The sequence below is a fragment of the Ranitomeya imitator genome, chromosome 4, assembly GCF_032444005.1.
Source record: "Ranitomeya imitator isolate aRanImi1 chromosome 4, aRanImi1.pri, whole genome shotgun sequence".
Classification (NCBI taxonomy): Eukaryota; Metazoa; Chordata; class Amphibia; order Anura; family Dendrobatidae; genus Ranitomeya; species Ranitomeya imitator.
This window is the reverse complement of record NC_091285.1, coordinates 626,990,194-627,062,282: the sequence shown is the minus strand read 5'-3', so window position 1 is coordinate 627,062,282 and position 72,089 is coordinate 626,990,194. Positions and strand designations below refer to the sequence as shown.

At 46.3% G+C, this 72,089-nt stretch overlaps 1 protein-coding gene across 1 annotated transcript; it reads left to right on the top strand.

Annotated features, from left to right (window-relative positions):
- Window positions 1-51,086: 51,086 nt before the first annotated feature.
- GOLGA7 (golgin A7) lies at window positions 51,087-70,106 on the top strand. Its single transcript, XM_069766675.1, has 6 exons — window positions 51,087-51,161; window positions 57,827-57,952; window positions 62,818-62,970; window positions 65,841-65,942; window positions 67,909-67,958; window positions 69,098-70,106. Exons 2-5 carry the CDS (start codon window positions 57,845-57,847, stop codon window positions 67,951-67,953), a joined length of 408 nt encoding a protein of 135 aa, XP_069622776.1. The 5' UTR covers window positions 51,087-51,161; window positions 57,827-57,844; the 3' UTR covers window positions 67,954-67,958; window positions 69,098-70,106.
- Window positions 70,107-72,089: the final 1,983 nt, after the last annotated feature.

Sequence of the window (72,089 nt, the reverse complement as noted above, 5' to 3'; positions counted from 1 at the left end):
CAAGACAGCAGGCATGCTGCTTGGGAGTTATGGTTGAACCCTCCAGGGTAATTTCGATGTTGGGTAGAGTGAGGTTAGTGGAAGGGAGAAACACAAGAAGTTCCGTTTTGGAGAGATTTAGTTTCAGGTAGAGGGAGGACATGATGTTAGAGACAGCAGACAGACAATCCTTGGTATTTTGAATTAGGGTAGGGGTGATGTCGGGGGAAGAAGTGTATAATTAGGTGTCATCAGCATAGAGATGATACTGGAACCCAAATCTGCTGATTGTTTGTCCAATAGGGGCCGTGTAAAGAGAGAAGAGGAGGGGGCCTAGGACTGAGCCTTGCGAAACCCCGATAGTAAAGGTACCGTCACACTTAACGATATCGTTACCGATATCGTTGCTTTTTGTGACATAGCAACAATATCGTTAAGGAAATCGTTATGTGTGACAGCGACCAACGATCAGGCCCCTGCTGGGAGATCGTTGGTCGCTGAAGAAAGTCCAGAACTTTATTTCGTCGCTGGATCTCCCGCTGACATCGCTGGATCGGCGTGTGTGACACCGATCCAGCGATGTCTTCACTGGTAACCAGGGTAAACATCGGGTAACTAAGCGCGGGGCCGCGCTTAGTAACCCGATGTTTACCCTGGTTACCAGCGTAAAAGTAAAAAAAAAAAACACTACATACTTACCCACCGCTGTCTGTCCCCGACGCTCTGCTTCTCTGCACTCCTCCTGCACTGGCTGTGAGCACAGCGGCCGGAAAGCAGAGCGGTGACGTCACCGCTCTGCTTTCCGGCCGCTGTGCTCACAGTCAGCGCAGAGGAGTGCAGAGAAGCACAGCGCCGGAGGACAGACAGCGGTAGGTAAGTATGAAGTGTTTGGTTTTTTTTACTTTTACGCTGGTAACCAGGGTAAACATCGGGTTACTAAGCGCGGCCCGGCGCTTAGTTACCCGATGTTTACCCTGGTTACCCGGGGACTTCGGGATCGTTGGTTGCTGGAGAGCTGTCTGTGTGACAGCTCTCCAGCGACCAAACAGAGACGCTGCAGCGATCGACATCGTTGTCGGTATCGCTGCAGCGTCGCTTAGTGTGACGGTACCTTAAGGGGACGAGGAGAGGAAGAGGAGCCGGCAAAAGATACAGTGAAGGAGCGGTCAGAGAGGTAGGAGGAGAACCAAGAGAAGGCTGTGTCCTTGAGGCCTATGGAGAGGAGCATAGTGAGAAGGAGCTGGTGATCCACAGTGTCAAATGCGGCAGAGAGATCCAGGAGAATCAGCAGAGAGCAATGACCTTTGGATTTAGCTATTATTAGATCATTAGAGACTTTAGTGAGGGCAGTTTCAGTGGAGTGTAAAGAGCGGAAACCAGATTGTAAGGGGTCAAGAAGAGATTTATCCAAGAGATAGTGGATTAGATGGGAGTGGACCAAGCGTTCCAGAAGTTTAGAGATAAAGGAAAGGTTAGAGACAGGTCTGTAGTTAGCAGTGCAGTTCTGGTCCAGGGATGGCTTTTTAAGTAAAGGGGTTATGATGGCATGTTTAAATGAGGATGGAAAGATACCTGAAGAAAGTGAGAGGTTAAATATTTTAGTCAGGTGAGTGGTGACCACTGGTGAGAGAGACTGCAGGATATGTGAAGGAATGGGGTCACTGTTGCAGGTTGTAGGCCGAGCAGAAGCGAGGAGCTTGGAAACTTCTTCTTCTGAAACAGGTTCAAAGATGTCTAGTGAGCTTGAGGTGTGGCATGGAAGGGGATCCAGGCACTGAGGAGATTGCGCTGAGATATTCTGATGTATGTGGTTGATTTTTTCTACGAAATAAGTGGCCAGATCCTCACTGCTGAAGTTGGTGATGGGGGCCTGTACTTTAGGTTTCAGGAGGGAGTTTAAGGTTTCAAAAAGTCATTTTGGGTTGTTGGATAGTGAGGTGATGAGGGTGGTGAAGTAGGATTGTTTGGCCAGATAAAGGGCAGAGTTATAGGTTTTGAGCATGAACTTATAGTGGATGAAGTTTTCTGCTAAGAGAGATTTTCTCCACTGCCGCTCTGCACACCTTGAGCAACGCTGAAGAAAGCGTGTTTGCATAGTGTGCCAGGGCTGCCGTTGTCTGTGTCGGGTCTTTCTGCGTGCAGAAGATGCTGCTTCATCTAGGGCATTTGTCAGTGTATTATTGAAGTGTGACAATGCTAAGTCTGGACAGGAGAGGGAGGAGATGGGGGCTAGCGATGTGTGGAGATTGTCCATAAGCTGCTGGGTATTAAAGGTACGTGTATTCCGATAAGTGTGGTAAGTGGGGGTGTCCCGGGTGAGGAGACAATTCTTGACAGAGAAGGAAAGAAGGTTGTGGTCCCAGAGCGGGAGAGGTGAGTTAGTAAAGTTGTGCAGCGAGCCGGGACGGGAGAAAACCAGGTCCAGAGTATTCCCGTCCTCATGCGTAGAATTAGTAAACTGTGAAAGGCCAAATTAAGAAGTTAGAGAAAGAAGATGAGAGGCAGATTGGGAGAGGGGATCATTGATGGGGATGTTAAAGTCTCCAATTAGCGCTGGTGTCATTGTCCCCACCTTCTGTCAAATTGAGCATGAACAGGAAGTCAAGGATCAGCTGCTGCCTGGACTTCCTCTTCAGGTTCGATTTGTCCAAAGGCGGGGACAGTGATGTCAGCGCTAGTAGTGGACAACCCCTTTAAGGTCGTGTAAGTAGGACACAGCTAAAAAGGAACAAATATAACTAAGAATGGAGAAATGACTGGATATAGGAGACTAAGCTGTCACCACTAAGTTTATTCTGCAAATACCAGAGGGGTTAAGTGGATTCAATAACCACTAGAAATGATACATAAAAATGGAATGAGAAACATGTTTCCTACTTAGGACAGATGATGCCAAAATCTGAAATTTAATTGGCCAAGAATTTTGCAGCGCTCAGACTGTTTACTGTCCAAGTATAGGCACGAAGGAAGACCGAGACGTTGGAACACAGTCATTTCTATTCATCTGTATTCTAATTTACGGTGAATATAATTGGGAGAAATACTTTGTATTGCTTTAATTATATCATATGACACAATGGGGCTTAATGTGTGTGCACGCAAAGTAAATAAAACCCAAGTAATGTTCCTACTGCACCATCGGGATTGTGTTTTGCCCATAGACAACTGATTAGGCAGAAAGTAATAGGTACAGAAAGTTTAAGGACATTATTCTTCCAGCAGCCATTTATTAGCGGAACTAGGATCAGATAGGTTGAAATCTAACATGTGAAATCCTTCTTCCAACTCTTTCAACCTCAACAACCCTGGAATTGTTGGTGACCTAATACACAATACATAGTTGGCCAGAATGTCAAGGGCGGACATATCATTGGTGCAACCTGTGCAGTCGCACAGGGGCCCAAGAGGTGAGGGGGCCCATTTATACCTCCAAAGCAGGTGTAATTTTGCATTTTCAGGAGATCTTGGGCTGCAAAGGGCCCATGTATTGTTCTTGCACAGGGGCCCTTTTCTGTTTGTGTCCGCCAGTGCAGAATGTGACACATTCAACTGACAATCTCTTAAATATGTATAGAAAAAAAGGTCCCTTATTTGTTTGTCTGTGTTTTTTCAATTACGGATCGGTCATGGAGGAAACTCTGGGCTGCAGTGGTGCATTGGTTTGATTTTCACTTTGTTAACATAATTTTTCTGTAGGATTTCCTGGCATTATGAAAACCCAACTTTTTGTATGACAGTGAGCAGCTACAGTGGGGCAAAAAAGTATTTAGTCAGTCAGCAATAGTGCAAATTCCACCACTTAAAAAGATGAGAGGCGTCTGTAATTTACATCATAGGTAGACCTCAACTATGGGAGACAAACTGAGAAAAAAAAATCCAGAAAATCACATTGTCTGTTTTTTTATCATTTTTTTTGCATATTATGGTGGAAAATAAGTATTTGGTCAGAAACAAACAATCAAGATTTCTGGCTCTCACGGACCTGTAACTTCTTCTTTAAGAGTCTCCTCTTTCCTCCACTCATTACCTGTAGTAATGGCACCTGTTTAAACTTGTTATCAGTATAAAAAGACACCTGTGCACACCCTCAAACAGTCTGACTCCAAACTCCACTATGGTGAAGACCAAAGAGCTGTCAAAGGACACCAGAAACAAAATTGTAGCCCTGCACCAGGCTGGGAAGACTGAATCTGCAATAGCCAACCAGCTTGGAGTGAAGAAATCAACAGTGGGAGCAATAATTAGAAAATGGAAGACATACAAGACCACTGATAATCTCCCTCGATCTGGGGCTCCACGCAAAATCCCACCCTGTGGGGTCAGAATGATCACAAGAACGGTGAGCAAAAATCCCAGAACCACGCGGGGGGACCTAGTGAATGAACTGCAGAGAGCTGGGACCAATGAAACAAGGCCTACCATAAGTAACACACTACGCCACCATGGACTCAGATCCTGCAGTGCCAGACGTGTCCCACTGCTTAAGCCAGTACATGTCCGGGCCCGTCTGAAGTTTGCTAGAGAGCATTTGGATGATCCAGAGGAGTTTTGGGAGAATGTCCTATGGTCTGATGAAACCAAACTGGAACTGTTTGGTAGAAACACAACTTGTCGTGTTTGGAGGAAAAAGAATACTGAGTTGCATCCATCAAACACCATACCTACTGTAAAGCATGGTGGTGGAAACATCATGCTTTGGGGCTGTTTCTCTGCAAAGGGGCCAGGACGACTGATCCGGGTACATGAAAGAATGAATGGGGCCATGTATCGTGAGATTTTGAGTGCAAACCTCCTTCCATCAGCAAGGGCATTGAAGATGAAACATGGCTGGGTCTTTCAGCATGACAATGATCCAAAGCACACCGCCAGGGCAACGAAGGAGTGGCTTCGTAAGAAGCATTTCAAGGTCCTGGAGTGGCCTAGCCAGTCTCCACATCTCAACCCTATAGAAAACCTTTGGAGGGAGTTGAAAGTCCGTGTTGCCAAGCGAAAAGCCAAAAACATCACTGCTCTAGAGGAGATCTGCATGGAGGAATGGGCCAACATACCAACAACAGTGTGTGGCAACCTTGTGAAGACTTCCAGAAAACGTTTGACCTCTATCATTGCCAACAAAGGATATATTACAAAGTATTAAGATGACATTTTGTTTCTGACCAAATACTTATTTTCCACCATAATATGCAAATAAAATGTTAAAAAACAGACAATGTGATTTTCTGGATTTTTTTTTCTCAGTTTGTCTCCCATAGTTGAGGTCTACCTATGATGTAAATTACAGACGCCTCTCATCTTTTTAAGTGGTGAAACTTGCACTATTGCTGACTGACTAAATACTTTTTTGCCCCACTGTATATCAATGAGCCCCGGCCTGTAACGCCAAGTATAGGAAAATTCTCTCTACTTGAATGTGACTGGTATTCTTCATTACAGACACATTGTACTGGTACATAGAACTACAGCTCTATATACCAATGGATTTCTAAATACCTGTTGTGGTAGATCGGCTCGCTCGGCTGCACACGGAGGAAGACTGAGGAACACTGTCTCTTTAAACCTCAGACTGGTTTGTGAAGGATACTGCATAACCCAGTGCAGAGTTGGGAAAGAAAACAAACATGGCCTTTCTGGCCTAAAGGTACCGTCACACATAACGATATCGTGACGTAGCAACGATATCGTTAATGAAATCGTTATGCGTGACAGCGACCAACAATCAGGCCCCTGCTGGGAGATCGTTGGTCGCTGGGGAATGATCAGGACTTTATTTCGTCGCTGGATCACCCGCTGACATCGCTGAATCGGCGTGTGTGTCGCCGATTCAGCGATGTCTTCACTGGTAACCATGGTAAACATCGGGTTACTAAGCGCAGGGCCGCGCTTAGTAACCCGATTTTTACCCTGGTTACCGTTGTAAAAGTAAAAAAAAAACACTACATACTTACATTCCTGTCGCGTCCTTCAGCGTCAGCTTCCCTGCGTCCCCCAGTGTCAGCGCCGGCCGGCCGTAAAGCAGAGCACAGCGCTGACGTCACCGCTCTGCTTTCCGGCCAGCGCTTACACAGTGCTGGGAAGCTGAAGGCGAGGGACGTGACAGGAATGTCAGTATGTAGTGTTTTTGTTTTTACTTTTACAATGGTAACCAGGGTAAACATCGGGTTACTAAGCGCGGCCCTGCGCTTAGTAACCCGATGTTTACCCTGGTTACCCGGGGACTTCGGCATCGTTGGTCGCTGGAGAGCTGTCTGTGTGACAGCTCCCCAGCGACCACACAACGACTTACCAACGATCACGGCCAGGTCGTATCGCTTGTCGTGATCGTTGATAAATCGTTAAGTGTAACGGTACCTTAAGAAAAAACAAAAACATAATACAAAGCACAGCCCTTGTAGGTGTGGGCGTTCCGCCTGCTCAGAGCTGGCAAGACACAAGCACAAACACCTTTCTGGAGTTAGCCTCACCAGACACACTGAACTCTGAATGCCTCAGAAGGCCGACTATTTAAACCCCAGACCACACCTTGAGGTGGAGATAAGGTGGACAATCTCACATATCTCACCTCCAGCACTTTGCCAGTCACTGTGTCACAATGTATTGTAGAGGTAAAATAAAAATCAGAGGTTTAAAAATATCCATATCCCTGTAATCATAGCAACCTGGACAGTACAGTGAACAGATTATTAATGGTGACAGGTAAATGGCATGAAAAAAAAAGGTGATTGTTTTTTTCTCTATTAAACCGATGAAACATTTACTAACACTGAGGCTATGTTCACATGTAGTGTATATGTTCTATTTTATGTGCACATTTTCTGGAGATGTCCACACCACACTATGCAATCTACTTACAATCATCTCTGATTATTACATTTTTTTTCCTGCATTTTGAATGCTTTTTCACTTTCCACCCTTATTTGATGTGTTTTTGATGTAGATTGGAAGCATTGTTTTTGATGCATTGTATAGTACAGAAAAGCTTTGATTCTGTACTTAAAGATGAGACTGTGTTTTTTTACATGTGCTTTTTTCAGCCTCCTCATAGAAGACTATAGAGGAAAAAGCATGTCCAAAACTATACAATACTACAGTGTCTTTAGAGGCACAATCTTGCCTTGCGCAGGCGTGTACTACAGAGGACATAGAATGAACTTCAATCCAATATTGCGACCAGCATGCAGCCAGCGGGTAAGGAAAGGGTGAATCAAACACCCGAAAATTCCGCCCATATGACCGAAAACCGGTCCCGCCAAATTCAGGTGACAGGTTCTCTTTAAGCTGTGTGAACATGGCCTTACAGACGTGTTTGGCAAAATGGCACTTAAAAAAAAAACTACAGCTCATCTCGAAAAAAGCAAGACCTCATTTGGTGAAACTTATGTAAAAATTAAAAAGTTATGGCTGCTGCAGCTATGAATGAATGAATGAATACAAAATAAATCCCTAGGTCCCAATCGTCTTGGATCCAGTAGGACATGACATTGGGTATTCGTGATGCCCGTGAGTCTCACTTAAACCGACCATTAACTCTAAAGCCTTCTAGAACCCTCCCCCAAAACACTCATTTAACCCATACCCCAATGACTACTCATCAAACGTTTATTTGGATAAATTGGCCACAGCAGCCTTTTATTAACATTCAAACATAACAGTTTAATTGCTTAACATTAAACCCCAGGGAAGGCAGTCCTCGAAGCCCCAACAAATGACCAACTCATGTCAAATTTCCATAATTTGGCCTCCAGGTCTTTGCCTCTAGCCGCTAGGCACCAGCTCAGAGACGCCTAAAAAACTCACCCGGCCAATATCTGCCAGAATCCCACGGCCCCAGTCATCTCAACCGTATAACCACCAATTTCCTTTCCATTTTAAACCACACCAGGGGGAGTACAGGATCTTAAAAATCCCCCCCCCTCCAAACCACCATTTCTCAGCCCCACCAACTTCGAGGACCGCTTTCCCCCCGCCACCAACATAAATGTTCTGACCCCTCAAACATTTATGTCCCGCCACACCAGCAGCCCCTTCTCGATACCCTCTTGCACCGCTATGCACCACAAGTCCAAACCAATGGCATTCAAGTGGATACCATCCTTCCTCCAATACTCGCCCGTTCCCGACTCTAAATCCACATGGCGAATCACGAGATCCCCAATCCCCATTCCGAACCATAAAACGGGAAACTGCCCTGTTAACCTTTATTCTAGCCCTGGTTAAACCCTGCACCGATCGCGCCCCATACCACACTTTTCTGGGAACGATATCGGACCAGATCACCAACAAACGTGGGAACATAGCCCACAGCCTCAAAACATCGAACTTGATGTCATTAATCAACTCCCAAGCAAGTAAGAAACCCAGCACTCAACTTTGCGGTGAGAAGAAAATTTGGTAGTTTATTGTATCCCAAACAAAACGTTTCGGTCACATACAAGACCTTCGTCAGTAACTGAAAATTACATATATCAAAACAAATCATGTAATAAGGATAATATCAATACAAAAAACTAATAAACAAAGTATATACACAGAATACACATGGACAACCGTACATGTACATGGCAATAAAGGTGTTACTATGGTGCGCATATGGTAATGGAGAGTAATAGATAATGGCACAGTGAGTGAGAGGGAGACAGAGGAAAGATTACGTACCAAATGTCGGGATAGAAGATGAATGCTTATTGGCTATATACGCTGCCTATAGAAAAAAGGGGAAGATAGTGGCAAAACCCGATAAGATTTGGAAGTGTAGTAATATAGTGGGAACTAAGGTAAAAGGAGCCTACCGATAAAATAAAGGTACAGCGCTAATTCCAAATAGAAGATGTATCCTAGATCAGCCTAGAATGGAAATAGAGCAATCCTATAGAAAGCAGCATACAAATGTAGAATCGCACAGATATAATATATAAGGTGCTATACCTTACAGATGGCCGGAACCGCGGTGTCCACCGCTGTGTAGGTAAGGACTGGAGAGAGGAGGGCCTATTTAAATACCTATGGGCGGGAAATCCGCCGGTATAGTGGGTGTTTTGTGTGCTGCAGCGCGTGCTGACCACAAGGGGAAGCGGAAGTGACGCACTGAGATAGACAAGGCATATTCGCATAGTGCACCAATAGAGGACGGTGCAGGGCGAGGGCCGGATGTGACGTACCGGAAGTGGGGCACCGGACGCATCCAGAACAAGCCCGGTCGCCATGATGGATGGGGCAGGCTGTACTCCATAGGGGCGCTGGGAGTATGGGGAACAAAAACCGGATGTGACGCACCGGAAGTGGGGCGTCAGGCGACAGCAAACTTAGTTAGGTTGCCATATTGGGAAAGGCACATTATGCTTCAAAGTGTTAGCTGTAAAATGTGGCATAGAGGCAGGGGTATATGGTGTAATGCAGTGCATAAGCACTAGGGGCCAAAGTAATATAACAGGGAAGAGACGTAGGCATACATAAAGAAAAGAGGGGAGAGAAGGGAAGAAAAAGGGAAGATGATGCAGAGTATATAATCACATAGACTAATATTAACAGTAGAAAAATACTTTAATTGAGAAACAAGGAAGTGACAATGAGTGACCAGCTGAAAAATAAAAAGATCAGAAAAAGAAAAGAGACGCTGGGGGTGGACGTGACTAATCCGGAGCACTATGACAGTGAGTGGATAAGATGGTGCTCGTTATCCGTGGTGCCAATAAATCAATACAGACGGCTCTAAAAAGACAGAGAGAAAGGAATTAGTAACATTACATAGCAACAAATATCACACAAACGCCATGAGTTCATAATCACGATTAAGGCCCTTAGGGGCCAATGTCTCCAAGGTGTATATCCAGAACGCCTCTTGATATATGTAATTTTCAGTTACTGACGAAGGTCTTGTATGTGACCGAAACGTTTTGTTTGGGATACAATAAACTACCAAATTTTCTTCTCACCGCAAAGTTGAGTGCTGGGTTTCTTACTTGCTTGGTATTACGGTTTGGGAACCTACCCATGCACCACTGTAGGTTGTGCACACGTTGATTTATCATTAGCATTTTCCCATACGTGTGGCACACCTTTTTGGCTATGACCTCTACCACATTCTCTTACAACAATGATGAGAGTTCCTCTATATTGGCACAGTCCACCCTATCCAGTGATTTTCTAAAGGTTCCTCCAAGGGAAATTCGTGGACGTGACCTTGAACGAGCACTTAGGCACCAAGTGAACATAGAACTGCACTGCGCCACCCTCTCCGAATATTTTCGTGTTAAAAGGATTCCGCGGGGACTTCGTGTACCGCTGCGTCCTACTTTATTTAGTGACTGTCCTGATTTTTGCCTGAGATTCGAACAGATTCTTAACAAATGTTCGTTTGATTTGATAACACTCACCCTAGAGCATCTCCATAAAGCCATCGATTCCAACGCAGCCAGGATTAAAAGCATCGAGACTCAACTCACCACCACCGGCACGGCAGAGGAAGTGAGCTCTTTAAGAGCCCAGATCCAGGAGCGCATTGACCTACACAAAAGGGATACTGAGAACCGCAAAAGGAACAAGTTTTCCCGCGACACCATAGATTACGAGACCAACCAAGTGTACCGGTGGCAAGATAGTACTTCTTCTTCCCGACGTCAGCCTCCACGCAACCACAGATCCTCCACGGATTATTCCACCTCCGGCTCAGAACCAGAGAGGAGCTCTAACCCCTCCACCTCAGCTTCTTCTTTTTTAGGACCGCGACGCCGTTTTCCAAAAAGAAGACCCGACGGAGCAAATCAAAGAAGGGATACCACGGAACAGCGGATCACCAGATCCAAGGTACTGAATCGTTGGTAGTCAATATCTCATCTAGATCATTGGGTGTCGCTGAACTCGGGGTCCTAGAGAAGGGCTTGTCATTTTGTCCTGCCTACCATTGTAAAACGTTTGACTTAGAAATGGATCTTTTACGTTTTTTTCGACTGTTAAGACTCAAAGTCCATTTTGCCACCTCCCCCAGCACTCCGACTACTGTATGTACTAACCCTATGTCCATTATGTCTTTGGGGTTACGTAATAAAAGTTCCTTCCGTCCGCCATATGGGTCTCACGCGGTTGAAACCTTCATTGGTTTCATCCAAGATTCCTTCCACACCCTGCGTGACGACATAGAAAAGGGTAGGTTACACTATCCCCCTAATCTTTCTCCTACTGAACATCAGGCATTTATGGCATTACAAAAGGACTCAACGTTAGTCATAAAACCGGCTGATAAAGGGGGTGCACTCGTAGTTATGGACAAGATACAGTACATTAAAGAGATCCATCGCCAACTTGATGACACATCAGTTTATGATAGACTCTCGAGGGACCCCACCTCAGAAATTAGGGGTAAAATAGACACCGTGATATCTAAATACTCCGATTTAGGGATTATAGACACTAAAACCAGCGAGTTCCTTAGAAAAAGCAATCCCATCACACCAGTGTTTTACACACTGCCCAAAATTCATAAGGACTTATCTAACCCACCTGGTAGACCTATTGTCGCTTCTACCGACTCTATCCTCTCTCCTCTTTCAATATACCTTGAAAAAATCTTGACTCCCATCACTCAGACATCACCTTCCTTTATTTTGGATACAGGGGAATTCTTGAAGTGTATTAAGGAGCTTGGGAGGGTACCCGTGGATACCATCTTGGTCACATTAGACGTCAAGGACCTGTATACATCTATTCCCCATCTCAACGGGATTAATGCAGTGCACCACTCTCTCACTACTGCAGGCCTCACCACTAATCAGATCAATCTATGTGTGGAATTACTTACGATTGTCCTATACAATAACTTTTTCCTTTTCCAGGATACCTTCTATTTACAGAAGCGAGGTACGGCAATGGGCTCCAATGTGGCACCCCCGTACGCTAATACGTATATGACAGAATTTGAAACTTCTATTATCTATAAACATCCCTTGTTCCGAAATGTCTCCCTATGGAAACGCTTCATAGATGATATTTTTTGCATTTGGGGTGGCACATTGGAGTCCTTGCAAGAGTTTTTCCTATTCCTAAACGGAGCCTGGCCAGGCATCAAGTTCACGATTAGCCATGATTCACATTCAATTAATTTCTTAGACACCATGGTACTCAAAGATCAAGCTGGTTTTCTCACTACAGACCTCTTTACCAAACCAACGGACAGAAATAGCTTGTTACATTACCGTAGTTTTCACCCACCATCCACCAAACGCTCAATACCGATATCGCAGTTTCAACGAGAAAAGCGTATAGTACCAGACAGAACCCTATGTGAGAATCGACTTGAAAATATGACCTCTAAATTCATAGAGAGGGGTTATCCACCAAGGGTCCTAGCACAATCGAGAGATCCCCCACCTAGGCATTCCACCAGAGATCAGGGTAAACGTATTCCCTTTGTGCACTCATACCACCCCTTCTCTTTCATCCTTCACAAGGCCATCAGACGACACTGGCATCTCCTGTCCACAGCCCACCCGGATATACCTGAGTTCAGATCACCTTTTCTACCATGCTTCAGAAGGCCACCCAATTTGAGGGATGGTTTAGTCAAAGCCAATATTGGGTCGGCAGACCAACGTAGACAACTGTTCATATCACGCCCAAGGAATGGCACATTTCCATGCCTCCATTGCGCACAATGCCACAATGTACTAAAGGGCAACACTTTCCAACACCCCAGATCAGGCAAGACCTTTAGGATTAATCAATTCTTCACGTGCGAGTCTTCGTACGTTGTGTACCTGATCAAGTGCCCATGTGGGTTGTTATATGTGGGCGAGACCACACAGTCAGTAAGAGACAGGATTTCGAAACATAAATCTACTATTCGATGTCAGAATCTACTCCTGCCAATTCCACACCACTTTCACTCAGCAGGCCATTCAATCTCTCAATTGAGATACCAGGTCATCGACAGAGCACCACCTCCTAGGAGGGGCGGTGACAGAGTCGCTTTACTCCACAGGAAAGAGGCGTTCTGGATACACACCTTGGAGACATTGGCCCCTAAGGGCCTTAATCGTGATTATGAACTCATGGCGTTTGTGTGATATTTGTTGCTATGTAATGTTACTAATTCCTTTCTCTCTGTCTTTTTAGAGCCGTCTGTATTGATTTATTGGCACCACGGATAACGAGCACCATCTTATCCACTCACTGTCATAGTGCTCCGGATTAGTCACGTCCACCCCCAGCGTCTCTTTTCTTTTTCTGATCTTTTTATTTTTCAGCTGGTCACTCATTGTCACTTCCTTGTTTCTCAATTAAAGTATTTTTCTACTGTTAATATTAGTCTATGTGATTATATACTCTGCATCATCTTCCCTTTTTCTTCCCTTCTCTCCCCTCTTTTCTTTATGTATGCCTACGTCTCTTCCCTGTTATATTACTTTGGCCCCTAGTGCTTATGCACTGCATTACACCATATACCCCTGCCTCTATGCCACATTTTACAGCTAACACTTTGAAGCATAATATGCCTTTCCCAATATGGCAACCTAACTAAGTTTGCTGTCGCCTGACGCCCCACTTCCGGTGCGTCACATCCGGTTTTTGTTCCCCATACTCCCAGCGCCCCTATGGAGTACAGCCTGCCCCATCCATCATGGCGACCGGGCTTGTTCTGGATGCGTCCGGTGCCCCACTTCCGGTACGTCACATCCGGCCCTCGCCCTGCACCGTCCTCTATTGGTGCACTATGCGAATATGCCTTGTCTATCTCAGCGCGTCACTTCCGCTTCCCCTTGTGGTCAGCACGCGCTGCAGCACACAAAACACCCACTATACCGGCGGATTTCCCGCCCATAGGTATTTAAATAGGCCCTCCTCTCTCCAGTCCTTACCTACACAGCGGTGGACACCGCGGTTCCGGCCATCTGTAAGGTATAGCACCTTATATATTATATCTGTGCGATTCTACATTTGTATGCTGCTTTCTATAGGATTGCTCTATTTCCATTCTAGGCTGATCTAGGATACATCTTCTTCTATTTGGAATTAGCGCTGTACCTTTATTTTATCGGTAGGCTCCTTTTACCTTAGTTCCCACTATATTACTACACTTCCAAATCTTATCGGGTTTTGCCACTATCTTCCCCTTTTTTCTATAGGCAGCGTATATAGCCAATATGCATTCATCTTCTATCCCGACATTTGGTACGTAATCTTTCCTCTGTCTCCCTCTCACTCACTGTGCCATTATCTATTACTCTCCATTACCATATGCGCACCATAGTAACACCTTTATTGCCATTTACATGTACGGTTGTCCATGTGTATTCTGTGTATATACTTTGTTTATTAGTTTTTTGTATTGATATTATCCTTATTACATGATTTGTTTTGATATATGTAATTTTCAGTTACTGACGAAGGTCTTGTATGTGACCGAAACGTTTTGTTTGGGATACAATAAACTACCAAATTTTCTTCTCACCGCAAAGTTGAGTGCTGGGTTTCTTACTTGCTTGGTATTATGGTTTGGGAACCTACCCATGCACCACTGTAGGTTGTGCACACGTTGATTTATTATTAATCAACTCCCTACATGGGCGTTTTCCCAGATCATTGCCCCCCAAATAGATCACCAACAAATCCGGCGCCCGGTCCAAATGGCTAAACTTGTGAAATTCTGGCAACAGCTGCTTCCAGGACATTCCACGTTTTCCAATCCATCGTATGATTGCCGATGTCTTCTCCACACCCAGCTGCCTCCCTTCTGGACGAACGTCCGTGCGCAGCGCCGCCCAAAAGACGAAAAAGTGACCCATAATCCATGTAAGCAATGGCCTCTTCCCTGAAAAAGAAAAAAGGACAACACACCACAACCATAATAACCGCAAAGCACTATCCCGATAAAATTACCTCCCAATTCAAACACCCTTCAGACCAAGGACGGGCGAATGTATGACCTGAACCTTGAGGATTCCCAACGGCCGATCCTTTGCACCACCTCCTCCCCTAAACTCCGTCTAGCTGCCTCCGTAGCTGCCCCTATTCTAAATGAATGCCCCGTAAAATTCTCAGCCGAGATACCCCCTCGCGTCAGGCAAAGCTTAAATACAGTAATGAACTGATACCGAGATAAAAACGAACCATCCTCGTGCAATAACAATGGCTCGTCATCCAAAAACAAACCCCTTGAAAATTGCTTAAAACATAATAAAGGGCATAGCGGGGAACCAGCAACCTCAAAAAGAACAATCCTACAACCTTTCACCACCACATCCGTTTTTGACCGACACAACCAGATCACCAACCTGTCCCCGTGCATAAACACATCACGGCCCAGCAACACCCCTTTTTGTTGCCTGGAGGGGCTGACCAACTCGCTCAACCGAAATGCTCTAAAAACCGCAGAGAAAATGCTAGTTTGAACAGGAAAACCTCCGACTGGTTAGAACAAACCCCCGGCAATTGTTCGCCCAAAATCAATAAAATGTCATAAGACACAGGGCGTCGCCCATCCAAAATCTTCCAACCTTTTTGCCACCCCTTCATCACTTGAAGGACCATAAACGATTTGGTTACATCACGTAACCCTCTAAACTTAAAGCCAAATGCCAAACAGGACAGGAAATGATTAACTTTCGAGACCGACCACCCTGAATCCCATTTATGCCCAAGGAGCAACAGCAATTTTTCGTCATCTTGCAAGCCCATCCCCATTGAAGACTCCCAATCCTCCCAAGTGCTCCACACCTTAACGTAGTGTGACCAAGTCCCTGACGCCAGGGATCTAGACAATAACCCTCTTACTGCCCCAACAGAAGATTCCACAAGTCCTCTGGGCAGGCCACTCATATGAGATCCACTTGAGGCACCACATCCGGAACCCGATCCCACTGCGAACAAGAAAGAGCATCAAGAACCAGAAAATTGTTATCCGGATGAAATTCAGCAGTGACCCATAAGTTACACTGTAAACCTATCCACACCAAATGTTGCAGTACTGTCAGCAACACCGGATCCGCCGACGACAGTGAATTTATGGCTCTCACGTCCCCCTCCATTCCACAACCAAAACAAATCTTCGTGTTACGAACCTCTGCTCCCCACAAAGATAATGCAACCGCAATGGGGAACACCAAACACAGCAACTGATTAGAAGATAAACCTTTTTCAACCCATAACGGCGGCCATTGACACGCTAGCCAACTCTCCTTGAAAAGCAAACGGAAACCCCGCTCGCCAACCGGGCCGATCATGAAGCCCAAGTCCTCCGCTGGCACCACCGGTGCAATCCATAACGACTTCCCATTGTATGAGTCCAGGAAAAGCATCCATACTTTCAAGTCATCTTTCAAAACCTTCCGAAGCCAGATAAAATGTGACGGTGCTCGAACCCCCGCCATAGCCAAAGGCAACCTACAACAAAAGGCCCTGCCCATCGGCATTATACGGCACGCAAAATTCAACTTCCCCAGCAATGATTGAATTTCCCGCAACGTTACCTTCTTCAGCCCATAAACTCTCTTCACTTCCATTCTCACGCCAATCAATTTGTCTTCAGGCAACCGACACTTCATTGCAACCGTATCAATCTCGATGCCCAAAAAACTTAATGATGTTACCGGACTCACTGTCTTGTCAGCCGCTAACGGAACGCAGAACTTTTTTTGACACACCCTCCATCGAGTGAAGCAAAATCGAACAGTCTGCGGAGTGTGCTGAACCAACAAACAAGAAGTCATCTAGATAATGGATGCAGGACCGGAGTCCAGACACATCCTTTACAGTCCACTCCAAAAACGTGCTGAACATCTCAAAATACGCACAAGACAGCAAACACCCCATTGGCAGACAACGATCAACGTAAAAACCCCCGTTCCAGAAACACCCTAGCAAATGCAAACTATCTGGATTGACAGGTAGCAAACAAAACGCAGCCTCGATATCAGTCTTTGCCAACAAAGCTCCCTGTCCACAGTGTCTAACCCAATCCATAGCCGTGTCGAATGACTTATATAGAACCGAGCACAGTTGTGGGTCAATGCCATCATTAACAGACAAACCTTTTGGGAATGAAAGATGGTGAATCAACCTAAATTTGTTAGCCTCCCTTTTGGGAACTACCCCCAATGGGGAAACTCTCAAATTCTTAACCGGGAGAGACTGAAATGGACCAGCCAATCTCCCGAGCGCCACTTCCTTGTTTAATTTCTCCGTAACCACCTCGGGGAATTCATAAGCCGATTTTAAATTCTTTGTTGACCACTGCACCTTAACGTCCACAAAAGGAATCGAAAAACCATCCCTAAAACCATTCCGTAAAGTCGACGCCGCCTCTTTGTCTGGGTATCTACTTAGAAACCGCTCTATCTCTGCCAGACGCACTGGCTTTCCTCCTCTAAAACATCTCGCTGCCCCGTGATTACCTCTGCATGATGAACATTCGCACTTAAATGTACATTTTGCCCAAATCTACAAGCCCCTTCGTTGAAGGCGAAACACAGTCTCTTCTGCATGACCACCGAGTGCCCTGACTGTCCTGAACCCCCGGTGCCCCCGAGAAATGACTGAGATCCCTGACTCGACCTAACTGGTGCCATCACCCTCATCCATAAAGAAATATCTTTATGATCCCAGCGGATATTTGGACATACCGCCTTACGTTGCCGAAATTGCTCGTCGTATCTAAGCCACCCTGACCCCCATAAACCCTGTATGCCTCCCCAATGATGTCCAAGTAACAGAACAAGGGGGCACAAGTCTCCGGTGATTTTTCTCCTATAACACTGGCAAAAATTGCAAAAGCTTGTAGCCAGTTAGAGAAAGTACGTGGGACCAACCGGAACCGTCTCCTCTCCTCGTCCTCTTTTTTTGAATCGTCCCTACGGGCTTTATCCAGACTGAAACGCTCTAATGGGAGCAGCGAAAATATTTCGACGTACTCTCCTTTCCATATTTTTTCTTTTACCTTGAGTTTCAAATGAGCCCTTAGAGGCCCCTCAAAACACATGTACACCTCCCCTTTCGCCGCATCATCCACCCGTACCGAATCATCCCTATCCCCGCTTTCCGCCGGTGCCGTGGATACCTGCTGCAACACCTCGCTGCTTCCTGCCGATGTTACCCTAGTAACAATTGAAGCCCCCTGCAAAGTACTTGGTCCTGACCTAAAAGATTCCCTGACCTCGTCAGCCTCTAGAACACCCCTATCTCGAACGTTACCCAGCCAAGCCGACAGTGGCGACGGTTCATTCTGGCCATCCCTCGTCTCCCAAAGCCGAAACAAATCTCTCAACCCTTGCATTAAAATACCCGCACCAAAACTAACCCCCCCTACAGAAACCTCCCCTCTCCCCCCATCAATACTAGGAGCTAGTGATGGCAATAATGAAGGAAAAACTGCACTCTCACCTAGCTGCCTGGGTGCTGTGTTCCCAGCAGCCGCCGATCTGGCATCCAGACGCGATCCTACCGTTTGCGATCCTCCTTGGCGATGCGGGCTCGCGGTTCCAGGAGCCTCCATGTGCCAATCCTGGGAGAACGTTGCGCCGGTGGGTCCCATGGAGCTGTCCCGGTCTGTGGTAGGTCCCCTCGGTGGTTCGTGGCGCTTGGTGGATTGAAATTGCGCAGCCGACCTGCCCCTGTTAACCGCAGCCCAAACAGCACCCGCACGTTCTCCCTCCCAGCTGGATCCCCGGGTCTGGAGGAGCTGCAGCACCTGAGGGGCTGCATGCAGTCTCAGCAGCAGCTAGCGAGTGGGCGGAGCTAAAGCAGCGCCCATCACTAACTGCTTTTCGTTCTGGGGCCTGTGCTGCTGCTGCCTGCAAGTTTCATTCACCGTGCCGAGCGGAGGCCTGAATGGATGGGCCCCCCGCCGCTCTTGTACCTGGCTCCTGCTCCATCGCCGTGCCTGGTAAGTGGGCAGACCTCCCCTGCCGTGTTGAAAATGGAGGCGCCCAGTGAGCAGGCCCCCGCCCGGTCCTCCGCGCCGTCCCACGCTGCTGAGCCGGGCCCGTTCCCGGCTGGGCTCCCGCCGTTCCGCTGCCTGGCTCCTGTGTTGAAGCAGCTGCTCCAGATGAAGGGGAGGCTGACACCTCCCCCGCTGCAGGCCCTGCCGAGCTGTAGGATTCCTCCCGGCTCCCTGGCAGCGCACGCTATGATTGCGGCCTGCTGCTGTAGCCGGAGGGTCCCCGGAGGGGCTCCTCATACGGGGCCGGGCCAAGGGGGTAACCTCGGGGCTCAGGCGCTCCAGAGGCCGAGACCACCGAGGCCGGCGTCCCTCAATTAGAGGCCGGGATGGCCCGGTTCCCCCCTCAGATAGCAGACCTTGTAAAAACGCCTGCAGCCAGCCTGCGCCCCTGGCTCTAGCCGCATCTCTCAGATGCTGCAAAATTGCCTCAACCTCCATAGCTTGTTCCACTGCTAAGAGGGCACCAAAATGGATGCTCCTCTAAGATGGGTGCCCCCATTTATAATAGTCCCCCCTGTCACCCCCTTTGCCCACCTACTTTCCCTCTAAACCAATCCTTGAGCCCCGATTCGAATTTAATCACCTCTTCACTCTACACTTTAACCCCCTCCCTTCTGTTCACTTCCTATAGGCCCACTCAACCCTGTCATGTTGTCCTCCCTTAAAGGCCTGCGGCCCAGTGTGTCCTCACTGTCCTTGATTTGGTTCTACTCCCTGTTATCTGTTCAATCTGCTAAATGTCCTTCACTGCCACCATGCCCCCTCTGACATCTTCTTCTCCAAGGAGAAAAAGAAATGTTAATGCGGCGCCCCAGGGTCCTGGTCGTCGCAGTGGTATTGCTTTCCTCTCGGGGAGAGTGATGCTACGTTTGGAGGTAAAGAAGGATAACTGCATCCAGGTATCATAAACATGCAACACATTTCACACTCCAGACCACCAGGGGGAGCTTCTGCTCCTATTTATTAGGTCACTCCCCATATCTACTATATAATTGTCTAAGGGGTACTTCCGTCTTTTTGTCTGTCCTTCTGTCTGTCTGTCTGCAACTTCCGTCACGGAAATCCCGCGTCGCTGATTGGTCTCGCCAGCTGCCTGTCCTGGCTGCCGCGACCAATCAGCGACGGGCACTGCCCGGCCGAGAATTAGTCCCTCCCTACTCCGGTCCAGTCAGCGTCCGGCACCCGCTCCATACTCCCCTCCAGTCAGCGCTCACACAGGGATAATGGCAGCATTAACTGACCTCGTTATGCCACGGGTAACGCACTCTGTTAACGCTGCTAATAACCCTGTGTGACCAACCTTTTACTATTGATGCTGCCTATGCAGCATCAATAGTAAAAAGATCTAATGTTAAAAATAATAAAAAAAAAAAAAAAACCTGCTATTCTCACCTTCGGTCGTTCGCCGAGGCACGCGGCTGCTGCCAGCTTCCGTTCCCAGAGAAGCATTGCAAAATTGCAAGACCGCTACATCATCTGGGTAATTTCGCAATGAATCCTGGGAAAGGAAGCTGGTGGCAGCCGCACGCGCATCGACAGAGCTTCGCTGGATGACGGAGGGTGAGTATAGAACTATTTTTTATTTAAATAATTTTTTTAACAGGGATATGGTGCCCACACTGCTAAATACTACGTGGGCTGTGTTATATACTGCGTGGGCCGCGTTATATACTACATGGCTGCTATATACTACGTGGGCAGTGTTGTATACTACGTGGGCTGCGTTATATACTACATGGCTGCTATATACTACGTGGGCAGTGTTATATACTATATGGGCTGTGTTATATACTGCGTGGGCTGCGTTATATACTACATGGCTGCTATATACTAAATGGGCAGTGTTATATACTATGTGAGCAATGTTATATACTGCGTGGGCTGCGTTATATGCTGTTTGGGCTGTGTTATATACTACATGGTCTGTGTTATATACTGCGTGACTGCTATATACTACGTGGGCTGTGTTATATACTACATGGGCAATGTTATATACTGTTTGGGCTGTGTTATATACTGTGTGGCCACTGTTATATGTTGCGTGGCCTGTATTAACGCATCGGGTATTCTACGCAACGTCATCACGGGTCCTGCGCTACCCTGGGACCGGAATCTGCCGAGTGCACCGCACACAGGCGGCATGACTACAAGAGCTCCCTTGGAAGGTGAGTATATGTTTATTTTTTATTTTTTAACCTGTGACATACGTGGCTGGGCAATATACTACGTGGCTCTGTGCTGTATACTACGTCGCTGTGCAATATACTACGTCGCTCTGTGCTGTATACTACGTCACTGGGCAATATACTATGTAACTGGGCAATATACTACGTGGCTGGGCAATATACTACGTGGCTCTGTGCTGTATACTATGTCACTGGGCAACATACTACATAACTGGGAAATATACTACGTGGCTGGGCAATATACTACGTGGCTGGGCAATATACTACGTCACTGGGCAATATACTACGTGGCTGGGCAATATACTACGTGACTGGGAAATATACTACGTGGCTGGGCAATATACTACGTGGCTGAGCAATATACTACGTAACTGGGCAATATACCACGTGGCTGGGCAATATACTACGTGGCTGGGCAATATACTATGTGACTGGGCAATATACTACGTGACTGGGCAATATACTACGTGGCTGGGCAATATACTACGTGACTGGGCAATATACTACGTGGCTGGCCAATATACTACATGGTTGGGCAATATACTACGTGGCTGGGCAATATACCACGTGGGCTGTGCAATATACTACGTGGACATGCATATTCTAGAATACCCGATGCGTTAGAATCGGGCCACCATCTAGTCTACTATGTAATTGTCTAAGGGTCACTTCTGTCTATCTGTCTGTCTGTCTTTCTGTCTGTCATTCTTTCACGGAAATCCCAAGTCGCTGATTGGTCGCAGTCAAACGGCCACGACCAATCAGCGATGGGCACAGTGCGGCCGCGAAATGGCCGCTCCCTACTCCCCTGCCATCAGTGCCCGCACCATGCTCCCCTCCAATCAGCGCTCACACAGGGTTAATGGCTACGTCATCATCTCGCGAGACCGCAATGCACTCTTGGGACCGGAGCGTTGCGAGGAGCATCGGTAAACGCCTGGGCTGGATGCGGGGGCCGACAGAAGGTGAGTATATAACTATTTTTTATTTTAATTCTTTTTTTAACAGGGATATGGTGCCCACATTGCTATATACTATGTGGGCTATGTTAGATACTGCGTGGGTTGTGTTATATACTACATCTCTGTGCTATATACTATGTGGGCTGTGCTATATACTATGTGGCTGTGGTATATATTACATGGCTGGGCAATATACTACATTTCTGTACTCTATACAACGTGGCCTGGGTTATATACTGCATGGGCAGTGTTATATACTACGTCTCTGTGCTATATACTACGTGGCAGTGCTATATACTACGTGGCTGTGCAATATATTATGTGGCTGTGCAATATACTACGTGGCTGTGCAATATATATTACGTGGCTGAGCACTATACTACGTGTCTGTGCTAAACACTACGAGTCTGCCATATACTACGTGGCTGGGCAATATGCTACGTGGCTGGGCAATATACTACGTGGCTGGGCAATATACTACGTGTCTGTGCTATATACTACGTGTTTGTGCTATATACTATGTGGCTGGGCAATATACTACGTGACTGGGCAATATACTACGTGTCTGTGCTATTTACTATGTGGGCTGTGCTATATACTACGTGGCTGTGTTATATACTACGTGGGCTGTGTTATATGCTACTTGGCTGTGCTATATTTCTCTGCTGTATCTGTGCATCATGAATCGTGGTATGTGTTAAAGAGGGGGGCCCACTGAGACTCTTTCGCCCGGGGCCCTCAAAAACCTGGAACCGGCCCTGGCTTCACTGATTGGTCACGCCCGACCATAAAAAATCAGCGACAGGCGAAGTCCGACTGTGAATTGGCACGGAATTTGAACCACGCTTCGCTAATTGGTCACGGCCGGCTGGCCGAATCCTGTGTATAAATTGCATTATTCTGAAAACTTCATAAATAATCTACATACATATTCTAGAATACCCGATGCATTAGAATCGGGCCACCATCTAGTATATATAACTGATAGTCTGTAGGGAAAGTTAGTCAGTTCCAGCCAGGAGTCAGTTCCTGGCAGAGCTCCAGACAGGAGTTCTGTGCGTTCCAGACCAGAGTCTGAGGAGGATGGAAGGTTAAAGGAGCTGTGCATGCCCTCAGAGCTGCAGCTCCCAGAAAGAGACATTGAAAGGCAGAACTGTATTGCAGCGAGCATGAAGGAAGTAGAAGCAAAGGAGAGGATACCAGAAGGGGACCAGCCCCGCTCAGCTGTCTCCTTCTGAGGCGCAAAATCCCGGTAGCCGGAACCGAGGGAGTAAGGACCTCTACGCCTTATTTCAGAGACCGACAGGACAGCTAATTGCAGGTTACCTGTCCGCACCTACACCCAGGAGGCACGGTGACACCTACAGAGCTGGGTTATCTAAGAGACCCTATAAACAGGCTCAAGTCACCAGTCATACGGGTTTTGTCCTATCCTATATGGGGGACAGAGAGAACGAAACATCGCATCTGTGAGACACTTATGTGAAGCCATAGGCAGTAAGGGACTACACCACCGCAGCGCAAGGGAAGGCTACTGATTTCCACCTGGACAAGGGGACTCTGGACTTGCCTCCAAACCGACTGGACTCTGCCTGCCCTGTAATCTGGTGCCCTGGACTGTGGATGCTGAAGTCTTCAGTAAAGGTAAAGAGACTGCAACCTTTTGTCCTCGTTCTTCTCTGCGCCTCTCACCATACCACCATCTTCACACCGGGAAGCCCTGGGGACATACTTCACCTGAGGGAAGGTATGCAATCTAGCTGCCATAACATCACCCCAGGAGACCGCTTAAAGCTGCGTCGGTCACCCTGACCGAATACCACAGGTGGCGTCACGAACATAAACTCTATCCCTTTAAAGACCTTCCCCTTTTATACAGACGTCCCAGGGCAACCGTGACATCCCCCTGTCAGGACCCGGTACCGAGTGACCCCACGGCCCCTGGGGGCGCTCCATTAAGAGTATGAATGACTAGGGGGAAATGGTTATGGGTATGGCCAAAAAATGTTGTAGTACCACACAACTTATCCCTTTTTATTCTATGAAAGTCGGGTGGTTATGCATAAACTCCTTGTTACAATAACCTGTCTCATGCATCAGTGTCACAGGGTGCAGTGGTTAGGCTTTTCGACATGGATTTTTGGAGCTTCAAAATTCAGAACGGAAGACTCTGTGAACGAATGCTTCAACTACAGTAGGCTGCCATGGTCAGAAGGAAATCTTTCATAATTGTGTGTAAATTACAGACTGTTAATTTATGAGATAATCATTCAGTTGTGACAGTCTCATTTGGAATAATAAAATGAAACTTGCTGAACTCCTAAATATAAACCTATATGCTCCTCCATGTCCCTTGTTGTTGCTGCACCAAGACCTTCTTGTCTAACAGCTGCTTATTCCCCACTAACACACAGGAAATCTGGCAAATACATAATCTATTGTCTCCAATGACCTTCATCCCCGGCCTGACACAAGGAGGTATCAATTTCTGGCTCCCGAATCTTGGCTAATGTGCTGCATATAATGAGACACGGCCTGTTTTATATTAAATTACAAGCATGCAAGCCAGTGAGCAGCTGTGACAGCATGCTAGACATTGCTATACACGGAAACATGTGGATGATTTATAGGAATTGTATGACGTAGGTTATCATAACGTGCCGGGACAAACACATTATCATGGTCATTACCATAAAATTCCAAGACCAAGATCAGCACCTCTGACACATAAAGGAGACTCTTCTATACTATATGTTTATACATATGGAGGAAAGTCTTGGGACACCTCCACATTACACCCATAGAAGCTTGCATGACCTCCCATTCTACATCTATAGTCATTAATAGAGTTCTTCCTACAAGATTTTGGAGGTGTCTGTGGGAATTTGTGACCATTCATCCAGAAGAGCATTTGTGAGGTCAGACACTGATGTTGGAGGAGAGGCCAAGCTCATAATCTCCACTCTAGTTCATCCCAAAGGTGTGGGATAGGACAGTAGTGTAGCTACTAAGGGTGCGGTCGCTCCAGACCCAGCGCTCAGAGGGGCCCACCCGGAGCTACCGCGACACTCAACTGCATATAGTTAAGCTGTGTGGTAATGTAGGGAGACATGATTAACATGCAGTACCGCTCTCTGTTGGAGATACAGTTGCAGAGACACCGTCGCACGTGCAGGATTTCAGAGTAACGGAGCTGCGACGTCATTGCGCTGCACCTCTGACGTTCCATGTATGCGTCGGCGCTATTGTGGCGCCCCAGGGTCCTGGTTGCCACAGTAACATTGCTTTCCTCACTGGGAGAGTGATGTTACGCTTGGAGGCAAGGAAGGATAACTTTCACCAGGTAAACACAAGCATGCAACATGTTCACACTCCAGGCAACAAGAGGGAGCTTTTGATCCTATTTTACTAGGTGACTCCCCTGCATATGCATATATATTGTGATTTTGGAGGGAAAGTTAGTTAGTTAGTGCCAGACAGCAGACTGGAGCAGTCTGAGGCAGGAAGGACGAATGAGGGGCCGTGCAGCCACGACAGGGTGCTGCAGCTCCTGGACAGAGACAGCACTGAAAGCAGAACAGATTGAAGTGAGCGTGTAGGAGAGAGGAGCACAGGCGAGGACACCAGGGGGAGGACAGCAGCGAGCAGACTGTCTCCCTGGCAAAGCACGGACACCGGTAGCCAGACCACTGAGGTTGTAAGGGACTCTACGACTTACAGCAGAGACCGTCAGGACAGCTGAATTACAAGTTACCTGTTTGCCACACACACCTGAGACACAGTAACACATAGAGCCCGGGGCGTGCTAGAGTCCCTGTAAAAAGGCTCGAGTTACCTGTCAAGCAGTTATTGTCCTATTCTATATGGAGGGCAGAGAAGAACTGTGAGAACCTTATCTGAAGCCATAGGCAGTAAGGCCCTACTATACCACCGCGCTAGAGGGAAGGCTCTTAATCTCCACCTGGAAAAGGGGACTCCCAACTTGCCTCCAAGCCGGCCGGACTCTGCCTATCCTGTGATCTGGTACCCTGGACTGTGGCTGCCTGAAGTCTTCAGTAAACAAGGTAAAGAGACTGCAAACCTGTGTCCTCATTCCTTACTGCACCTTTCACCATCATCTTCCACCTACACACCGGGAGCTCTGGGTATATACTTGACCTGTGGGAAGTTATACCATCTAGCTGCCATAACATCACCCCAGTGGACCCCTTAAAGCAGCATTGGTCCTCACTGACCGAATACCACAGGTGGCGTCATGAACATAAACTTTATTCAATTCCCCTTTTACATGGGCGCCTGGTGGGCGACTGACTACAACATCAGCACATTGGTCTGCCCCAACCTCGTCTACAGACTCATCAGGATCCTGCATTAGGTGAGTATATAATGTTTTTTATTTTTATTAAAACTTGGGGTGTGACTGTGGGTGCATCATAAACAATGTGGGACCCTCATGCCATGTAGGGGGGCACCTGAAACAGTGTGTTGGGGGCCCTCATAAAGTGTGGGCTTCAATGTGGGGGCAATTATTCAGTTTGGGGGCTAATGTAGGGCCATTATATAGTTTGGGGGCTAATGCAAAGGCCATTATATAGATAAGGGGCTAATGTGGGGCTAATGTGGGACTATTATATAGTTTGGAGGCTAATGCAGGAGCCATTATATATTGTGGTAGCTAAAGTGTGGCCCATTATACAGTTTGGGGCCTACCAAGGGGGCAATCAAAGAGTGTGGGGACTAATGTTGGGGGCCGTCATACAGTGTGAGGCGCTCTCATATTTTGAATGGGCCCCTCATACATTGTAGGGACATCTGTGGAAATTTTTCATAAAGTTTGGTGGCCATTATACAGTATGGAAGCTAATTTGAGTGTCATTATACAGTTTGGTTCCCACAGTGAGGGCATTCATACAGTGTGGGGACTACTGTGGGGGCTATTATGCAGTGTGGGAGATAATGGAGGGATCGTTATAGAGTTTGAGTGCTACTGTGGGGACCATCATAAAGTGTGGGGACTACCAATATGCAGTGTGAAGGCTACTATGGGGGTCTTATACTGTGTTTTGGGACAGAAGTGGGGACATCATACTGTATTTAGGAAGCTGAGGGGCCATTATATTGTGTATAGCGGAGGTCTAGGCCATCATACAGTGTATGGGGGAGCTGTGGGCCCATCATAGTGTGTATATGGGACCTGTGGGGGCATTACTCTGTGTATAGGGGAGCTGTTGGCCCATTATACTGTGTATAGGGGAGCTTTGGGTCAATCATACTATTTATAGGGGAAATATGGACCCATCATACTTTGCACTGGGAAGCTGTGGGGGGCATTATACTGTGTATAGGGGAGCTGTTGGTCCAATATACTGTGTATAGGGGAGCATTTTGCCCATTATACTAGGTATGGGCAACTGTGGGCCCATTATACTGTGTATAGAGGAGATGTGGGCCATCATACTTCTGTATAAGGGAACTGTAGCCCCATAGTACTGTGTATAGCACAGCTGTTGGCTCAAAATACTGTGTATAGGGGAGCTGTTGGCCCATTATACTGTGTATTGGCAGCTGTGGGCCAATTATACTGTATTTAGGGGATATGTGGACCACCATACTTCTGTATAGGGGAGCTGTTGCCCCATCGTACTGTGTATAGCGGAGCTGTTGGCCCAATATGCTGTGTATGGGGAGCTGTGGGTCCATCATACTGTGTATGGAGGAACTGTACATTGGGGGTCTCAGGGCACAGTATTAACCCCTTTCTGACCTCGGACGGGATAGTACGTCTGAGGTCAGAAGCCCCTCTTTGATGCGGGCTCCGGCGGTGACAAACATGATCGGAGGTCACATGATCGGAGGTCGACGATGCTTCTTCATTGTAACCATAGAGGTCCTTGAGACCTCTATGGTTACTGATCGCCGGTAGCTGTGAGCGCCACCCTGTGGTCGGCGCTCACAGCACACCTGATTTTCAGCTACATAGCAGCGAACAGCAGTTTGCTGCTATGTAGCAGAGGCGATCGTGCTGTGCCTGCTTCTAGCCTCCCATGGAGGCTATTGAAGCATGGCAAAAGTAAAAAAAAAAAGTTTAAAAAAATGTGAAAAAAATAAAAAATATATAAAAGTTTAAATCACCCCCCATTCGCCCCAATCAAAATAAATCAATAAAAAAAAATCAAATCTACACATATTTGGTATCGCCGCGTTCAGAATCGCCCAATCTATCAATTAAAAAAAGCATTAACCTGATCGCTAAACGGCGTAACGAGAAAAAAATTTGAAACGCCAGAATTATGTTTTTTTGGTCGCCGCAACATTGCATTAAAATGCAATAACGGGCGATCAAAAGAACGTATCTGCACCAAAATGCTATCATTAAAAATGTCATCTCACCACGCAAAAAATAAGCCCTCACCTGACCCCAGATCACGAAAAATGGAGACGCCACGAGTATCAGAAAATGGCACCATTTTTTTTTTTTTTAGCAAAGTTTGGAATTTTTTTTCACCACTTAGGTAAAAAATAACCTAGTCATGTTAGGTGTCTATGAACTCGTACTGACCTGGAGAATCATAATGTCAGGTCAGTTTTAGCATTTAGTGAACCTAGCAAAAAAGCCAAACAAAAAACAAGTGTGGGATTGCACTTTTTTGCAATTTCACCGCACTTGGAATTTTTTTCCCATTTTCTAGTACACGACATGCTAAAACCAATGATGTCGTTCAAAAGTACAACTCGTCCCGCAAAAAATAAGCCCTCACATGGCCAAATTGACAGAAAAATAAAAAAGTTATGGCTCTGGGAAGGAGGGGAGTGAAAAACGAACACGGAAAAATGAAAAATCCCAAGGTCATGAAGGGGTTAAATGTTAAGTGGGCACTTAAGAAGTATTATTATTACCGTCAAAAGTGTGCAGGAAGTTTTATTAGCTTGTAGGGGCAAAATGTTTGCACTATTTTCTAGGGCATTTGCACAGGGCACTAACCCCTTTCTGCCATTGGACGTACTATTCCGTCCATGTGGGGTGGGCCCTACTTCCCAAGGACGGGATAGTACGTCCAGCACGATCAGCCGCGCTCACGGGGGGAGCGCGGGCAATCGAGGCCGGGTGTCAGCTGACTATCGCAGCTGACATCCGGCGCTATGTGCCAGGAGCGGTCACGGACCGCCCCCGGCACATTAACCCCTGGCACACTGCGATCAAACGTGATCGCAGTGTTCCGGCAATATAGGGAAGCATCGCGCAGGGAAGGGGCTCCGTGCGTGCTTCCCTGAGACCCTCGGAGCAACGCGATGAAAACATAAATGGGGGTTTCCGCTGAAGCTCTTGGTATTATTTAAAGGCAAAACAATCCCCATTGGTACTCCTGAAGAAGGAGAAAGGTTCATTGCCTCTATTACATAGGTCAGTTTCGGAGTAATCTTTTTGTAAAATGTATATGACCTTAACCTGTATCCTATAAAAGGATCTTTGTACAGGGTTCCAAAGTTTTCTAAGTGTTATAACTGTTATAACTGTTTCTTCATCAATATGTTAAATAATAATAATAATAATCTTTATTTTTATATAGCACTAACATATTCCGCAGCGCTTTACATTTTTTCACACATTATCATCACTGTCCCCGATGGGGCTCACAATCTAAATTCCCTATCAGTATGTCTTTGGAATGTGGGAGGAAACCGGAGTGCCCGGAGGAAACCCACGCAAACACGGAGAGAACATACAAACTCTTTGCAGATGTTGTCCTTGGTGGGATTCGAACCCAGGACTCCAGCGCTGCAAGGCTGTAGTGCTAACCACTAAGCCACCGTGCCGCCCCCATCTGTTATCCTTTGTCCAATTGTTTCATATCTCGGAGGATGCCTCAAGCTCTGTCCTGAGCTCACTCACGAACTTTTCCCCGAACAGCGAAGAACCCACCGGAGGGATTCTTCGGAGAGGACAAGTTAAGTTTCTGTGATCCAAGTGTGTTGTTTTATCTCTTTTCAGTTTTGTACAGTGCTAACGTACAAATTGTACTTGTGTTCACAGACATACATTGATTTTTCTTTTCTTGTTATTGCTGCACCCTAAAAGTAAAGCCTCAATCTTTAGTTAGTTTATTACTGTTTTACAGTCACCAACTCTACATACAGGTATCTCTAGGTGAATAATCTCCACCCCCCCTAATCTCAATCAAAAATGTCTCTCAAAATAATGTCGTACAATGTTAGGGGCCTTAACAGCCCGAGAAAGAGATTCACTATCAGGGACGAGCTGGTCAAATCTAAATCCGACATCATTTGTATACAAGAGACCAAGTTTAAATCTAATGATCATCCAAATCTCACAGACAAGAAGTTTTCACAAATTTTTGAATCATGTGGTAGCAAGAAAAAAGCAGGTGTTATGACAATAATCAGTCATAATATCTCATTCGAATTTCTTGAGGAGTACAAGGACCCAAAAGGCAATTTCCATATTCTAATCTGCAGTATTGATAACCATCCTTTCACAATTGTTAACGTTTACGTCCCGAATATAGGCCAAATCAAATTCCTGAATAAACTTATGAGAAAAGTGTTGGAGATCAAGAAAGGGGACCTAATAATGGTGGGAGACTTCAACGTGGTACCTGACGGCCATCTTGACTCCTCAGCTCAAAACAGACACAAAGCTCTGACCCTAAACAATTGGCTTCACCAAAACGAAATGTATGACATTTTCAGATGTCTCAACACCACTTCTATTGAGTATACCCATTTTTCCGATGTGCACCAATCGGCTTCCAGAGTTGACCTGATGATCTCCAGCATTTTTTCCTTACCTAAATTTAAAAAAATCTCAATTTTACCCAAAACAATATCAGACCATTCACCTGTCATCGCAGAATTGACTTACGGCCCTGCTTCTAGAACTCACGTCTCATGGAGGTGCAATTCATCTATTTTTAGCAACCCAATACATAAAAACACGATTAATCAGACCATTAGAAACTATTTCCAAGAGAATGAGTCAGAATCAATCGACCCATTTACTCTTTGGAATGCCCACAAGGCCATGATCAGGGGGGCCCTAATTCAAATCTCTGCTAAAGAAAAAAAACAAAACAGGGCCAAAATAAAGGAGTTACAATTAAAAATAAAACGTAAGGAATCAGGACTTGCTATCTCAGCTATTCATTCCTCCAAATTACAAACCGAAATCATTTCGCTAAGGCAGGAACTGAGGGCTCTGATCTTTTCATTCTATGACGCGTCAATCAAATCCTCAAAATTCAAACAGTATGCCTCCCTAAACAAGCCGACAAGGTATATGTTAAATAGGCTGAAAAGGCAGAGAATCCAGAACAGGATTGCAAAAATCGCATCCCCTAATGGACGATTGCTTACCCACCCGCAGGACATTGTGGACGCGTTTGCAACCTTCTATTCAGAACTATATAACCTTAATCTAAATCCCCAACAATTACAACCAATAGACTCTGATATCAAAAAATTCCTTTCAAAACTCACTTTTCCAAAACTCATGCCTGAAGACCTAGATGATCTTACCGCCCCGTTTTCACCTGAAGAGATTTCTGAAAACATAAAAAAATTTAAAACCACTAAAAGCTCCAGGGCCGGACGGCTTTACTAACGAGTACTTTAGGTCATTCAGTGAAATATTAGTCCCACATATTTCCAAAATTTTTAACTTCGCAGCATTATCCGGCAAGTTCCCAAAGGAAATGTTGGAAGCCACAGTTATCGTGATACCCAAAGCTAAAGGAGATCCTGACCAGCTCCCAAACTACAGACCAATTTCTTTAGTTAATACAGACATTAAATTGTACTCTAAGATTCTTGCGAATAGGATCAACAACTTCCTACCCAAACTGATAATTAACGACCAGATAGGGTTTGTCAGGGGCAGACAATCGGTCGATGGAATGAGGAGAATTATAGACCTGATGAAATTCATCAACTCAAAAAAGTCCCCTCGATCATTGCTTCGTTGGACGCGGAAAAGCCGTTTGACCGACTAAACTGGTCATACCTAAAACTTACTTTGCAACAATTCGGCTTCAATCCAAAATCTATTTCCGCAATTATGGCTCTTTATTCAGGTCCTACCGCCAGGGTCTTCTCCAACAATCACCTCTCATCACCCTTTTCAATTACGAACGGTACGCGCCAAGGTTGCCCCCTGTCTCCTCTGCTGTTCGCTTTGGCAATTGAGCCTTTGGCTCAGTCAGTGAGAGAGGACAAAAAACATAACAGGCATCCAAACAAAAAACAGAGAATTTAAAATCGGCCTCTTTGCTGACGATGTCATTCTGACCCTGACAAACCCTTTAACATCTGTTCCAGCAACCCAAAATTTACTAGACGTATTTTCCCAGCTATCATATTTTAAAATTAACAAAATCAAGTCCCAAATTTTGCAATTCAACCTAGATCCCCACCAGATTAGAGAGTTGAAAAAAGCAACTTCGTGGAGCTGGGCGGCAAACGATTTCATTTATCTAGGGATCAAGATCCCCAAAAATATGGACTCACTCATTCCAACTAATCTTGATTGCCTAACCAGAAATATTTCACTCGATCTGAACTACTTTACAGGGAAGGATCTGTCTTGGTGGGGAAAGAACTTGTCAGTCAAAACCTTCATAATCCCTAAAATCTTGTATGTATTTAGGTCCATCCCCATTCCTATCCCAACTCTTTACTTACTAAACATTCAATCCCTGATTAACAAGTTCCTATGGAACAACAAAAAAGCAAGAGTGGCTATGGGAACACTCTATAAAAACAAAACAACGGGGGGGGGGGGGGGGGGGGAATGGGCCTACCCAACATTCTGGCACACTACTATACTAATTTGATTAGATAAAGTCTCTTTTGGTGGTCTAAAGCGGATTCCCCAGCTTGGTTAGAGATCAAAACCACTCTAAATCTAGATAGAGCACCCAAGGAACTGATTTTGAAACAGCTAATGAACATAAAAAATGTCAGCAACAAATCTCACCCAATCTTCATAGCAGCTAGTAAAGCTTGGTCTAAATTAGCCAGGCCTAAAGGAGGTACAGGGAGATTTGAATCTCTAGGTAACTTGGCTATCTCCTTCATTTTCGAGCTACATAATAAATTAGTCAACCCCAAATGGTCTGAATACAAGATTACAAAGCTGATACACATTTTCGACGGGAAAAAATTTCTACCCTTTAATTCCCTCAAAAATAGTTACAGTATTCCTTCCTCTATGTTTTGTGATTACCTGGTCATTAAAGATCAATGCCAAAAATTCCTATCAAACAGGCCCTTCTTCTCTGAACATAACCAAAGAATCCACTAGTGGACTTGCCACCTCCAAAAACACTATTAAACAGCACAAACCACCATACCAATACACAGGTGAAAATGAGGCATAGGCATACATATAAAATATATATTTTATTAGAATAAAAATAAAATAACAAGACATGCCCCCGTTTGGAAGAAGCCACAAGGCAAAACGGCGCTGTCGGGGTTCACTGGTGGGCACGCAGGATTGAGACACATTAAGATGTAAGTTACTACTACCTTATTATAGAACTGTTACCAATGGGTTGGTCCGTAAGGAATGTTTGTTCCACGGATCGGTCACTATCATATTGTCCTGCTGGGCTAGACACATTTGTTTAGCTTGCTTTTACTTGTGGTTATACCTGCTGGAGGATTGGAAGCCCTGCATTTTTGGGTTCTTACTACAATTATACAGGCTCTTGTGAGCAGTATTTATTTTTCTTTATCCTCCACTTACACTTTATCAGCTTCTAGCCAGCTTTATGCGTCTATCAATATATCATGCGTTTATAGTCCGGTTTTGGTCATAATGCATGCTTTATATATTTGTATAGCAGTATGATATTGTATTTCCAGAGTAGCTTTACCTACTATATTTTGGTTGTTACTCCTGCTTGCCACCAGTTTTTACTGAATTTCCTTGTCTTGTTATTTTATTTTTATTCTAATAAAATATATATTTTATATGTATGCCTATGCCTCATTTTCACCTGTGTATTGGTATGGTGGTTTGTGCTGTTTAATACCTTCTTCTCTGAAGCTGCACAAAACCTTATTTGCAACCCCGACCATAGCATATTCTGGAGCTACAAATATGTTTATGGTTGGTTTAACCATGACTCTGATTTTGCTAAATCTTCATCCATGTTGAAATGGGAGAAAGAGCTCCAGTTAACATTTGATTCAGATGAATGGAAAAGAGCCTTGGTCCACACTTACTCCGCTACCGTCTCTATGTCTCTACAAGAGTCCTATTTTAAACTAGTCTCTCGTTGGTACCTTACCCCTGCAAGGCTGTCCCTGATTGGGGGTCATATCTCCCCGAATTGCTGGAGGGTTTGCGGCCACATCTTCTGGAGCTGCCCTAAAATAAAACCACTATGGACCAGAATCTCTGCTCTAATTGGTGTACTATTAGGTAAAAACATTATTTTGACTCCACAGATGGCAATGCTCTCTGTGGGATTAAGCGTCATACATTTTCCTCTTAGGGCACTGGTCATCCACATACTGTTGGTCACAAAAAACGCCATCGCCTATAATTGGAAAAATGCCACACCTCCTTCATTTCAAGAGATTAAAGAACGTGTGGCCCACCACAAAACTTATGAGCAAAAATTTGCCTTAGCCAACGACAACCTCAAAAAATTTTCAGAAAAATGGGCTCGTTGGGAAGAAGCTTTCCCGTAATATTTTACAGCAGAAAATGCTACATCGTGATCTGGAGTTTGATTAGAAGTGTTAGTTATGATAGACTGGCTTGTTTGTCTACTTTTTGTATGTAACTACATGCATTTTGATTATTCACCATTTAAATGTATTATTGCTATTTGGCAATCGTGATTACCTGTTGACGCACACTACAAGTGTCTTCTCTCCCCTCTTCTTCTCCTTCTCTTCCCCCCTCCTACCCAGCCTTCCTCCCCCTCCCCTTCCCTCCCCCTCATCCCCCTTACACCTACTTCCTTCCTGCCCCGTTAATTGCAAAACCCAATAAAGTTTATTTGAAAGAAAATTGCAAACTGCCATTGTAATGACCAGCACGTTGTAGTGACAAGTACATTGTAGTGACCAGTACAGTGTGCCCAGCTCATGCATCTGGAGACACGCACCCGTAAATTAGGCGGGCTCTCATCGCTACAGAAATGCCAAACATGTCATTTAGGCATACTGTAGAGCTCAGAAGGAATAGGGGTATTTGGATTTGGGAGCGCAGAATTCACTGGATTTTGTTTGGGGGGGAGAGGAGCCATTTAGCTTTTCCAGAGCCTTTGTACTACCAGTAACATGGAAGCCACCTGTATTTCCATTGACTGATGACGGACCTGAGTGGGGACTCGCTTTTTTGTGGATTGATTTGAAGTGTTTCTTAGAAACACTTTACATAACATTTGGGATCACATTTATCCTGCGCTCTATGCTGAGCACTTACATCCATCTAAATCTCCGAGTGACGTGATTCAGATGAAACCCCCAAAGGACCCATTCACTATAATGTGGCAGCAGAGTAATACACTGAACTTCGTCTAGCCTCTGTTCAGCGCAGTCCTTTTCAAAGGTGCACAAAACTGTGGCCGACGGGGGTGTGGCCTGACTTCTGATGGTGCAGGTTGCATAGTGTGGGAGCTCCATTCCCAGGACTCATAAAGCGGCACACAGCAGTGCACAGACGGTGCTTTCTCCTCCAGAACTCCCCACTCCTGCTCCTTACCGTTCGGTGAGTGTATGGGGAAATCTAAAGCCGGCGCAGGGGACCCTTCCAGGCGCATTGTGGACTTCTTTGCAGCCACCCCTCAGCAGCCTCAGAGGCCCAAGATGGCGCCGCTTTCTCCTAGATCCTCCAGAACTGCACGCCGAGGCTCTCAGTCTTCTGCCTCAAGCACAGCAGCGGCTGATCTCTCAGAGGCTCCAGTTACAGCAGCGCTGCTCAGAGACATGCTTGGTGACCTCCGTACCTCCCTGCAGGAGGATATGCGTTCCATGATGGCAGAGCTCAGGGGGGAGGTGGAGGAGCTGGGAGGCCGCACGGATCATCTTGAAAATAAAATGTCTGAACTGGTAGCTTCTCACAATGATTTGTGGGAAGCTCATGATAACCTGCAGCTGCTTGTTACCAAAACTCATGCTAAAACCCTGGATTTGGAAGACAGATCCAGGAGAAATAATGTGAAACTAAGAGGCATTGCTGAATCAATTGGGGCTGATGATATCAGAGCCTTTCTACAAGACTTTATCACATCTATTCTCCCACTTTATTCCAAAGATGACGTTGTGATCGACCGTATTCATCGGATCCCTAAACCCTTAGGCCTTGACCCTGCGGTACCCAGAGATGTACTAGCTCGCATCCATTTTTTTGTTATGAAGGAGGAATTTCTGCAAGCACTAAGATCGAAGCCGTCGCTACCTGAACGATTTGCTACCATTGCAGTTTTCCCTGATCTGTCTCCAGGAACTCTAGCCCTCCGCAGGGCTTTTGCACCATACACCTCAATCCTGAGGGAAAAGGGTATATTATACCGCTGGGGTTTCCCCACCAAACTTTGCATTCGTAAAGACAGTTCATTTACCACGTGCCTATCCCCGTCGCAAGCAGCCAAGACCCTGTCCCAATGGGGTTTTGACCCTCCTGTGCCCACTCCTGCCTCTGCTTCCACCAAACCTGGTGGATCTGGTCCCCGGAGACGCCGTATTACCCCTGACTGGAAGGTCGCCTGAAGTGTCTATTTTAACCATTTCCTGGCTGGAAGAATTTATTTTTTCCTTTTTCCCGCTCAGTTCTAGTTCTCTTTTTCTTTTTTCTCTTCTTTTTTTTTGCTTGCTGAGTTTTTTGCTGAGGCTGGTTCCTGGCAGGACTCCGCTCAGCATATTGCCCCATTGGTGAACTGTTTTCTATTTTCACCTCAGACTCAGGATTTCCCTGGATGTTCCCTTGTTTAAATGTTTGGATTTTGTATGTTTGTTTTTCCCTTCTCCTCCTTCCCTCCCTCTCCCACCTCCTTTCCCTCTTCCCCCCCCCCTCGTCGCAGATGGAGTTTGCGAGGTATCCCACGACATGTTTATGCTTTTTTTGTGGGTAATGGGTTTGCGTATCTTCTTCAGCAAATTGTGTAACATATTACAATGAGTGTTTCTTTATATTCTATTAATGTTAACGGCCTCAACTCCCCTGGTAAGAGATCGATTGTCTGGCGTCAGCTCGCTAAATCCAAACACGATATTATATGCTTACAGGAGACTCATTTACTAGAACGGGACAATATAAGAATGTATTCGAATCTATACCCCCACCAATTTTTTGCGAATGGGAAGACCAAAAAGGCTGGGGTGGCAATTTTTTTTTAGCAAGGCTAACTCTTTCCAGCTAATTAGTTCTACAGCCGACCCCGCGGGCAGATACATTATAATTTTATGTTTAATCAACAATACCCCTTACACCATTGCCTCTGTGTATGGCCCAAATTTTGGTCAGGTTAAATTTCTAAATAATTTATTTCAAATCTTAGGTAATTATCAGCATGGTCATAAATTAGTTGCCGGAGACTTCAACATTCCAGTATCCAAGAATCTGGACTGTTCGTCGGCTGCTGTGGCTAGGGGTGATGCGGCCCAGCTGATTAGCTCCTACAATTTACACGATATCTGGAGATATCTCCATTGTAATGAGAGAGACTACACATTTTGGTCCCCTCGTCATGGTTCTTACAGTAGAATTGATTATATTTTAGTAGATGATGTCGCTCTCCCTCACTGCATGTCTGCAAATATAGGTAATATCACTTGGTCTGATCATGCTCCTGTGTCAGTCTCCCTAGAAGACCCTCTTGCAATCAGACCCCCTTCACACTGGCGCCTTAATGACCACCTTCTCTCTGAGCAAGCGAACTCTACACTAATTGAAAACTCTTTGCAGGAATTCTTTGCCTTTAATGACTCGGCGGATGTGCGTGAGGACTCCCTCTGGTTCGCTCACAAGGCAGTGGCTTGTGGCCTTTTCATTAAGATGGCTGCGACAGCTAAACGCAAGTATAACTTAAATCTTCAATCTGCCTTGGCTGAAGTGGCCCGGCTGGAGTCTTGCCACAAAGCCTGCCCCTCCCCTCAATTATTTTCCAATCTTTCTGATGCACGCCTGCGCCTTCGCCAGCTCCTCCTCCATAGAGCAGAAAATTCGCTCAGGAAATCGAAAGCCAAATTCTACTCCATGGGTGACAGGGCAGGCGCCTTACTAGCTAAACGCGTTAAAAAAAAAGAAGCCCAAACCAAAATTGCTTATCTTCTTAAGTCAGATGGTTCTCGGATTTACAACCCAATCCATATCGCTGAAGAATTTGCCTCATACTACTCCTCATTATATAACCTAGATTCTGACGTAAATACTCCTCAACCTTCTCAGGACTCAATTAACGCTTTTTTGAATAAAGCGAATCTCCCCACTGTTAATCCGGAGCAGTTGTCGCTCCTTAACGGCCCTATAGAAGCAACTGAAATCTCCCAAATAATCAAAGAGGCCAAAAAACGCTCTGCCCCGGGTCCAGATGGCTTTTCCTTCTCATACTACTCTCATTTTCTCACTATCCTCTCTCCTTTTCTCATTCGTTTATTTAACTACTGGCGCTCTATGGGTACTATTGAGAGAGAGGGTCTGGAGGCTTGTATTTCGACACTTCCTAAACCTGGGAAACCTATGACCTCTCCTGGCAATTTTCGTCCCATCGCCCTTCTAAATTGCGATGTAAAAATATATGCTAAGGTCTGGGCCAATAGGTTATTATCGGTGCTCCCATCCTTGGTTCACTCAGACCAGGTTGGGTTTGTCCCTGGTAGGCAAACTAGAGATGGTACGAGACGCTTGATCGACCTGCTGGATGTGGTGGAGAGGGGGAGCCTCCCCAGTGTGTTCCTATCTCTCGACGCGGAAAAGGCGTTCGATCGGGTGCACTGGGGCTATATAGCATCTACTTTGCACAAATTTGGTCTTACTGGCCAGATTTTTTCAGCTATTATGGCTTTGTATTCCAATCCTTGTGCCTCAGTTCGCTCAGCCGGCTTTAAATCCCGTATATTTTCTATTTCAAATGGGACCCGGCAGGGTTGCCCCCTCTCCTCCATCATCTTTGCTTTAGTCATGGAGCCCCTGGCGGCTGCGGTGAGGCAATGCCCTGACATTAGGGGGGTAATGGTGGGAAGTCAGGAGCACAAAATTGGCCTCTACGCCGACGATGTGGTGTTGTCTTGCTCTGCTCCTCTACAGTCACTATCTGCAGTGTCTTCCATTCTTACCCAATTTACTGAAGCCTCCTATTATAAGCTAAATCTGTCCAAGTCCACAATTTTTCCCCTATTTATCTCTTCCTCTCTCCAACTTCAAATCCAAAATATTTACCCTTTTATATGGTCTCCGCTCGGATTCACTTATCTAGGTATTCAAATTACCCATATTAAAAACATTGTTCGCCTTAACTGTGATTCAACCCTCCACGAAATTAAAAAAGAAATTGACCAGCTTGCCTGCTCTCATCTATCCTGGATGGCTAGGATACAAACGTCTAAGATGTTAATTCTCCCTAAACTTATATATCTTTTTAGATGCCTCCCCTTCGCTATCCCCTCTAAGTACCTCTCTGCTTTTCAAGCAATTATTGACCGTTTTATTTGGAATAACAAGCCACATAGAATAAAACGCTCCCTAATGTCTCTCCCATATGCCAGGGGAGGTCTTGGTGCCCCTAATATCCACCTTTACCACAAAGCTGCTCTCCTAGACCCCCTTAAGATTTGGTGGGAGGGGAACTCCTCCCTCCAGTGGTTCCATATTGAGTCGTGCTTTGCCCCTAGGGGTTCCCTCAAACTTTTGCTGGAGATCTGTTTGCTCCAGCCGCCCAGTCGGAGCTCCCCTCATAAAACAATTTGCTCCGCCACTAAGGTTTGGACAGGTCTCTGCCCTACTTACCTCCCTTTTATATTTGACTACGTCTCTATTCAAGCATTAGAATACGCAATAGATGGTTTGTCTCTCTCTGCCTGGGGGGACTGCGGAATACACCGAGTGAATGATCTCTATAATGAGTCGGGCCTAAGATCATTTGCGGACCTCACTGCTCGCTATAACTTGCCTCCTAGGGCTTTTTTTCAGTATTTCCAAATTCGTAGCCTCCTTAAACATTGTAACTCCTTCGGTGTGGCCGTGTCCCCCCTGGGTATGGAGACCCCAATCCACAGATTTTTCAGACCAAACACGTGGATTGATCATGGCATTTCCATCATTTATAAATCCCTCCTCTCCCATGATTTCTCTGAGAGACTCCCATTTATGTCCACTTGGGAGGGTGCCCTTGCATTCGAGGCTTCCCCGGAGGATTGGAGCATGGCTATGCTGCATCCTTCCAAATTCTCTTCGTGTCTTGGTCACCTCGAACAAAGCAAAAAAATTCAGCTCCTATGGTACTTCACTCCTGTTAAATTAGCTAAATTTTATCCCTCCTCTTCCCCATTATGCTGGAAAAATTGTGGTGTTTCTGGTTCGCTGGCTCATGTATGGTGGAGTTGCCCTAGTGTGCAAATATTTTGGCGTCAGGTTGAAGCGATTCTTTCAGAGGTGACCCATCTTCCTATCAACCTAACTGGCCCTCTAGCAATATTGGGTATATCTCTCTTGGACTTCCCATCTTCCCTTCAACCCATTATTTCTAATATTCTTGTGGCGGCCCAACAATGTATTGCAAAGCACTGGAAATCTTCTAATATTCCCTCCAGACCTGAATTGATATCCAAAATTAATCTGCACTTTAGTTATGAGTCGATTACTGCGGACTGTCTTGCAAAAAAGAATAAGGTCCTTACGTGGTGGGACCCTTGGGTCTCCTCACCCTTTATTTCCTCGCCTGACCACCATCCCATATGCACCCATGTATTGTAATTTTTTTTTGTTTCATTCTTGATCGTGGATATTTACATTTATGTCTGCCTCTTCCCCTCCCCCTTCCTCCCCCCTTTTTCCTTTCCTTGTTGCATTTTAATTGTACTCTGTTTTCTCAATAAAAATTGAATGGTTAAAAAAAAAAAAAAACTGTGGCCGACGGTACTTTTATGCACAGTTAAAAGGACAGACACCGCTGGTTCATAGCTTAGCTGTACACTGAGCACTTACTTTGGGGTTTCCATCTAAGTTGCCAAGTGACGTGATTCAGATGAAACCACCAAAGCATCCACTCACTATAATAAGACAGCAGAGTTAGGCCGACGTCACACTCAGCGTATAAAAATACGGTCCGTAATTAACGGCCGTAGTACGCAGAAAAGTCCCCAAAATAGTGGTCCGTATCTCCTCCGTAGACAGGGTGTGTCTGCGTATTTTGCGCATGGCATCCTCCGTATGTAATCCGTATGGCATCCGTACTGCGAGATTTTCTCGCAGGCTTGCAAAACCGACATATGGATATACAAGGGATCCATGTGCTCAAAAAATAATAAAAACAGGCATGTTTTATGGAGGACAGAGAATAAACTTCAATTCAATATTGCAGCCAGCATGCAGCCAGCGGGTAAGGAAAAGGTGAATCAAACACCCGAAAACCCCGCCTCTATGGCTGAAGATTGTTCCCTCCAAATTCAGGTGACAGAGTCCCTTTAAATGGCGGAAAAAATTGGCGTGGGCTCCCGCGCAATTTTCTCCGCCGGAGTAGTAAAGCCAGTGACTGAGGGCAGATATTAATAGCCTGGAGAGGGTCCACGGTTATTGTCCCCCCCTGGCTCAAAACATCTGCCCCCAGCCACCCCAGAAAAGGCACATCTGGAAGATGCGCCTATTCTGGCACTTGGCCACTCTCTTCCCATTCCCGTGTAGCGGTGGGATATGGGGTAATGAAGGGTTAATGTCACCTTGCTATTGTAAGGTGACATTAAGCCAGATTAATAATGGAGAGGCGTCAATTATGTCACCTATCCATTATTAATCCAATTGTCTGAAATGGTTAATAAAAACACAAACACATTATTAAAAAGTCTTTTAATGAAATAAAAACACAGGTTGTTTGAATATTTTATTATTCTGGTAATCCACCTGAAGACCCTCGCTCTGTGACAAAGAAAAAATAATAAACCAACAATATACATACCTTCCGATGATCTGTAACGTCCCACGATGTAAATCCATCTGAAGGTTTTTTTTTTTTTACAGCCAGGAGCTCTGCTATAATGCAGCTGTGCTCCAGACTGTAAAACCCCAGCGAATGAATGGAAACTAGGTCAATGACCTGTAGTTACCTTCATTCGCGGTGAGGCGCCCTCTGCTGGATGTCCTTCGAGAGTGGGAAAAAATCAGAAAAGTTCACAGGCTCGAGTTCATATGAGGACAACCAGCAGAGGGCGCATCACCGCAAATGAAGGTAACTATAGGTCATTGACCTAGTTTCCATTCGTTCCCTGGGGTTTTACAGTCTGGAGCACAGCTGCATTATAGCACAGCTCCTGGCTGTAAAATAAATTAACCCCTTCAGATGGATTTACATCGTGGGACGTGACAGATCCTCGGAAGGTATGTATATTGTTGTTTTTTTATTTTTAATTTGTTACAGAGCGAGGGTCTTCAGGTGGATTACCAGAATAATAAAATATTAAAACAACCTGTGTTTTTATTTCATTAAAAGACTTTTTAATAATGTGTTTGTGTTTTTTTTTAACCATTTCAGACTATTGGATTAATAATGGATAGGTGTCAAAATTGACGCCTCTCCATTATTAATCTGGCTTAACCCCTTCATGACCCAGCCTATTTTGACCTTAAAGACCTTGCCGTTTTTTGCAATTCTGACCAGTGTCCCTTTATGAGGTAATAACTCAGGAACGCTTCAATGGATCCTAGCGGTTCTGAGAATGTTTTTTCGTGGCATATTGGGCTTCATGTTAGCGGTAAATTTAGGTCAATAAATTCTGTGTTTATTTGTGATAAAAACGGAAATTTGGCGAAAATTTTGAAAATTTCGCAATTTTCACATTTTGAATTTTTATTCTGTTAAACCAGAGAGTTACGTGACACAAAATAGTTAATAAATAACATTTCCCACATGCCTACTTTACATCAGCACAATTTTGGAAACAAAATTTTTTTTTGCTAGGAAGTTATAAGGGTTAAAATTTGACCAGCGATTTCTCGTTTTTACAACGAAATTTACAAAACCATTTTTTTTAGGGACCACCTCACATTTGAAGTCAGTTTATATATGGCTGAAAATACCCAAAAGTGACACCATTCTAAAAACTGCACCTCTCAAGGTGCACAAAACCACATTCAAGAAGTTTATTAACCCTTCAGGTGCTTCACAGCAGCAGAAGCAACATGGAAGGAAAAAATGAACATTTAACTTTTTAGTCACAAAAATGATTTTTCAGCAACAATTTTTTTATTTTTCCAATGGTAAAAGGAGAAACTGAACAACAAAAGTTGTTGTCCAATTTGTCCTGAGTACGCTGATACCTCATATGTGGGGGTAAACCACTGTTTGGGCGCACGGCAGGGCTTGGAAGGGAAGGAGCGCCATTTGACTTTTTGAATGAAAAATTGGCTACACTCTTTAGCGGACACCATGTCACGTTTGGAGAGCCCCCGTGTGCCTAAAAATTGGAGCTCCCCCACAAGTGACCCCATTTTGGAAACTAGACGCCCCACGGAACTTATCTAGATGCATAGTGAGCCCTTTAAACCCCCAGGAGCTTCACAAATTGATCCGTAAAAATGAAAAAGTACTTTTTTTTCACAAAAAAATTCTTTTAGCCTCAGTTTTTTCATTTTCACATGGACAACAGGATAAAATGGATCCTAAAATTTGTTGGGCAATTTCTCCTGAGTACACCGATACCTCACATGTGGGGTAAACCACTGTTTGGGCACATGGTAAGGCTCGGAAGGGAAGGAGCGCCATTTGACTTTTTGAATGAAAAATTATCTCCATCGTTAGCGGACACCATGTCGCGTTTGGAAAGACCCTGTGTGCCTAAACATTGGATCTCCCCCACAAGTGACCCCATTTTGGAAACTGGACCCCCCAAGGAACTTATCTAGATGCCTAGTGAGCACTTTAAACCCTCAGGTGTTTCACAAATTGATCGGTAAAAATGAAAAAGTACTTTTTTTTCACAAAAAATTATTTTCGCCTCAATTTTTTCATTTTCACATGGGCAATAGGATAAAATGGATCCTAAAATTTGTTGAGCAATTTCTCCCGAGTACGCCGATACCTCATATGTGGGGGTAAACCACTGTTTGGGCACACGGCAGGGCTCGGAAGGGAAGGTGCACCTTTTGACTTTTTGAATGGAAAATTAGCTCCAATTGTTAGCGGACACCATGTCGCGTTTGGAGAGCCCCTGTGTGCCTAAACATTGGAGCTCCCCCACAAGTGACCCCATTTTGGAAACTAGACCCCCCAAGGAACTTATCTAGATGCATACTGAGCACTTAAAACCCCCAAGTGCATCACAGAAGTTTATAATGCAGAGCCATGAAAATAAAAAATAATTTTTCTTTTCTCAAAAATGATTTTTTAGCCCGCAAGTTTTTATTTTCCCAAGGGTAACAGGAGAAACTGGACAACAACTTTTGGGGTCAAATTTCTCCTGAGTACGCTGATACCCCATATGTGGGGGTAAACCACTGTTTAGGCACATGCTGGGGCTCGGAAGTGAAGTAGTGACGTTTTGAAATGCAGACTTTGATGGAATGCTCTGTGGGAGTCACGTTGCGTTTGCAGAGCCCCTGATGTGGCTAAACAGTAGTAATCCCCCACAAGTGACCCCATTTTGGAAACTAGACCCCGAAAGGAACTTATCTAGATATGTGGTGAGCACTTTCAACCCCCAAGTGCTTCACAGAAGTTTATAACGCAGAGCAGTGAAAATAATAAATACGTTTTCTTTCCTCAAAAATAATTTTTTAGCCCAGAATTTTTTATTTTCCCAAGGGTTACAGGAGAAATTGGACCCCAAAAGTTGTTGTCCAGTTTCTCCTGAGTACGCTGATACCCCATGTGTGGGGGTAAACCACTGTTTGTGCACACGTCGGGGCTCAGAAGGGAAGTAGTGACTTTTGAAATGCAGACTTTGATGGAATGGTCTGCGGGCGTCACGTTGCGTTTGCAGAGCCCCTGGTGTGCCTAAACAGTAGAAACCCCCCACAAGTGACCCCATTTTGGAAACTAGACCCCCAATGAACTTATCTAGATGTGTGGTGAGCACTTTGAACTCCCAAGTGCTTCACAGACGTTTACAACGCAGAGCCGTGAAAATAAAAAATCATTTTTCTTTCCTCAAAAATGATGTTTTAGCAAGCAATTTTTTATTTTCTCAAGGGTAACAGGAGAAATTGGACACCAGTAATTGTTGCGCAGTTTGTCCTGAGTATGCTGGTACCCCATATGTGGGGGTAAACCACTGTTTGGGCACACGTCGGGGCTCGGAAGTGAGGGAGCACCATTTGACTTTTTGAATACAAGATTGGCTGGAATCAATGGTGGCGCCATGTTGCGTTTGGAGACCCCTGATGTGCCTAAACAGTGGAAACCCCTCAATTCTGACGCCAACACACCCCTAACCCTTATCCCAACTGTAGCCGTAACCCTAATCACAACCCTAACCCCAACACACCCCTAACCACAACCCTAACCCCAACACACCCCTAACCCTAACCACAACTCTAATTCCAACCCAACCCTAACCCTAAGGCTATGTGCCCACGTTGCGGATTCATGTGAGATATTTCCGCACCATTTTTGAAAAATCCGCGGGTAAAAGGCACTGCATTTTACCTGCGGATTTACCGCGGATTTACCGCGGATTGCCAGTGTTTTTGTGCGGATTTCACCTGTGGATTCCTATTGAGGAACAGGTGTAAAACGCTGTGGAATCCGCACAAAGTATTGACATGCTGCGGAAAATACAACGCAGCGTTTCTGCACGGTATTTTCCGCACCATGGGCACAGTGGATTTGGTTTTCCATATGTTTACATGGTACTGTAAACCTGATGGAACACTGCTGCGAATCCGCAGCCAAATCCGCACCATGTTCACATAGCCTAATTCTAAAGGTATGTGCACACAGTTCAATGTAAACCTATGGGAAACAAAAATCGCTGTACACATGCTGCAGAAAAACTGCACGGAAACGCAGCGGTTTACATTCCGCAGCATGTCACTTCTTTCTGCGGATTCCGCAGCGGTTTTACAACTGCTCCAATAGAAAATCGCAGTTGTAAAACCGCAGTGAAATGCGCAGAAAAACCACGGTAAATCCACAGCGGTTTAGCACTGCGGATTTATCAAATGCTCTGCGGAAAAATCCGCAGAGGACCAGAATACGTGTGCACATCCCGAACCCTAACCCTAACCCTACCCCTAACCATAACCCTAACCCTACCCGTAACCCTACCCCTAACCCTACCCCTAACCCTAACCCTATCCCTAACCCTAACCCTACCCCAACCTTAGTGGAAAAAAAAAATTCTTTATTTTTTTTATTGTCCCTACCTGTGGGGGTGACAAAGGGGGGGGGTCATTTATTATTTTTTTTATTTTGATCACTGAGATATAATCTATCTCAGTGATCAAAATTCACTCTGGAACGAATCTGCCGGCCGGCAGATTCGGCGGGCGCACTGCACATGCGCCCGCCATTTTGGAAGATGGTGGCGCCCAGGAAAGAAGATGGACGGAGCCCGGGAGGCTCGGTAAGTATAAGGGGGGGGGGAGATCAGGGCACGGGGGGCGTCGGAGCACGGGGGGTGGATCGGAGCATGGGGGGGTGGATCGAAACACGGGGGGGTGGATTGGAGCACGGGGTGGGGGATCGCTGTGTGGGGGGGTGGATCGGAGCACGGGGGGATCGCTGTGCGGGGGGGATCGGAGTTCGGGGGGGTTTGATTGGAGCACGGGGGGGGGGTGATTGGAGCACGGGGGGAGCAGACAGGAGGACGGGGGAGCGGAGCACAGGACGGAGGGGAGCGGAGCACAGATCGGAGGGCTGGGGGGGCGATCGGTGGGGTGGGGTGGGTGCACATAAGTGTTTCCAGCCATGGCCGATGATATTGCAGCATCGGCCATGGCTGGATTGTAATATTTCACCAGTTTTTTAGGTGAAATATTACAAATCGCTCTGATTGGCAGTTTCACTTTCAACGGCCAATCAGAGCGATCGTAGCCACGGGGGGGTGAAGCCACCCCCCCTGGGCTAAACTACCACTCCCCCTGTCCCTGCAGATCGGGTGAAATGGGAGTTAACCCTTTCACCCGATCTGCAGGGACGCGATCTTTCTGTGACACAGCATATGCGTCACAGGTCCGATTGGCACCGACTTTCATGACGCATACGCTGTGTCACAGGTCGGGAAGGGGTTAATGTCACCTTACAATAGCAAGGTGACATTAACCCTTCATTACCCCATATCCCACCGCTACACGGGAATGGGAAGAGAGTGGCCAAGCGCCAGAATAGGCGCATCTTCCAGATGTGCCTTTTCTGGGGTGGCTTGTGGCAGATGTTTTTAGCCAGGGGGGCAATAACCGTGGACCCTCTCCAGGCTATTAATATCTGCCCTCAGTCACTGGCTTTACTACTCTGGCGGAGAAATTTGCGCGGGAGCCCACGCCAATTTTTTCCGCCATTTAACCCTTAAATTTAATAGCTAGAACGGCCAAATTTTGCACATACACACTACTAACATTAGTAGTGTGGAATATGCAAAAAAAAAAATGGGAATATGAGATGGTTTACTGTATGTAAACCATGTCTCATATCATGTCGGGTTTAGGAAGGAGATAGCAAAAGCCAGCAATTGAATTACCGGCTTTTAAGCTATCTAGCGCTGTATGAAATATTAATATATATTCATATATGTGTCTCAATGACATATATATATATATATATATATATACCTATTCTATGTGTCCACATTATTTCTACCTATTCTATTGTAAGCTGTCAGTGTGATTTTACTGTACACCGCACTGAATTGCCGGCTTTTCTCTCTAACACCGCTGCGTATTTCTCGCAAGTCACACTGCTGGTCCGTGTGTGATCCATATTTTTCTGGCTTCCATAGACTTTCATTGGCGATTTTTTTGCGAAATACGGTGACAAACGCAGCATGCTGCGATTTTCTACGGCCGTAGAAAGCCGTATAATACGGATCAGTAAAATACAGCAGATAGGAGCAGGGGCATAGAGAATAATTGGGCCGTGTGTAATGCGTATTTTACAGACATATTTTATGCTCTCATACGTCTGTAAAACTCGCTAGTGTGACGCCGGCCTTACTCTGGACTCCATCTGGCCTCTGTTCAGTGGTTTCCTTCTTTTCAGACGTGCACAAAACTGTGGTGGACAACACTTTTCTGCACACCTAAAAAGATGGACACCGCCGGATCATAGGCCCGCCAGTTTCCACAGTGCCTCCATCCGCCTCATTATAGAGAATCTTCTGCTGGAGGTTCTGTGTATATCACGTATTTCAGAGAATTACACGGAAACCCTGGTGTAAGACCTCAGCGTAGAGCGCAGGATAAATGTGAGCCAAGCCTTACTGCGACCTTTGGGAGGCAGAATGAACAAATTAACAGCAGGTGAAGAATTGTTTTTATTTTTTACACCGTTCCTCAGGTGGTATAAGTAATTAGACGACTTATTCTTCGGGTCGGTGCGATTGCAGCGATTCCAGATTTATATAGGGATGTTTGGCTGCTGTCACACACTAGAACAGACCTGGGCAAGATGCGGCCCGCGGGCCGCATCCGGCCCGCCTGATGATTTTGAACGGCCCGCCAGCTAGCTGTCACTTCTGACAGCCGTCCCTGGCACCACTCGGCCAGCCGCCAGACGCCATTGGCGGTTCCTCAGACACTGTGCAGCTCCTGGCCCCGCCCTTCGGCTGCATTGTGCTCTACACCATTGGCTGGGCCGCCCCGGCTCTCGCTCCATCACTACTTGTGATTGGCTGGCCTGTCAGTCCATCACTGACCTCGGTAAGGGGGAGCGGCCGGTCTCTGGAGGCTTCTGCGGGCTCTAAAGGTGGCGGCCGGGTGTGAGGAGCCGAGATTTATCCCGGAGATTGTCCGTGCGGACGAGACCGGCGCCAAGGTCACTGGTAAGTGTCCGAGAGAGGCTGTATCCGCCCTCCCTGCACCCCCCGTCCATGCTTCACCCTGACCGGCCTGCATTCTGGCTGACTGCTGAGGTTGTGTGACTGGTGGCCTCCCCCTCTATACTGGTTCTGGAGGGCTGTGACTGGCGGCCTCCCCCTCTATACTGGTCCTGGGGGGCTGTGACTGGCGGCCTCCCCCTCTATACTGGTCCTGGGGGGCTGTGACTGGCGGCCTCCCTCTCTATACTGGTCCTGGGGGGCTGTGACTGGCGGCCTCCCCCTCTATACTGATCCTGGGGGGCTGTGACTGGCGGCCTCCCCATCTATACTGGTAATGGGGGGCTGTGACTGGCGGTCTCCCCATCTATACTGGTCCTGGGGGGCTGTGACTGGCGGTCTCCCCATCTATACTGGTCCTGGGGGGCTGTGACTGGCGGTCTCCCCATCTATACTAGTCCTGGAGGGCTGTGACTGGCGACCTCCCCTTCTATACTGGTCCTGGGGGGCTGTGACTGGCGGTCTCCCCATCTATACTAGTCCTGGAGGGCTGTGACTGGCGACCTCCCCTTCTATACTGGTCCTGGGGGGCTGTGACTGGCATTGGCGTATCGGGGGGGGGGGGGTGCAGCCGGGACATAACATTTGTGCAGCACTATATGGGGGCCATAATGTTTGTGCAGCACTATATGGGGCCATAATGTTTGTGCAGCACTATATGGGGCCATAATGTTTGTGCAGCACTATATGGGGCCACTACAGTATACTACAGTATTGGGTTAAAATTAGTTAATTATATTAGTCCGGCCCTCTAAAACCATCCCAATTTCTCATGCGGCCCCATGGCTAAATTAATTGCCCACCCCTGCACTAGAAGATGCTTCCCCCCCCCCCAAAGTTTTTGCATCGCCGTATATTGAAAGGTATCATTTTTCTATTTTCCTGCCTACAGAGTCATGTGAGGGCTTTTTGCTTCCAGGATGAGGTGAAGGTTTTATTATTACCATTTTGGAATACATAGAATTTTTAATTGTTTTCTATTCCGATTATTGGGAGACAGAATGAATAAAAACCAGCAATTCGGGAATCTGGTCAGTTTTTTACATTGTCCTCCGTGTGGTAAAAGTGAAGACAGTTCTAGTCTCTGAGTCAGTACGACTACAGTAATGACATTGACATTGATTTTTTTGTCAGTTTTGCACACTAAGAACAATTTTTCTAGGAAACAAATGTTTATGCATCTCCATATTCTAAGGTTTTTTTTCCACTTGCTGTTTGTGGAACGAGATGACGTTTTCCGTTATCCTAATTTCACTAACATAAGGGTGTTTTAACTTTTTGTGCAGCAAGACATTGAAAAAAAATCAGCATTTTTGCACCACTGAGGACGCTCACATTTTAATATTGTTCTATTTTTTTTACAGAAAGTTTTCTTTTTTTCAGTATTAGGGTTATATAGACAGGCGAGTATATCAGGTCGTTCCAAACGCGGCAAAACCAAATGTGTGCACGCTTTTTTGTTTTGCATTAAAAAAAATCTGCATTTATTGGCAAAACAGTTTTTTTTTCCAAATTCTTGAGTAGTTTTGTGTTTATTGGGGGGGAGGGGTTCCATCGGGCATTTTTGAAGAGGGATTTTTACTCAGCAAGAAGACTCCATGTGTGCACACAGCCTAAATGCAGAGGAAAGCTTCAGCCACTTTTCTGGGGCAGCTGCACCTAGTTGGTTGCCTTTTGCTTTCCTTCTACCCCATAAAAAGCAGCACAAGTAAACGCACAGCGCAGTGCACACCGCCAGCAGCGGGAGACGCACTCAGTCTCCTCACAGCCGAGCGCCGCTGCCTTGGGTGTGATGTCATGTGATCAGCGCGTCACGTGTCACTGCCGGCCCGCCCCTCTGTCTCTCTCTTTACGGCTGCCGTTAAGCGCCGCTGAAGCCAGAGTAGACGGAAGTGGGTGAGTGCAGGGGGATGGGGGCGGATTTACTGACATTTATCGTCGTGATATTAGGTCGTGATATTATAGATATGGAGGTGAGGAGTCCTGGGGTGACAGGCTGTACAGTACGAGAAGGACTGGGCTCAGCAGGGCTGTTATTAGTAGTTGTAGTATACTAGTATATGTATATATATATATATATATATATATATATATATATATATATATAGTGTGTGTGTATATATATATATATATATATATACACATAATTAGTGTGTATATATATACATATATATATATAGTGTGTATATATATATATATATATATATATATATATATATATATATATATATATATATATATATACACTCCTCCACCCTCCATGGAGATCTCCAGTGATGATATGATAGAATTGTGTTTTGCCTGAAAAAACCCTCTTGTTGCTCATAGCAACCAATCAGCAGCGTTAATTTCTGCCAGAGCAGTTTATAAAATGAGAGCTGAGCTCTGATTAGTCGCCATGGGAACCACTGGCACTGGTCCACTACTTTGTGTGTACGTACACACACACACACACACACACACACACACACACACACACACACACACACACACACACACACACACACACACACACACACACACACACAGATTGTGGCCCGATTCTAACGCATCAGGTATTCTAGAATATGCATGTCCCCGTAGTATATTGCCCAGTCACGTAGTATATAGCAGCCATGTAGTATATAACGCAGCCCACGCAGTGTGTGCACCATATCCCTGTTAAAAAAAAATAATTAAAATAATAAATGGTTATATACTCACCCCTGGGATCCAGCGAAGCTGTGCGATGCGGCCGCCATCTTCCGTTCCCAGGATGCATTGCAAAATTACCCAGATGACTTGGCAGTCTCGCGAGGCCGCTAAGTCTTCTGGGTAAGTTCGCAATGCATCTGTGGGAACGGAAGATGGCGGCCGGCGCGAGCGCATCGTCCGACGACGGAAAGTGAGAATAGCAGTTTTTTTGTTTTTTTTTAATTATTTTTAACATTACATCTTTTTACTATTGATGCTGCATAGGCAGCTCCAATAGTAAAAACTTGGTCACACAGGGTTAATAGCAGCGGTTACGGAGTGCGTTACCCGCGGCATAATGCAGTCCGTTACTGCTGTCATTAACCCTGTGTGAGCAGTGACTGGAGGGGAGTATGGAGCGGGTGCTGACTGCGGGAAGTATGGAGTGGGGAGTATGGAGCGGCGCCGGGGACACTGACTGCGCCGCCGGGAGTATGGAGCGGGCGACGGGGACACTGACTGCGCCACGGGGAGTATGGAGCGGGCGCCGGGGACACTGACTGCGCTGCGGGGAGTATGGAGCGGGCGCTGGGGACACTGACTGCGCTGCGGGGAGTATGGAGCGGCGCCGGGGACACTGACTGCGCCGCGGGGAGTATGGAGCGGGCGACGGGGACACTGACTGCGCCACGGAGAGTATGGAGCGGGCGCCGGGGACACTGACTGCGCTGCGGGGAGTATGGAGCGGCGCCGGGGACACTGACTGCGCCGCGGGGAGTATGGAGCGGGCGACGGGGACACTGACTGCGCCACGGGGAGTATGGAGCGGGCGCCGGGGACACTGACTGCGCTGCGGGGAGTATGGAGCGGGCGCTGGGGACACTGACTGCGCTGCGGGGAGTATGGAGCGGCGCCGGGGACACTGACTGCGCCGCGGGGAGTATGGAGCGGGCGACGGGGACACTGACTGCGCCACGGAGAGTATGGAGCGGGCGCCGGGGACACTGACTGCGCTGTGGGGAGTATGGAGCGGCGCCGGGGACACTGACTGCGCCGCGGGGAGTATGGAGCGGGCGACGGGGACACTGACTGCGCCACGGGGAGTATGGAGCGGGCGCCGGGGACACTGACTGCGCTGCGGGGAGTATGGAGCGGGCGCTGGGGACACTGACTGCGCTGCGGGGAGTATGGAGCGGCGCCGGGGACACTGACTGCGCCGCGGGGAGTATGGAGCGGGCGACGGGGACACTGACTGCGCCACGGAGAGTATGGAGCGGCGCCGGGGACACTGACTACGCTGTGGGGAGTATGGAGCGGGCGCCGGGGACACTGACTGCGCCGCGGGGAGTATGGAGCGGGCGCTGGGGACACTGACTGCGTCGCGGGGAGTATGGAACGACGCCGGGGACACTGACTACTCTGTGGGGAGTATGGAGCGGCGTTGGGGACACTGACTGCGCCACGGGGAGTATGGAGCGGGCGCCGGGGACACTGATTGCGCTGCGGGGAGTATGGAGCGGGCGCCGGGGACACTGACTGCGCTGCGGGGAGTATGGAGCGGGCGCCGGGGACACTGACTGCGCCGCGGGGAGTATGGAGCGGGCGCCGGGGACACTGACTGCGCCGCGGGGAGTATGGAGCGGGCGCCGGTGACATTGACTGCGCTGAGGGGAGTATGGAGCGGGGAGTATGGAGTGGCGCCGGGGACACTGACTGCGCCACGGAGAGTATGGAGCGGCGCCGGGGACACTGACTACGCTGTGGGGAGTATGGAGCGGGCGCCGGGGACACTGACTGCGCCGCGGGGAGTATGGAGCGGGCGCTGGGGACACTGACTGCGCCGCGGGGAGTATGGAACGACGCCGGGGACACTGACTACTCTGTGGGGAGTATGGAGCGGCGTTGGGGACACTGACTGCGCCGCGGGGAGTATGGAGCGGCGCCGGGGACACTGACTACGCTGTGGGGAGTATGGAGCGGCGCCGGGGACACTGACTACGCTGTGGGGAGTATGGAGCGGCGCCGGGGACACTGACTACGCCGCGGGGAGTATGGAGCGGGCGCCGGGGACACTGACTGCGCCGCGGGGAGTATGGAGCGGCGCCGGGGACACTGACTACGCTGTGGGGAGTATGGAGCGGCGCCGGGGACACTGACTACGCTGTGGGGAGTATGGAGCGGCGCCGGGGACACTGACTACGCTGTGGGGAGTATGGAGCGGGCGCCGGGGACAGTGCGCTGAGGGGAGTATGGAGCGGGGAGTATGGAGTGGCGCCGGAGACACTGACTGTGGGGAGTAAGGAGCGGCCATTTTCTTCCGGTCTGTGCTCGTCGCTGATTGGTCGCGACTTGGATTTCCAGGACAGAGGCCGCGACCAATGAATATCCATGACAGACAGAAGGACAGACGGAAGTGACCCTTAGACAGTTATATAGTAGATATAAAAATAAGACCCCCTAATATTGAATGTTTATGCCAGGTATTCTTGAGGGTCTGAAATAGGAAATTTGCCTTTTATTCTGTCTGATCTATAAACCTATAAGGATTGTCCTGTGAAAACAAGTGATAGGTTACAGGATAAGGGGTGACTTATTGAGTGGAGGGGAGACTGACTGACCACCATGACCCGCACCGTTTGGCAGAATGGGCCACCTTTATTCCCGTTCAGGCTCGTGCACACCACTGATATTCTCAGACTAGCGCTCGTACTCACAATATCCTATGAGGAGGTGTGAATGTCCAATTTTTTCCCCTTTGGACTGAGTAGTCCGCAAAAAAAAATCAGAGACATGTCAGAACACAATCAGTCATACAAGTCTGTGACGCCCGAGTGCAGTCCAATTTTCACCGACTGATAGAACGAAGTAGGTGGAGAAACTTTTATTTATTATGTGTTCCTTTCATAGCGCCATTAATTCCACAGAGCTTTAAAGACATTGCTGTCCCCATTAAGGTTCACAATCTAAATTCCCTATCAGTATTTCTTTCTTTGTAGTGTGGGAAAAAAACACAGAACCCGGAGGAAACCCACACAAACTTCTTGCACTCCACGTCTGAAAAAAAACTGATGCCACTCAGATCGGAGTCTGAGCTGAACAATCAATCAGACTTGTGCTGCTAAGAATTGAGCGGCTGTGTTCTTTTTTGTGATTCTGCATTTATTCCTGATGGGGGGGCTGCAGAGTGCTGCGCTCCGTTTTTTCTGCAGTCATATGGAGAATGAGTGAAGTGTGGGTTGGTCAGGCGTCCAACCGACCTGCTGCTCCATTTTGCAGCAGAGATAAAAAGTTCTCATTCTTCCGATCAGTGCTGATCAGTAAGTTATCACCTATCTTGTGGAGAGGTGATAACTGGTTTTAACTGGACAACCCCTTTAAAGAGTAAAGGTACCGTTACACTAAACGACTTACCAACGATCACGACCAGCGATACGACCTGGCCGTGATCGTTGGTAAGTCGTGTAGTCGCTGGGGAGCTGTCACACAGACAGCTCTCCAGCGACCAACGACTTCGGCATCGTTGAAACTGTCTTCAACGATGCCGAAGTCCCCGGGTAACCAGGGTAAACATCAGGTTACTAAGTGCAGGGCCGCGCTTAGTAACCCGATATTTACCCTGGTTACCATTGTAAAAGTAAAAAAAAAAACAGTACATACTTACATTCTGATGTCTGTCACGTCCCCCGCCGTCAGCTTCACTGCACTGACTGTCAGCGCCGGCTGTAAAGCAGAGCACAGCGGTGACGTCTCCGCTGTGCTCTGCTTTACGGCCGACCGGCGCTGACACAGTCAGTACGGGAAGCTGACGCCGGGGGACGCGACAGACATCAGAATGTGAGTATGTAGTGTTTTTTTTTTTTTTACTTTTACAATGGTAACCAGGGTAAATATCTGGTTACTAAGCGCGGCCCTGCACTTAATAACCCGATGTTTACCCTGGTTACAAGTGAACACATCGCTGGATCGGCGTCACACACGCCGATTCAGCGATGACAGCAGGTGATCAGTGACCAAAAAAAGGTCCTGATCATTCCCCAGAGACCAACGATCTCCCAGCAGGGGCCTGGTCGCTGTCACACATAACGAGATCGTTGCTACGTCACAAAAAGCGTGACGTTGCAACGATATCGTTAACGAAATCGTTATGTGTGAGGGTACCTTATTTCTCACTCCTGACATCATATCTACTGATCCGATCTGTGGATTGGTGTCTTCATTCCTGTGCTGTTTCCCTCTTATATGCGAGGGCTTTCTACGGCTTTTGTATATACCGGCTGACTCCTATTTTATACTTTAGGACCATACTGTTTTCTATTGTTTATGACACTGTATGACCAGCATGCACCTTCTATTTTATGGGGTGTGTGTTCGATCTTAATCGTGTAGAAATAAAGATGTATGAAATTTGTTGTCATTACGGTTATTCTCAACATCATTCTAAAGGAACCGCACCATTCCTTTGCCTCCCGGCCTCCCGCTGATAATTGATAGTTGCTACCATCAGCACCGTTCATCACACCACTGGTCTGAACTGTGCGCTGTCCGATGCTGCTGGCAGAGGCAGCGTTACCTCTGCAGCATCACTGGAGGGCAGGGGCACTAAAGATGGCCGTATCCAGCGATCCTGCCATCTTCAGAGAGAGAGTTTGTAAGTGATGTTTCTTGCCTACTAGGCAGGAGATGCGGACACACTACAGAGGTGGACGGTAACTCAGGCAATGAGTAGTAAACAATGACATTAAAAATCCCTTTGTTCTTGTGAACAGAGAAGATTTTTAACAGGAGGTAAATTGCAAACGTGATTATTTTTACAAGTACTCTTCAATTTTTAATAATTTTTAATCATTAGAATAGAAACTCTAAAGTAGTAGTTGGATGCTGAATTTTCTTTTCTTTTACGTATGGATGTTTTCAAGTTAACAATTTGAGGCATCGTCCCCTTCCTTCACCCAAAGGCAGCTGTAGAGGTCTGCATCGAAGCAATGTCTGTACCGTCCAGATGTGAACAGCACCACTGAAGTCTGTGATAGGTTACATTGGTCAAGTGTCCAGAAAAGGCCGACGTCGTATGTTCTCTTATGATGGGCTCTCCTAGTCACCTGACCATTGTAGCCAATCACAGGCTTCAGTGGTGCTTTCTTACATATTGACATATTAACGTTGTAGACATTTCTGGAGCTGGCGCTGACCTCCAGGGGGCCCGTACTGACGTCAGGGGGGTGAGTTTGCCTCCATTTGATATCCATGTTAAAGAGAAAAAAAATCGGATATCCTCATTAAATCTATTAGTATAGCTGCTGAAATAAGTCGAAGCTTGCTTTTGTAGAGAGGTATAGGGATGTCCTACTGTTTTCCATCCCAGGATATCCGCCACATCATATCCAAAGCGCACGATCATGGAGCCCGAGCGTCCTCCAAGAGCGTTTGTAGAATGTGCTGCTATATAGCGCACAAAGCATCCCTGGTCTCTACCATTCCCCCCTCTTATTTGCACTGATGGTAAAAATGACTTAGGCTACGTTCACATTAGCGTTTCCCGACGCTGCGTCGGGAAACGCTGCGACAACGCATGCGTCATGCGCCCCTATATTTAACATGGGGGGCGCATGGACATGCGTTGTGCTGCGTTGTGCGACGCATGCGTTTTTTTTGCCGCAAGCGTTGGGCGCAGAAAATGCAACAAGTTGCATTTTTCTTGCGTCCAAATTTCGGCAAAAAGGGACGCATGCGTCGCAAAACGCAGCGTTTTTGCGTGCGTTTCTATTTGCGTTGTGCGTTGCGTCGCCGACGCAGTGGCGCACAACGCAAATGTGAACGTAGCCTTATGTAATAATTAACAGCAAGAAGGAATTACTGACGGTTTCTTTTTTCCGTTTTTCCACCTCCAGATTGTTCCGCTCGTGGCCATGAGACCGCAGGCAGCTGTGGCCGGTAAAGTCTTTATCCAGAGAGACTACACCAATGGCACCTTGTGCCAGTTCCAGACCAAGTTCCCCTGTGAGCTGGAGAATCGGGTAAGTGTGGAGGCGATCTCATAACCATGGACTGTAATATCGAGGAAAACGCAGGGAATTGCACACCTGGAAACCCGACTTGCCTTTTGTAGGAATACTCCTGTATTGTGGATCATTTTTGTGAATTTTCCAGGCCGTAGAATGTAGGAAGGGAAACTATTTTGCAATTGTCGATTTATGCCAGTAATATATATTTGTAATAATAGAAGGGTTTTTTGTACAGAAAACGATTGGAATACAATCTTATGTGAACGGTGATTTTTTGTGCACTATTTACTCATCAGTTCAAGACCTAGTAGATGTGGATATTATAATTTCAGTGTGCAGCGTCTGTGAATCCATCTTTATTAAAAATTTAAAGGGAGATTCCCCCTGTTATTCCTCTATATTATAAGATGACATTGGTGGAGATGGATTAGCACTGACCAGTAATGACTATCCAAATGAAGTAGTGGTAGCACCTAATAATGAGCGAACGTGCACAGGTAAGGTGTTATCCGAGCATGCTCGGGTGCTACCCGAGTGTCTTCAGTGTCCTCGTAAATATGTTTGAGTCCCCGCGGCATGCATTTGCCTAACAAACAGGCAATGTGTGGCGGCTGTCTTAAGAGCCACAAGAAATGCAGCCGCAGGGACTCAAATGTATTATTCGAGCACACCAAAGACACTCGGTTTGCACCCGAGCATGCTCTGATGACACCTTATCCAGGCATGTTCTTTATATAAACCTTAAAGCCCCTTTTCTTGGATAAGTTGATCCATAGGACCCATCTCCTAAGGTTATGTGCACACAACATATTCTTTAGGCTAATTCCACCTGAAAAAGCACCAAAAAAGAATAAACATATGCACTGCAATGTAAAAACGACTTGCTGTGTGCATCTTCTGTCTTTTTTTTCACTCTTTTTAACTGCTTCAGGCCTCTAAAGCCGGGAGGCAGCTAAAAAGTGATCCGACCATTCTTCAAGCGGATTCCGCTTGGAAGCCACCACGATCTATCACCCTCACGCTGATATTCATGACCTATCCCAGAGATGGAGCAGCAGTGGACAACCCTGTTAAACTTTTATTACCTGGTTTCTGCACTTACTGTTCGCCCTAGGTAAGCTTCCAGTGACTCGGATAATGGTTTTCTGTCCACAACACATCACAGCTGAAACCGTATTTAGGATGGACTCAATGTCTGATCCTCTACCAGAGATTTATGAGGATTTTGGTGTAAATTGTCAGATCCATTCCTGGCATCACGTCTGCCTGTCTTCTCCTGAGTGGGTGATATTGACGGGAATGTGGAGTTTTACTTCTCCACTGCGTGAGGTATCATCTGACCAGCGGAGGCTGAAACGGATCCAGAACTGCAGAGTTTTTTTTTTGTTTTTGTCTTCTCGTGTTGCGAGATCACTCATTTAGTTTGAGATCTTTTCAGGGTTGTATCTGCCTTGTACCTACACCAAGGGATTATGCGGACTTGCTTTCTCCACAGAGCTGCTATTCATTGTGCCGTGGATTGCTGTAAAGAGATTATCAGCATTTGAGCCCAGCAGAAATGTTGCTGAGTAAGATGAAGTTGACTTTGGGCACAATGTCTGCAGTGAGTTTGCATACCAGATAAGGTTCCCTTTCACACATTCCCTTAAAAAAACGTACACGTAACATGGTCTGTATTCACTATTTGTGTGGTTTTCTGTTGGCCATCTGTGTGTACCACCGTGTATACACAGCACATGAGTCCTGATGCAGAGAAGCCTCTTTACATGTGTGACACTTGCCAGAATAAAATGCAGATTAGACATTACAGATTTTTGTGTTCTATATAGATAGATATCAGTGAGATAGATAATTAGTTCTTGCATGTGTAGCTTACTATACAAGTATTAATCTTATAAATAAATAAAACAACTTGGGATCCCCCCAATTTTTGGTAACCAGCAAAGGTAAAGCAGACGGCTGTGAGCTGATATCAGGCTGGGATGGTCCCTGGTTATTGGACCTTTCCCAGCCTAAAAATACCAGTCCGCAGCCACCCCAGAAGTGGCGCATCACATGATATACTCCAATTTTGGCGCTTCACATTCACTCTTCCTGTTGCGGTGGGAATCGGGGGTAATGGGGCTTGGAGTTGACGTCAGCTGTGAATCGTCCAGAAACACATCTGACATCAAACCTGTTGTTAGTAAGGGAGATGTGTCTATTAGACACCCTCATTTGTAAATGCCTGAATGGTGCTGTAAAGTAGTGTTGTTTGGACCTTGTAGTCCTAGTAAGTGTCCCAGCAGAGGGACACACACAGCACATGAGCCTGATGCAGATGTATTAGGCTGCCGTCACACTAGCAGTATTCATCAGTATTTTACATCAGTATTTGTAGCCAAAACCAGGAGTGGAACAATTAGAGGAAAAGTATAATAGAAACATATTCACCACTTCTGCATTTATCACCCACTCCTGGTTTTGGCTACAAATACTGAGGTAAAATACTGACCAAATACTGCTAGTGTGACGGCAGCCTTAGTCTGTGGGCTATGGGAGCCTCTGTACACAGTGATGATCTGGGGGTTCTCCGTCCCACCGGTCTCCCGCTGTTTTTTCCACATTCCCGCACCTCGCTCCATCTAGTCTCCAGGGCTTCTCAATATCAGATGCATAAGATTAATATTTTCCTGCACAGGACCAGGGCCCGATTTGATTTTGTTGGCTCTGGCTTGAGCGGAAAATAAAATGGCCGAGCCCTTGACTTGTTCAGGTCTGTTCCCTCTGGTTAGTGCCGTATCACACAGTGAGCGCGATGGCAGCGTTCATGTGTGCGCAGTGGTCTACCTCTATAGATAGAGGAGAGGGAGACAACGGAAACTCCGAAATTATTATGGGAAATTGATGAACAGACACAACACTCAGACATACTTGTTACCCCTAAACGGAGGACTTTTCATTTCAATGAAAGCTGACTTGCACTAGAAAGTGGCCACTATGTGGTGCATCAAGCTGTGGTGTTCTGTATATACAGTATATATACACCACTCACAAAAAGTTAGGGATATTTGGCTTTCGGGTGAAGTTTATGGAAAGTTCCCGCTACAGTAATATTTTACCATGAAAGTTGGACATTTAAGAAGAAGCAGCAATGGTGATTTTTCTCATCTCAAACAATTTATTGAAACAAAAGCCAACAGTGGTAGGTATACCCCATCCCCTATCAACACAAAATGTCAGTGTCTCGATAACTTGTCATGTGAGCCTCAATTACAGCCGGACAACGATGTCTCCTGCGGTTCACAAGTGGAGTTACTGTGTGCGGAGGCATGACATGGCATCCCACTCTTCTTGAAGGCCGGCCATCAGGTCATTGAGGTTCTGGGGTACAGAGTCACGAGCCTCTGTGCGGAGACTCAGCTGATGCCATAGGTTTTCTATGGGATTCAGGTCCGGAGAAAGTGCAGGTCACTCCATTTGAGGTACCCCAGACTCCTGCCACCATTCCATAATGATGTGACCCTGGTGAGCGGGAGCATTGTCATACATGAAGAAGAAATGAGGCCTGTGTTGTCCGTGCAGAGGCACAATGTCTGGATCAGTGATGTTATTCAGTAGCTGAGGCTTGTCTCTGTACCATTCATAAAGTGTAGGTCAGTTTTGTACTGATTAGACCACCTGCCCACACTGTAACTCCACCGAAGGCTAGTCTGGTGACCACTGTGGCTGACGCATAGCGCTCTCCTTGAGCGTTGGCGGCCATCATTTCTCATCAGTGTGAATGGACTTTCATCAGTGAACATCACTGAGGCCCACTGGTCTCTCGTCCAGCGTACATACTCCCTGGCCCATGCAAAACAGTGAAGCCTGTTCCTGGTGGTGTGGTCAGGTACCCTTGCAGGTCGTCTAGCACGCAGACGATATCTGTTGCACCCTGCTGATGACTCTGTGACCCTCTGAGCTCAGTGGCCTCTTCCGTCTGAGAACATCCTGCTTGAAGCTCCACAATGGTGAGGTCCTGGTGATCAATTGTTGGGTGTCATCTTGGTCTCATGATGTCAAAATGTGAACAGCATAATGTGGAGAGCTAGTTAATACCAATTCTCACTGAACCCCGAAATTTATTAGCCGATTCATGGATCCAATACCTATTGTGAATTTTGCCATTAAGCTTCTTGTTGGAGAACAGCAAGTTGTGCAAAAATTACTGAAACGTTGGACACGGGCATTCAGAAGTGTAGAGAAAGTCACAATAAGGTCACCTGATAAGGTTAGAGAGCATTTTGTTTTTTGTTTTTTTTCATTTATTTTGTAAATCTCGCTTTCTGTATAGTAAGGAAATAAAAACCACTGACACATGTGCAGTGACCTTTCCCAGCACATGGACACTGCGGTACTTTATCCTGCCCTAGTCAAGGCAGAGAAGTACGCCTGCGCAAGACCGTGATGCTGGAGAACACTCTGTGGATGATGTAGGACACATCGTCCTCACGAAGCTCAGAAGGAGGACTCCATCGAAAGAAGAAAGGAGGCGCCAGACCAAGACCAGCGACGTACCCGACCGACCCGCAGGTGAGTATAAACAAAGGTGTTTTTCTTTTGTTGCAGGCCGGATTGGGGGCAGATATACAGCATATTAGAATGCAAGGTGGTGGTCTTAACTCACATGGAACAAACATGGTCATAGGTTCCCTTTAAAACAGCAACATTTCAGCTCCACCTGGCCCCTAAATGTTGCTGCCATAAGTCATTGATTAACTAAAAGCATCTTCACTTTGTATCTGGAGAGCTGCCGTTTTCTTGAGATATTTGTATGTGCGTATATGTGGTCACTTTGCTTTATAATGGAAATAATGCTCATCCGGCTCCTCATCCTTCTCTTGTATCTTCTTCAGGTCGACCGACAGCAGTTTGAGGAGACCATACGGAAACTGAACAGCCTGTACGCAGAGGCGGAGAAGCTGGGAGGCCAGTCCTACCTGGAGGGCTGCCTGGCCTGCCTCACTGCCTATACCATCTTCCTATGTATTGAGACGCACTATGAGAAGGTAGGCATACAGGTCGTAGTGTGGCTTCTGCCATCTTCACCCATGGAAACTGCTGCCGGCTTCCATCTTTGCACCCTCCGGGCTCTTAGAGGAGTTTATTTTCCTCCTCAAGAATAAAGTTGAGTGCGGATACAAAATGAAGCATTTTTATTCCCGACCGGCTGTGTTTAGATGAGGGTTTTTTTTTCTTGAGAATGAATTGAGACCTTTCAGCAACTTGCAGATGAAATGCTTTGCCACGTACAGACAGATCCTGGATTTATTTATTCTGTCGGGGCTGGCCAGACTCCGGTAAACCCTCTCCCTGCCATGGAGGATAAAAAGACAGTGCTCCCACCTACACCCATGTATGTGCCCACCATCAAAGAGGTTATTAAGCGCCGTCTGTGTCTTTCACCCCCCAACCTGGCCGTAAATATTGGGTCTCTGGACAGCTCTTCCGAAGTGGCAGAGAAAGCAATTGATCTGGATGAATTCACCTCTGTGAGCGCTATATAGTATAAGCACACAAATGGGTTCTGAAGAAGGGCTTTCATGTATTTATCCGCCTCGTCCGTCCTGACGCTTAACCCTGGGGATGCCAGAGAGTTACGTTCCTCAATGATTCTGACGATTGCACAGCAAAAAAGCACTGAAGTTAAACTTCTAGGTGGTTTAGAATTTAGTGTCTTTTGATGTAAAGTGATGTGCTTCTTCCATTCCCCAGATTTTTTTTGTGAGTTATTGTGATCTGGAGCATGAAGATACCATTTACAGGTGGTATGTAATGCTGCCAATGTCTAATTCGACCACCATGACCCCTGCCGATCACAAGAGCAAAATAGTAAGGGGCAAGTAAGGAAAGTGCTGTTCTACTCACATTCCCACTCGGCATTTTCTGGGGGGGTTACGCTGTATAATCAGTGGCCACTCCTGTGTCCTCCTGTGAAAAATCAAGACAAAAGGGGCACGGCACACTCCTCGCACCTCGGCCACTTTATTTTAGCGACTGTCAGATCCCGCCAATCGGGCATTGATATTTAAGTATCTACAGCTTGTGCCCAAAGAGTGTATGGAGCGGGCTCAGGAACTGAACCATTGTTCCCGTAATATTCAGCGAAAAGAAAAAATGGCTCTCATAATAAGATGGCACAAGCCTATTTTTTCTTTTAAGTTTATTGTTGAAAAATTTAAAAAAAGCCATAAACATGAATGTGATCAGAATTAAACTACAAAAAAATAGAAAAAAAGAAACTTTGTGGTTTATAAAAGATGAGAAACAAAGAAAAAAAAAAAAGAAAATGGTGTGTGGTGTTCAGGAGTAAATGTGGTATCCAGCTGCTCTTGTTAGATGTTGTCGCCATAGGCAGAACACTGCTGTGCAGGGCTGTGGCGTCAGTATGCCAAACCTCCGACCCCTCAATTTCCCTGACCCCACAGCACTGGTCACTACTGAGCATGGACATAAACTGCAGCCCAGATCCTTAGATCAGGAACAGAACAGACCTTTATAGGACATTTTATACCTTTCCTAAAGTCTTATGAAAACAATTACAGCACATCCAGCACTGTACTACTGTACCCAATTTATTACAGATTTTAGGAGTCGGTCCACTTTATACTATCACGTGTTTCTCGACGCAAGCAGTGAATAGCCAGGCCTTTCCCCGGGAAGGAACAACCACGGGAAGGGCAGCATCCTATGAAGGAAAGCCACCTATGCCAAGCATGGTATCCATCCACAGACAGCTGTTTCGGGGTTTTTGCCCCTCATCAGTGTGGAGTAGGAATCTGTCTATTAGGAGCAGTGCCTAGTAAAAAGGCTATAAAGGCACAGATGATTGGCCTCGGGGAGACCAAAACATCCAACACCGCGGAGACACCATCACGTGATTCTCAACTGTTGGATGTTTTGGTCTCCCCGAGGCCAATCATCTGTGCCTTTATAGCCTTTTTACTAGGCACTGCTCCTAATAGCCAGATTCCTACTCCACACTGATGAGGGGCAAAAACCCCGAAACAGCGGTCTGTGGATGGATACCATGCTTCATAGGATGCTGCCCTTCCCGTGGTTGTTCCTTCCCGGGGAAAGGCCTGGCTATTCACTGCTTGCGTCGAGAAACACGTGATGGTGTCTCCGCAGCTTCTTTACATGCATCTGCATATTTCCCATAAGGGATGGGGGCAGTGTTCTGGAATCACTGCGTTGAGAAACACGTGATGGTGTCTCCGCGGTGTTGGATGTTTTGGTCTCCCCGAGGCCAATCATCTGTGCCTTTATAGCCTTTTTACTAGGCACTGCTCCTAATAGCCAGATTCCTACTCCACACTGATGAGGGGCAAAAACCCCGAAACAGCTGTCTGTGGATGGATACCATGCTTGGCATAGGTTGCTTTCCTTCATAGGATGCTGCCCTTCCCGTGGTTGTTCCTTCCCGGGAAAAGGCCTGGCTATTCACTGCTTGCGTCGAGAAACACGTGATGGTGTCTCCGCAGCTTCTTTACATGCATCTGCATATTTCCCATAAGGGATGGGGGCAGTGTTCTGGAATCACTGCGTTGAGAAACACGTGATGGTGTCTCCGCGGTGTTGGATGTTTTGGTCTCCCCGAGGCCAATCATCTGTGCCTTTATGGTCCACTTTATACTGACTCCAACTCCACAGCCCTGCTGCTGTGCCGCATTTTTGGGTGGGAGGGATGATTTATAAGGTCTTTTTAGCCAAATCAAAAATTGAAAGTCTTTATTTTGACTTTTTCATGACCAGGAGCTTGGAAAAGCGCCCCCCATTTCCTTCCGTTACAATATATGAATCCTTTCCTACTCTGGTTGTCCTCATTATTGTGATACATTAATCTGCACCTTCTCCATTTTTCTGTCTATATTTCTAGGTTCTGAAGAAGATTGCCAAGTATATTCAAGAACAAAATGAGAAAATTTATGCCCCCCAGGGCCTGCTCATTACTGACCCCATAGAAAGGGGCCTCCGTGTGGTATCCTTTTTACAACGTTTATTCTATGATCGCTACTAATTCTTTGTGGACCAACACCAAGTCGTAGCCTTAAAGGGTTTGCGTTCTTTTAGAAAATTTCCTGCCATAGGCTGATACTATTATAAAAAAAACAAAAAAAAAACTATTACTTGACCTCCCCTGGGTCCAGCGTGGTCTCTGAGAAGTCTTTGTTGTTTGGGTGCAACGGTAACCTCGCCGACGACTCCCCTGCTGCCAAACCGTGAGCTCGGCAGCTCTGCCCATGTAGACGGCATGAGTGATGTGATTCGCTGCAGCGCTGTGACTTCACCACTGCGGCGTGACAACAGAGACTGTTTCGGGGCAGAGACACAGCTCTGGCCCCAGGGAGAGTAAGTAATAGTTTGTTTTTAGAACTATAACAGAGTATGAAAAACCGTTTTATTAAAGAAGACAACGTCTTTAACCCCCTTAGAGGCATTGGACATACTGATGCATCCAGGAGCCTCAGGAGCTGAGCCTGCATTATCCCCGACAGACGCTGGGTGTGTTACGGAGCTTTCATCTGCATCTAACAGCAGTGAGCGGAGCTCAGAAAATAAATCAGAAAATAAATGACAACACAGACCAAAATGTAACTTTTATTTATGTATTTTTTTTTTTACAAATTTCAAAGTGTTTTCAGTGAAAAAAAAAAAAAAGAATCCAAAAAGAAAAAACACCAAGTTTGGTGTCACCATAATCCTACTGACCTATAGAATCACTGAGGGGTTCTATTGATCCTGTTGAGGGGTCTAATAGGCTTCCTGTCAGTCATAGCCCAGGTGATACATCAGTGGTGCAGTGCATTATCAATGTGAATGTAGGATTGCAAAGGTTTAAGTAAAATAACAAAAAAAAAAAAAAGTAAACTCCCACAAAAACTACACTGCATTTGTAAACAAAATAATTATTTATCCTACGCGGTGAATGCAAAAAACACCCCAACGGAAATAAAAAATGATCAAAAAGTCCTATGTGTTCAGAAATGGTCCCAATAAAAGCCACAGCTTATCACGCAAGGAATAAGCCCTCAGACAGAAAAGTATGACGCTTACTGCTTTCAAAATACAATGACACAAAAACATAATAACTTAAATAAAGATATAGAAATTTGGCATAGCCATATTCATAGTGAAAAATAGATTAAAGTTAACACTTTATCTAAGCCCCACTGCAAATAATGTAAAATGTAAAACAAAAAAAAAAGTCCCTCCCATAAAGTCAGTAAAACGTTAATAAGTTATAATGTACCATTGAAATGATTCCACTGACGAATGCATCTCATCCCGAGAAAACAAAGCCCCCACACCACTATGTCCCCAAAAAGTATATAAAAAAAGTTATGGCTCCTGGAACAATAAAAGAGTGACTGGCTGTGACGCCAAGGGGTCTCGTGAAGATGACTGCATCTTGAAAACAAAGCAGCTGATTTGAAGAGCCTGGATTTCCAAACTACAGACAACCTGCTTTTAGTTATTATGAACCTAGAGGTAGTAATATATGGACAGGCCGGATCCCTAGAAAGTCGCCCCTCTGTGACTTGTAGCCGGATGCCGCTTGTGGGAGAATCTTCTCTATGATGTCAGTGTGTCCCTATTGAGGATATCATCAGGTCTTTTTTGCCCTAGATAAAGTACTGGTACACAAGGCGGGTCTGAATGAGGCTTTATGCCTTGTTTCCTTATCACACCTGTGTTTGTACAGTTTCTATTTGCCTGATGGAAAGTTGTCCAGCGTTCACAGCCGGATTGGAGAACACTGCATGTACCGTAGTCATTTTTATCCTGCACACGCTCCGATCCAGCTCAACAACTGCTATGCCGGATGAATGGGATCACTCCTGTTCCCTTCAGCGTTTCTTAACCACGCCGGAGGTAAAACAAGCCAGATAAATGGAAACCCACACAAAATTGACTTGCTTTGTTTTCCTTGACCTACTTTACAGATTGAGATTACGATCTATGAGGACAGAAGCCTGACTGGCAGATAGGACCGGTATGTTGTATAGCATTCCTTCAAAAAGATCTTTTATGTTAGAATATCTGACATTCTCCATTCTTGAAGGCAATCGGTCTTCACGTTTTTTGCTATGTAATCTGAGAGCAGCATAATGTCACTGACCGTGCTGTTTTGCTGTTACAATACAATCAGTCTTTTATTAGCAGGAAATTATCACTAGAGGACTAGGTATCTCGTGCCTCCTAGTCCAAACATGACCCCAGTATTGATTAGCAGCTCGCTGTCACTATCTCTAGCCAGAAAAGAGATGCAAGGACATTCCCATGTTACTTGCCAAAAGTCCGCGCCAGACATTCCGCATTGATGACTGTGGCACTTCCTACCCATTTTCTGAAGCCTTTTAGGGGATAAATAAGATTGGTGTAAGAAGTACAGCTGTATCATTTTGTTATCAATAGCACGAGACTCCAGCGCCTCCACCCAATCTTCCATAGTTAGATGTGGATTCCTAGCTCTCCACCTCTCTTCAGCAGAGTTGCTTTGATGCTACCGTTGCGCTTTGAAAGGGGGCAAACACTTTTTCACCCAAATTCTAGTATTGAATGACTCCCAGAAGAGTTGTGCGTCCATGTGTTTTTGATGGGCAGAGGAAAGAAAGCTGCTTCTGGATTCCTCTGTCAGCAACTTGTCTCCACCTGAAAATAAAGTGATTGGGCTTTTACATTTCAATTGACAATATCCTCTGCCTGGGGATAGTCGGGAGACCACCGCGCACATCCGCCCGGCATCTGGTCTGAACAAAATCGTCAAGTTTTTCTGACTTTTATTGAATTGATATGCGGGACTTTAGGCATTACCCTTCGCCGTGTGCCTACACAATCTGTCACTAATCAGCGAGGATGCGTGCGGGCACTGATCATGTAGTGGTAATTCAGTTTACGAGTGCACAACACAGAGATCACATACTCCAGAATCGTCGTTAGGAACATTGCTTTAGCACACACTAATATAGAGGTGTTCGGAGCCCAGATGGCACCTCGGGAACTTTAATTGTCAGGGGGAAGGAGAAAGGCATGGTTGGGACTGGTTTACACAATGCTGGGCACTTTACAAAACCCTGTAACTACTTGTAGTCTCATGTATTGACTTCTCTATTATGTCTGTCTCCTATGCAGGTGGTTTATCATCCATGCTGTAGATACTCTCCGCTGCCTGACCGTCCTCCCCGACATTCCTTCAGTTGCCATTCCCGTGTCGGCAGCACATTGTTACTGACTTCTCCATACTATACTTCATGGACCCAGTACCCCTTGCCGTGCCAACCTGTAACCCAGCCAGCTTGCACTCTGGGAGCATCTGGTATTCGTCTCCAAAATCTGATGAGAGAAGGTCGAACATGGCTCAGCAAAATGGACAACATCCCCTGGGATCGAAAGGAGATTCTTATGGGTGGAGGGGGGATAGTGCCAATTTTCATTCGCCACCTTTCATCTAATGGCATTTTCTTTGCAGTCATTTTTTTATTTTTATTTTTTTGCTTTTGAGTGAAGGTGTATACAGTAAAGATGGTGTGTGTAGATGGAGTGTGCCCGTGCCAGGTTGTCACCCTTCCATCACAATATGGGATGGAATATTTCTCCTACAAAGGCGGCATGTTGTGTCATTTATATTATTTTCTTACCCTGTATTATTACCATTGTCATTTCCCTTTTGTACCCCCTTTGTGTTCCTCTTAATTTTTTGGACTATTACCACTTGGTATTTATAATATATGTTTAGCACCAAAAAGGTTTGTGAAGGTATATTTTTTTTCAATTAAGACAGTGGTGGTATTAAATAGCTTTTTTTTATCCTGAATGTTGGCATACTATATTCATAGTTTTCTCATGTGTGGGCATCGGAACAAGACCACCGGCATTTGTGAAGAAACGTATTGCCGGTGCATTTTCCAGCTGGGACAGACGTCGCTGATCGGCGCAGTACTTCAGCTCAGCGACCACCCCACGTTCCTTGGCACAGCGTGGATGCTGGCAGCCGAGCACTGTGTGTGGCAAACTGTATTGAATCTAAACTCTTTGCTCACGCCATGTAATCCTCTCATCTTGTATACATTAAGTCACTGTAACAAACCATGTGCGTTTATGTATTGGATTTATTATAAATAAACGTTAATTTATAGGGACAGTTTGGTCACACTATTTTTTTTTTTTGTGTGCAGCATTTCATGTGTAATCTAATATATAAAGCTGAATGTATATGTGTGTGTGTGTCCGGGATTGGCATCTGCACCGTCGCAGCTACAGCCACAAAATTTTGCACAGTCACACGTCTGGACCCCGAGAGCGTCATAGGCTATGTTGTGAGGTGAAATTTTAACCACGCGCTTTCCAATTCACCAAACAATTTTGCCCCTATCTACATAATGGGGAAAAAGTGAAAGGAAAAGTGTTGGAGGCAAATTGACAACGGCCAGATGTGAACAAGGGGGACTTAAAGAATGAGAGCGATGGCACCAAAGAGTATATACCGTACAGTTGCTAAGGTGGGGCCCCGACATGGGATACTCACCACACACGGGGATATGAACATGCACACAAAATGCGCCACACACTACCACGTGCTTGAACACATATACCACCCTCAGCACACATTTCACCACACATACACCAACCTCGCCACATAAAAGTCGAAACACAAAAGTCACCGCTCAAAACTTGCCACGCGCAAAGCTCGCCACATGCAAAACTAGGCTCACGCAAAACTCGCCACACGTGCAAAACTCACCTCATGGGAAAACTCGCCACACGCAAAACTTGCACCCGCAGAAAAATTGCCACATGCACAAATGTTGCAACACATGCAAAAGTTGCCTCACACAAAACTTGCACATACTCAAAAGGCACCACACATAAAACTCGCCACGTGCAAAACTCGCCATGCGCAAAACTTGCTGCACACAACTTGCTACACTAACCTGTCACATGCAACTGGACACACAAAAAGTTGCTACACGCATGTCGCCACACGCAACCCAACACACCCAACTTGACACACGAAACTCGCCCTAAAACACACACAAGTCTGGTATTACAAAATATAAACGAGAGAAAGCGGCTCTGGTTTTTGGTGCAGGGTATAGAAGATCTGCCGCGAAATATAAACAATCACCACAAGATTGTAGGGGATACCAAACAGTAAAAAACATATATGTATCTCCAAACCCCGGCCCCCCATGTTATAGCCAGTCAAACCTCCCAATTGTTACACCCAGAAACCCCTCTAACCTTATTAATATTCCCTGCATGCCTTCTGTCTCTTTGAATTGTGCCCTTTGGAATTCTCGCTCTGTGTGTAATAAACTCTCCTTCATTCATGACTTCTTCCTTTTAATCTCCTGGCTCTTACTGAAACCTGGATCCAGCAGTCAGACACCACCGCTGCTGCTCTTTCCTATGGTGGACTACATTTTTCTCATACCCCAAGATCAGACAACAGAGCAGGTGGAGGCGTTGGTCTGCTCCTTTCACCCAAATGTACCTTCCAAGTTATCCCCCAAGTGCCCTCACTTGTCTTCCCTTCCTTTGAGGTCCATGTGGTCAGACTCTACATCCCCTTCTCCATGCGAGTGGCGGTGGTGTATCGTCCTCCCGGCTCCTCTCATCAGTTCCTGGATCACTTTGCCACCTGGCTTCCACACTTTCTCTCCTGTGACACCCCCACCCTTATCATGGGTGATTTCAACATCCCCATTGCTTCTCCCCTCTCCCCATCTGCTTCTCACCTTTTATCTCTATCCTCCTCTTTCGGCCTCTCGCAGCATACTAACTCTCCAACGCATGAAGATGGAAACTCCCTTGACTTGGTCTTCTCCCGGCTTTGCTCAGTGGATGATTTCACAAACTCCCCTTTCCCTCTCTCTGACCACAACCTTCTTTCATTCTCTATCAAGAACTGCCATCCAGCTCAGGTCACCCCCATTTTCCACACTTATAGAAACATACAGGCCATTAACACCCAGAAACTTATGAAGAACCTGCAGTCCTCATTGGCCCCAATCTTCTCCATCTCATGTCCTGATTCTGCTCTGAAGCATTACAATGAAACACTGCAAAGTGCTCTGGATGAAGCTGCTCCTCCTATACATAAAACAACTCGGCACAGACGGCA

Bases quoted from the DNA above. Each gene is read 5' to 3' on its own strand.
- GOLGA7 (XM_069766675.1), top strand. From the start codon at position 57,845: ATGAGACCGCAGGCAGCTGTGGCCGGTAAAGTCTTTATCCAGAGAGAC. The intron at 57,953-62,817 runs GTAAGTGTGGAG...TATCTTCTTCAG, and splicing joins CCTGTGAGCTGGAGAATCGG to GTCGACCGACAGCAGTTTGA. The intron at 62,971-65,840 runs GTAGGCATACAG...CTATATTTCTAG, and splicing joins TTGAGACGCACTATGAGAAG to GTTCTGAAGAAGATTGCCAA.